A 72,089-nucleotide genomic window follows, 5' to 3' on the forward strand; every position below is an offset into this window, starting at 1 on the left:
CCGTTTCCCCCACTATTTCTAGAAGGTACCCCAATTAGTTTTTAATCGCAAGCTTGAAGGTGATAACATATGCTTGCACTCTAAGTTCATCCTACGGATGAATCTAACCTAGTAAGTTTAATGAGCCCTAGGAAGGAGAAGCTCATGTTCGTCATGGTGATGAATCCAATGTCATTTAATGTTTTAACAAGTCCGACAAAGGTGTAACTCAGTATCTTTTTCATGTTTAGAGAGTTTGAAAAAGACACAGAAAAGAAAACTCCACATGGTTCCTTTTCATATATTTGTGTCTCTTGAGCCTGAAAAGGTAGAAAACAATACTTGAGAGAACCACTTAACCATTTCAGTCAAGGAGTACCTTTTTCGCAAATAGTTTATCCCAACATAAAAAAGGGGTAAACCTCTACTGGGTGAATGATGTTTCGCAACCTTTAACAAGTTCAACATGATAAAAGCTCGGCAATATTTTCATGTTTTAAGAGTTGGAAAAGAGCTAAAAGCAGACCCCCCATTTTTATTCAATTTAACGAGTTAAAAAGGGAAAAATACTCAATGATATTTTCATTTGTTACGAGTCAAAATATAGCTTAAAAGTGACTCATCCTGGAGGAACGAGTGGTATAAAGGGTAGCAACTAGTTCCGACAAAGATGGAACTGCTTAAAACATGTAATGGTCAAGAGGCTGGCTAATAAAACCACTCATTGTTGCGGTCCCTTAGGAAAGGAAAACCAACCAAGTGAAAGCATATAATCAGCCAAATAGATGGTAGTGATGGAATGAAACAACCAAGGCTCATTTAGTAGAAATTAGCTGATAAAGACGGAAATCACGAGATGTAAATTGGGCATGGGTTCATTTTTACACAAGTTTGAACCATGGAGAACTCTGCTTGGATTCGGTTTCATGTTTACACAATCTTGAAATGAAAAACTATGCTTTCTATAAGTTTGCATGCCCCCAGAATAATGATTCAATTGAGGAACATGCCCCCCAAGCTTCATTTCAGTCAACTAGGTGGATGGAATGAAGGTTCACTTTCGAGATCTCAAAAACAATTGACTGAGATTTTATGAGATCTTAATCATGGAAAAGGGAGTTGCTTCATTTTTTAATGAGGTTGACACAATAAAAGAACTATCCTCGAGACTCTTGTTTCATTTTTTAACGAGCTTAACACACTCATGACCCTTGTTTCATTGTTTCATGAGCTTGACACAAGACAAGGAACTATGCTCACAACCCTTGTTTCATTTTTTAACGAGCTTGACACAAGACAAAGAACCATCCTCATGGCTCCTTGTTTCATTTTTAAATGAGGTTGACACAAGACTAGGAACTATCCTCATGACGTCTTTTCATGACCCATAAGAGAACATGGCTCCCAAGAGGTCTTCACTCGATAGAAGAACCGCACTCTGGGAGGAATACATGTCATTTGGTACCAAAGAAATATCGGGTTCCAATGCCCCTAGTACATAATGTACAATACCATCTGCGTGATCATCATTAGATGCAGATATGGAATGGATAGCCACATAATTGACCTGCAATGCGAAAGGTACTGCTTACAAACAAGAGCCGATAGGGGACGATGGTTACAAAGGAGGTGCTTGGTGACCAATGAATGACAGTTGATAAATAGTCACAATTCTCCCTTCATGTGGAAAACAAACCACACAAAATAGTGAAGAAACAAAAGCTCCCATGACATAAACATAGCCGCATCCAAGGAGAAGATTGAAATATAAGGGACCTTGGACCACCATCATGTCTATATAGATGGTCTTTCCTCCCTAAGTAATAGGGAACTTCGGAAGTATCCCTAAGGGTTGAATGGTTCCTCCGTTGAAAGCCAACAGGTTCTGGGTGACAGGTACAAGCTATGGGGAACCCAAAGCTTGCCAAGTAGTAGAAGACACGATGCTAATAGATGCACCTTCATCCAATATAGTGCCATGTACTACCATATTATAGGCTTGTATTGTGATCTGGAAAAGCACATAAGATGGAAGGTAGAAGGCAATCAAGTGACTCTAATCAAAAGAAATGACAAAACTACTTGGTGGGGGTATCGTATGATTTCCCCCATGCTCTACAGGAAAAGGAGAGGGACACTCCTAAACCACTGGGATGGGAGGGTCACTCTTTGATTCATGAGATTCTGAGGAGATGAGAAGAACATGAGAAGTATGATCACCACTACCCTCTTCAGGAATAGAGTGAAAAACTGAAGGCGGAGCCAAGTAAACACTCTTTTTAACCAATGGTTGGTCTGGAACAGACGGAAGAGAGTCATGCTTAGGAAGAGCAGGATGGGCAAGAGATGAATCCAAGTCATTCTATTTACAAACTAGGAGAGGGTTAGACGAAAGCCTCTAATAACCAACAAGAAGTTGGGGTTTAGGAGTTGTAAGGTTTTCCAAAACTTTGGAAGCTTTATCCATAAGAGGACAAAGGTGAAGAAGATGATCTCCTTGACATAAGCTACAAGGGAATCTAATCTTCCCTTTCTTCTTACCATCGCTAACCAAGGGTGAAACATCAACATGATCTCCAGAGGTCGATGTTGATGGTCAATCCATATTTTGAGACCGTACCTCTAAGACTCTATGAATGCCAGGACAGTCTCATAGGAGATGGTCACCCTTACACAACTTGCAAGGGAATCTGACCTTCCATGGAGGATCAGAAGGTTTGTTGACAAGAAGTGAATTTAGAGCAATAGTTGCATGGTTGGCCTCTCACTTATTTGACTTCTTCTTCTTGTTCTTCTTAGCCTCCTGGTTACTAGATTTGAAACTTTCGCCAAGCGAAGTAGAATAAGAGGGTGAAGAAATGGGGGAAGAAGGCAAGGGGTCAACCTTAGAATCATCATGACATGATTCAAATGAAGGAGATGTTTGGATAGGAGTTGCGACACTTGATACCATCGAGGTCAAAAATAATGAGATAGGTAAACCAATGGTTAACCCAGGAAGGGACAATGTTGCCATATAAGGAGCACCAGCATCTGCAAAGGAAGGAAAAGGACTAGGATTCCCTTCTGAGGGGAATCCTTGACTGGTAAATTCCGGAAAATTTTCCATTGGATTCGACCCTAAAGAATTACTAAGGAATATAACTTTAACTAGGAATATTTCATGGGAAGTTAATTTTAGAACACTGAAATAAAACTTTTCCTTTTCATGTTTTAAGAGTCGAGAAAAGGGAAAAAGGTGACTCTAGTCTCTTTCGAAGTTAACGAGCTCAAAAGGAAAAGTGCTTGATGATATTTTAAATTTAAAGAGTCAAAATACCAAAATGATTGCCTGGGATAATCTAGGAAAAAGGACTACCAGGTAATCGTGAACTACAAAATACCTCCCAGTGAATCAATAAGTACAGGCAGGAAATCTCCTCGGCTGCTATGTTCGGTGTATCAAATTTACAAGGTGGTAGACTCGGCTTCCTATGGATAAAGGATTGCAAACCTAGTGGGGTCTCCTTTATGATGATAGAAGGAGCACAAGTCTATACTAGTGTTGTCTAGTGCCGAAGCGAATGATAACTGTTGCGTTTTGAGACACCAGAACACGTCTCTATCCTAGACCTCTAAATGTAAGTATTAAGTATCAATTCTTCCTTTCGTTAATTCAATAAATTTTAACGGTTGATCTTGAATTAGGTTTCAATTAGAAGGCCCTACCTCTGTCATCTAACAAAACTCCTACATGCAGCTATATGAGAAAAGAGATCTTTGTCTTTGATGAAGGTTAACACTAATTGAGAGATAGGGAACACAAAATCAATGCAACAATCAAAGAATGAAATATTTCTCTAACAAATCTCCTAAATGCACTAAATCTTCCTATAATGCAGTAAATCAGGCAGAAAGAGTCGATTGTGTGGACACAACCAACCTCCCTAGGAGCCTAAGACTCTCTAGTGACAAACAAGACAAACAAGAACAATCCTTCTCTAAACATGCATTTAATATACGAGAAATCAAGTGTTTAGATCCTACCTGTAATCCAAAGCTGTTGTAGCAGTCCAGCTCCGCTGATCTGGATGAGCTCCTCCTTCACTTTGAAACCTGCATACACTAACAATCAAACGATTAAATAGCACTTGATAATATCATAGAATAAAACATATTTAACACATAGACCAAGGAGTACATGAAACAACTCATAAATAACAAGTTATTGAGAAGAATGGACTCATTTGCATTAATAGGTAACAAAAGGAACAAATACAACCTGAGCCTTGGTGTTGTGCAAGTCCCTCCCAGGGTCCATCAAGAGTTCTCCTTTACTTTGACAAAGCTCACCCACTTCCAAATAGAACAAGAAAAGATGGCAATCTCTCCTCACAAGCTTCTAAATGGGAGTCCTAATTCCTGCAACATTTACCCTTAGAAATGTATAGCTTTCAACCTCTTCTCCTTCTGGCCCAATGCCTGTATTTATAGTGCTCAAGAGGAACTTAATCAGGTCCACCATCAATGGGATAATCCCCTCTTTGGATGGGATAGCTCCCTTATTGATGGGATAAGTTTCTCTTTGGTAGGAGTGCATGAACCATCTGGAGGTGCTCAATACACGTCGAACAACCTTCTAGAATGCTCTAGAAATGACCACAAGTGACTTTTTAAAGATGAAACTTGCGCATTTTAACCTTTACAGGGGGACGCACCTGCCCCTTTACATACAGAGCGTCCAAAGACGCAGCTTTTGTGAACATTGGGTGCGTCCCCGCAGGTAAGGCTGAGAGAACCTGCGTCCCCATAGATAAATACATTTATAAAGACTTTTCTCTCTTTTTGGAGTTTGACATGGAAAGCAGAGGCATAATACTTGCCTAAGAGGGTAGCATGACTATTGATAGGGCCATACTAACTGTAAATAGTCATGGTGACATTTTTTAGTGTAACATCTCTATCCTAGACCTCTAAATGTAAGTGTTAAGTATCAATTCTTCCTTTCGTTAATTCAATAAATTTTAACGGTTGATCTTGAATTAGGTTTCAATTAGAAGGCCCTACCTCTGTCATCTAACAAAACTCCTACATGCAGCTATATGAGAAAAGAGATCTTTGTCTTTGATGAAGGTTAACACTAATTGAGAGATAGGGAACACAAAATCAATGCAACAATCAAAGAATGAAATATTTCTCTAATAAATCTCCTAAATGCACTAAATCTTCCTATAACAACAAAGAAGTTTCATTTCATTTCCAATGCTTATGATTATGCAATTCTAGCTTCTCAATGACGCTACTAATGCAATATTTTTGCTTAAGTAAACTAGAATGAAGTTCTTCTTTTCATAAAATGCAAAATGAATCTTCCACTTAAATCACCTGAATGAAAGTTTTCACAATTCCGAACAAACAAGCATCAATCAAATCCAAAGCATGATAAATGAAACTAAAAGAGACTTCTTCCCTGAATCAAACAAACCAAACACATAAATGCTTCAATCGACAAACCAAGTAATGTAATCTATGCTTGGAATGAGAAAAGAGACACTCAAAATAAGAGGAAAAACGAGACTCTTTCAATCATTTGATTGAAAATGAAGCAATGAAGATGTTGTGATTGAAAGATGGATTAAATTAAGTAGCAAATAAGAAACTTGACATAATGAGTAAACAAACAAATGAATGGCAATCTACCTAGATTCCCTAGGGTTATAGAAATCATCCAAAAACTCAAAAACATCAAGCAATGAAACTTCAAACCAATCAATCAATCAAAACCAACAAACAAAGCATTCTAGTCACTTCTGGGTGAAATAAGAGAGTCTGAGGGTCAAGAAACACTGGCACTGGAATGGGAGAAATTCTATTTTTTTGTTAACTCAGAGACTGGCATGACTGCCTAACAGACAACTAGCGTCGATTGGCACGACCACACGATTGGCCAGACTACAACTAGTGCTGATGGGCTGATCGACGCAACTGACCAAGTGATAAGAAGCGCTGATTAGGGGATATAAAGAAAAAATAAAAAATAGCTTCACACAGGGCCAGACTTAACACATCAGAGGGTGGGCTAAACTAAACAAGCACACAAACCAAGCTAATGAATCTTTCCAGTTAGGGAGAACACAAGAAAAACGAGCTAGGAGGCAGAAATTAAGAGGGCAAGACACACTGGTTGAGATTTAGGGTAAACCCTAATCTCCACCTACATACATCGGCATGACTGCCTAACTGAAAAAAAATGCTAGAGGTGGGTCGGTGTGACTGTTTTGGTGAAACTTGATCCGATCGGCACGACTATTTTAGAAAAAACCGCGCTGGCCGAGGATTCAAAAGAAAAATGAAAATTTCTTCAGGTGAAAACTAGACTTGCTACTGTAAATTCCAGACTCAAAGCAGTAAACTAGGAAAAGTAGAAAACACTAGAGGGAAATGGTGATACTAGAAAAGTTCACACAAAACCATAAAATGGCAATCAATTAAACATAAGGATTGGCCCCCCAGCGAAGTCACCAATTTGCGGTGTAGGTAAAATTCTAAGTGCAGACACAAACAATTCCTCTAGCCTGAGAGTGGGTCTAGCCACAAACAAGAAATTCTATGGAAGATTTCCTTAGGTTAGAACCAATTAAGAGGGCCTACCTCTTAGTACGCTATCCATTTGACGACGACCTTGCTTCCTTTCTCCAGCTCTCTTTTGTTCCTTCTTGCAAACACTTGAAACAAGTAGACAACAACAGACATCAACCGTGATAATAAACAAATTGTATTCAACCTACTTAACAAGTCAAGAAACATTAAGCCATAAACATGTGAAATGAAATCTTATGTAGGAAATCAATCAATAGTTGCATCTTTATTAAATCAAGAAGAGATTATAACCAACGTCTTGACATTGTTGTTCTCCTCTGACAAATCCAGGTTCCCACACACTTCTGCTAGCATTCCATGGATGGCCCCAACAATGATAGTTTCAAGGCTCTTCCCTTTAGGCTTCACACCAAACCAACTCACAATTCTCCCTTAAACAAAAACTAGAGAGCTACAAAGTATGGATAACTTGTTGATTACTCCAAACAGAACTTAATTAGCACTAGCACACACACACTAGCTTGTGCTTGGGAAAAGTGGAGGTTTATATAGCTTGAATGGATAAGAGATGGTTCCTATTCTCATGGGAGAAGGTCTTGTATCTTGAGGTAGTTCCATCCTAATAGGGGAAAGGAGCCCAATCTGACCTCCTCAGCTCCATTCGGCTTAACCATTCACTAGAATTTCGTTACGAAGCTTCTAGAGCTGGAAGCTTCAGCTCCAAATTTAAAAAAATTTCCAAAAGAGGATCGACATGACTGGAAAAAGGCTTGGTCGCTTCAGTCGATGTGAGGGACAATTGTAATCCCTGCATATCGGTGCGGGGAGGACGCGGCTCATTAGCATCAGTCTTGTAAACTGGAAAAAACAGAATATTTTGAGAAAATGATGCAAAGGGGAGTTGTTCTGCTCATGAAGAAGGACAGAATGGGAATTTCTTCATGATGGGAAAGCATGAAGGATTCCTTGTAGAGGTCCTCCAGGATCAAGGAAGGGGGAGTATAGGGATAGTGGCAAAATATTGTGTAACAATACTTCTATCTAAAGTATATTTTTGTTGCAAGGGCTATGGTTATGATATAGATCATGAGACCTGAAATGACTTATCATTATATGATCTAATAATGGATAGGCTAGATCTGAGTGCTAACACATGTTTTATCTTTTAAATGCTATGATATGGGTATATCTTAAGTCTTGAAAAGCTGCGAAGTTATAAGTCATTATTTGTAGATCTATATGCAGGTTCGCCTCAGTGAAGGCAAGTATACATGCGGATTTGGCACTTCCATGTAGCGTATACAGAGGAAGGGCTTGTTGTTCAGAAATGACTGAGCTATCTTATCAGTGTTGTTGTTTTACTATTGTTTGTCAATGATGTCTTCATTAGATCTGAAGTTAAACTAATCGTATAATGAGATTGAGTCTGGCTAGCTGTTTGATTGAGTAAGAAGGGTTTCTTTCGTAAATGACTGATCAATCTGATCAATGCTGCTACTTCTCTGTTGTTTGTCAATGATGTCCTGATCTTGATTGATCTGGGTTAAATGAGCATGTCTGAAGTAGATTTGATTGAATGATGAAGCTGAATGAGGTTATGAATAGTGTTAATATTACTTCTGATCAGAAATAGTTATGGTTTTGGTTCAAAAGTTGTATGATTCAATATCTTTAGAGGTATACGCAGGTTGAGTTACAGAAAGTAGCATATCCATGTAGGTTGTCCTTATTGAAGTAACGTATACATTCTGACATATGATTTTTGAGGTTGCAGTTGGATTTGGTTGTTTATGCATTGTTCTAGGTTCAATTCTATGTACTGGTTACAGTGATCTGACTATTCCAGTTAATTGGTTGAATTTTGATTAAGTGTTGGTTGATTGGGTTTTCAGTGATTGATTCAGTTGTGTCAGAAGTTTCAGTGATCGATTGATTCAGATATTAATGATTTGGGTTTCAGTTATGTTAGAGATTAATGATTGAGTTTCAGTGATTAATGATTTGGTTTCAGTGATTGATTGATTCAGTTGTGTTAGAGATAAATGACAGTGTTGCAGTGATGAGTTAAAGTTTGATTTTTGATATTGAGTTTAAGTGTTGTTAATGGTTCCAGCATGAAAAATTGATGAAACATGGCCTACACGTTATGATGTGTTGAATCAAGTGGATTCAGTCTGAAAATTTGATGAAACGTGGTCCATGGAAGATGCTGAGGGTTGGATCCTCCAGTGAGAACGTCGAAGCTTCCTACCAGTAATAGTTATTCATTAGATCAAGGGTTTGGAACTCCCTTCCAGTAGGAGCTGGAGAATGAGTGAAGGTTGTAGCCTTCTTTAGGTTGGTGCTTGCATACTGGTACAAGTTTATGCTAGTACAAGAACTAGGGGGTTGTGTTGGGCCTCAATTTTGTCCTATTCTTACTCGGAATATCTCATGCTATTGTTTGACTAAATGATTATTTTCGAGAATATTCGTTACTTCCCTTGTTTTATGAGGATTAAAACATTATTAGTAAAGGTTTGTATGTTGCAGGTTTAAAATTGGTTTGATCATGCCTTTGTACAGGCTTTGGTCCTGCATTTACCTTCTTGGACAGTGTAGCAGATTCCTACACCATGCAACAGATTCTTGTACCATCCAACAGATTCTTGTACCAATTGGGATTCTTACACTAGTTACAGTGGGCTTCCTGCACTCTGAAGAGTTTCTAGACTACATTCATTTTTAGTTCTCATTGGCATCTTATTGGTTTTTGTGTTACATGTGTTACAGGGAAAAGTGTCTATACAGAACTGCTAATCCCAATAAGGTGTGGTAGCTACCTTAGAAACAAACAAAGTAAAGCTACTTTCATTTTCCTTTATGAAATATAGATGAGAGAAGAATAAAGGAGACCAACCTCTGTCTTGCGCTTGGTTCCTAGTTCGATTCCTCTCTCTTCTGATAGTCCTTTGCTACTTGCTTCCTTGTACACCCAGCTTCACAGAGTACCTGTAGAATCAAAGCAGCATAACACTATATAAGAACATGGATCTACTATAATAAACAATCTAGGATCAGATGTAAATTGACCATACAAATGCATAAAACATAAATGACACAAGAGTATGGAGGAAAACTTGAATAGCTTTATTGATAATCAAGAAAGAGGCAAGAGAGTTACAACCAGTTGTTCTGACCCAACATCATCATTTTAGCAAGTGAGCCCTTCTTCACCTCATGAAAAGCTTAGATCACCCAACACTATGATGTTGCCTCAAGAAACCAACAACAATTCCTTACAAGATGCAAAATTCCAGCCTCTAGATCTCTAGGATGAGGGATCCATATATAGATATCTATAAGGGAGATGAGTCAGCTTGTGATTTGATTAGTGTCTTCTGTCTGATAGTTCTTGCTTCCACTTGGAGATTGATGATCTCTTACTCATCCTTGGTCGAATTCAGAGAGGTAAGTGTCACAGGAGAAGTTTCTGGAAGATTCCATGCCTTTCCACCTCGCGGATTGACACTGCCATTTGTCACTTCTCGCCCATCGCTCCCCATAGAAGGGATTTTTGAAATGCAACGCACCCACAAAGTGTACTTAGGTGAGATGCAACGCACTTTTCCTATGGAGCAGGTGAAATGATCCTGTTTTGACCAGTTCTGAGCAGTTTTTCATCGAGAACTTCTGGGAGAAGTTGTAATCAGTTGACCTTGTTCCTTTAGGGGTTAGAAAAACACTTTTAGGGACTTAGGAGCCCTTGGTTTATGGACATTTTATGCTTGGGGTTGTAGTGCCCAAAAATATCTATAATAGTTGCCCCCTAAAGCATGAGGTCGTTAATCTTTTTTGATGTCGGGTGAAATGCTTTATCATGAGGGTTCGAAGTTCTTTCAAGCTGGGAGGAGACCTGTAATAAGATACAATACAATACATTATCTTCATAATATTTTCATGATCTAGCTGAGGCAGGCATTCCCATGCTCAGCTTTATAAATTCATTTTCATGTACATAAGACAGACAATCGTCTGAGTGTAGACTGATGATTCTGGTAGAGCCATCATCCCTTTGATTGGATGATTATCTGTGCAGCCATGATGTACATTTGATGTATTTATTTTCCTGAATATATATCGCAGCCCGGATGGATGAAACTAGATCCGGGGTCTTCAATCTCGTTCGATCTTCACTCAAAGTATAAGTCGATCCATGTGAGAGGTGTTCTGGAGTCGAACATGGAAAGACATCGCCTGATTACCAGCCAATGATGTAAGCTGTTAACAGGCACGAGAGGAATCACCGATAATGATAATGACCCTCAAGGTACTGCAGTACAATTCACGTGGTGTGAATAAAGGACTTGGCATCAAACACCACGCAAAATCTTTTGATCAAAGGCCATTGATGTAAACCTGTCGCTGGAAGTGAGAAACATTCCATTGAGGCATGCAAGCTTCAAAGTACTGAAAGGGGTGTTCCTAGATTGACTTCTTGGATAATGAGCTGATGTTGACAAGAAGTGATCCGTCATAGGAGGGCCTTAATGAATCCCACATCAATGACACGGAATGGAGCAAATGATTTTAATGGAGATGAAAACGATCTGGTGATATAAGGTTCAGGGTGGTGGTCATGAAAGAATGGAGCGTAAATGTATTGCAGTGGGTGAGACATAGGTGAATTCTCTGAGTGACTTCTCTTGAACATATCGGCGACACTGACGTGATGGATTGGTAGCATTAACCCCAAATATGGATGGTGTGATGGGACCATGGTGATGTGACCGGTGAATGAAACAACCCAATCCGACTTGGATGCGGAGTGAAAGTGTCATGTTCAAGAGCGACTTGCTACTAACAAAGTTTCTTCAAGTTTTCTTCCCAATTTTTCCCCAGTCATTGCTGACCAGTACCTCTTTATTTTTGTCAAGCTTGAGGAGGATAACATATGCTTGTTCTATAATTTTCCCTTTGGGCAAACCCATCGCTATGTTTTAACGAGCCTAGCGATAGTGAAACTCGTTCTTGTCTGCTATGGACAAGTTTGTCACTATTAGGTTTTTAACGAGTTTAACGCCAAAGATAACTCGGTCCTTTTCAATTTTAGAGAGTCTGAAAAGAGACGTAAAGGAAACTCCAAAAATTCTTTTTCGTCATCTAATCCCTTAAGTCCGAAAAAGTATAAAACAATGCAGAAGGGATGAATTTTCGATACTTTTAACGAGCCGAACAAAACAAGCGCTTGATATTTTTGTGTAATAATCCCTCAGTTCCAAAAAGATTAAAATCTAAAGGAGGGATAACACTTTCGGTCCTTTTAACGAGCTAGAGAGGCCAATGGCTTGGCAATCTTTTCATATTTTACGAGTCAGTTGAAAAGAGCTTAAAGGAGACTCGTCTTTGAGGAACGAGTGATAAAATTGGGTAGCAGCTGATTCCAGGTAAGGCTTGGAATTTTCCAATCATGGTAGTGTTACAATGATGGCTAGCGGGATCACTCTTCGTAGCTATTCCTCAAAAGGGGTAAACAATCAAATGGAGGTGAATGATTGGCCGATACAGAGTGGAGGTGATGATGGGAACACGACCAAGGCTTTAAAGGCTGAAGTACTACATTCACGATGGTTATTTACTGGGAATTGGTTCATTTTTTATTGAGCTTAAACGCCGGGGGAAACATTTTCTCATTGCTTATGTTTATTTTTTAACGAGCATGAAGTCCACGTTAAAACTGCTCGATACAACAGTCATTTCTTGACTTTACCATAAATAGCTTTGTTCTTTCAAAGATTGTACTGCATGCTCAATTGCTTCATCAAACTAGTTAGAAATGAACAATATATGTTTAAAAAATGAGTTAGAACACTAATTTTTACTCGAATTACATAAAAAGTAATTTAAAAGTTCTTTTACCTCTCATTTTACCATTTCATTTGAACTTTAGCTTGTTGGAGCTTTGGAGGTGTTTTCCCCCCCTTGATTTTCATTAGCTGATTTCGGGAGATTCTGTGGACAATTTTCGGCACCGTCTGGACCAGGTAGGAGCTAAACCTGAGCTCTTTCATTTCATGATTTCCATTTTGCATTCTGAGCCTGATTTCTGGTTTTTTTGAGCCTTTGGGGTTTGAAAAACTTGCCCTAGCTCCATCGCACCCTTTGTGTATTGAAAGGTGCATTGGATGTTAGCCTGTCTATTGGCTAACTGACATGCAACACACCCATAACACTATTGTAGGTGCGATGAGCGCAAGGAAGGAAATTTATGCACAGTTTTTTGATGGAAATTTTGTCTGTTTCTCACCAAATCAAGATCTAACTCTTCTCTTGTTTGTTTTCAGAGATTTTTGGAGCAAGATGACTATTACATAATACATGGCGAGATCGTGAGCATGAAGAAGAGGAAATGCTTGCTTTACATGATCTGGTTACAGTAAATGCATTGCGGAACTATGGCTTGTTGAAGTTTTTCTGCATTTCTAGCATGAGACAACAAATAAACTTGCAGCATTATTTTCTCGATGCTTGGGATCCTACCAGCCAGGTGTTCTAGATTAGGGGCAAATCCATCCACTTGACTGTAGTGGACATCTATTTTTTGACCGGCTTATCAAGGTGGGGTGCCCCCATCTCTTTATCAGGTTCGACCCGAGGAGGTGAATCTGTGAGAGATTATGTTCGCAGGTATTGCAGAGAGGGATCTCATCTGAGTAAATATGGCAAGATCATCATCCGAGATTTCACTGACAGGTCCTTGAGGACTATTCTGTTCACTTTTGGTAGGATGGCTGGTGGTGCGGCTCTTCATGTGGCCAACCGTTCTTATATGCAGTATGCCTTGGAATGTCTCCAACTGAAGGTGTTCAACTGGTGTGACACAATAATCCTTGTGATGAAAGAACAATTGACCAAGGTGAAGAGTGGGAGACTGAAGAACTTTGGATATGGTTCTATCTTGACTGCCTTCGCCTTGGAAATGATACCACTGATGCAGCCACAGTATATTGCACTCAGTTTACCTCCACCGACTAAACCACGTATGCAGAGATGGGTTGAACATATGTCTAGGCATGCTGGTCAGTCTCAGATTTCCTTTTCTGATACCTTCTTTGGGTGGTTTGATCGTTAGGAGATGGTCTATTCCGAGTATCCATATGCTGGTATGGACTTCCGGGGTGACCCAGATTTGGTACTGCCGGCTGACGAACAATGGGGTGCCATTGGTAAATTCTTTGACCATGTTCCTGTTTATCGTTTTTCTTTTATAATGTCCTCATGCTTTATTCTGTCAAGACTAATCAAAACTCATGTGTTCATGCAGATGTCGGTCCTATTCAGCTAGTAGTACGCCTGAGAGTGCTAGCTGCCGCCCCAACAGGAGATACTGTTGGAAGGGCTATCCTTCGCGACCTCGATGTGGACGAGACTCTTTCAGCATTACAGGATAAGGTCGAGGGCCTCACTCTCGGTATTCCAGATGTGAGGACTGACGAGCTGCCTTTGAGGTTGCAGCGACATACTACTGGTGTGTTGATCCAGAAGTCGGTGAAGCAGTACCAGTAGATCCACTTGCACTATGCCATCATTCCTCTCCCGTTGGTCGAGACTAGTGCCTTCCCCGGGGATTGGGGTGGGTGGGTAAATAGTCATTTGGCTGCAGTGGGACATATATAATGGATGATCTCCAGGCTACCCACAACCTATATGGTGGATGGATTTCTGGGGTCTGGGCCAGATAAGATAAATTTGTAATTTTTAATCTATTTAAAGCATATTTGGGTTGAGGAGTTCCGGCCTCAACTGGCATCTCTGGCTATCGCTAAATCATTACCTAACCAACTACGCCAATAAGTCAGTGGCTGCTGGTCATGAATTCTATATGTCATTACGCTTTATTATATACGTAATTACACTTTAGAAGACAATGCATATATTATATATGTAATTACGCTCTCGAATCCAACCATGACTCGATATATGTAATTACGCTATTTTGAGAAAAAGAGATTTCGTGAACTTCTTCCAGGGACTCCTTCCTGGGAACGAATCCAGCGGAGACGGGGCCTGTAGCTCAGAGGATTAGAGGACGTGGCTACGAACCACGGTGTCAGGGGTTCGAATCCCTCCTCGCGCCTAAGCGTGGTCATTTTCGTGCCAATGGAATGCGGTTCTGGCAGTAGAGAATCAGTCAAGAGGCAGGTTCAAATGCCTTCCCAATGATTCAAACTCCGGTTTAGGGACCTTAATAGATGCACTCAATTTTCTGGTGAGCTCAACCTTTCAGATCAGGCAGATAACATTTGATAAAGAGCCTTGATGGTGAAATGGTAGACACGCGAGACTCAAAATCTCGTGCTTAAGAGCGTGGAGGTTCGAGTCCTCTTCAAGGCAGGGCCGCCATCAATAGACCTACCCACCGGAAGACCTAGCACCTATTAGCCCTACCTAGATCACTTACTGAATGAAGCAATTAGGAGGAGAAACAAGGTACAACTATTAACTTATAGGGGCCAGATGGTATGGCATGCATGATACAACCCCTTCCTTTCCCTTTCCTCCTCCCTTACTTCAGTGTTTCCGTTCCGCCTTGCCCACCTATGGACCTATTCCCCTACACCACTTTGATGTTGCAGGGAAGGGCACTACCAAAAGCACGGGCCCAACCATAGCTTGTTTCCCCTATGCCAACTAGCATTTTGTCTCGTATAATAATAGACACTCATTATTTCCAAGGTGCCACATCATATGCCTGTCTGAAGAAGGAATTCAAAGAACACCGTCGAAGAGTGCAGGAACATAACCATATAATGCTTATGCAACAAGGGGTTATGCGAGTGAATTCAAAAGTGCCAAGACGATGGAATAAGCTTTTATGCATGATTGCACAGGCTGTGACTTGTTATCACGAGCATCATTAGACTAGGGTGCCCCCTAGCGTTTTGAGTTTTGGTTCATTTGAACGATTTTGTCTTGGTTACAGAACATTATGTGTAAACCTTAAACAGTTATATATATATTTTTGATTTTTGGAGTTTTATTTTGGTTAACTTACATGATCCAAATGCAAATATTGATGAAATGCTTCTTTTATAAATGTTGCAAATGTCTATCTAACACATAATTTGCCAATGAGTCAGTTAATGTGTTTAAGATTCTGGAAATATGCTGATATTGAATAAAATCAAATTGCCTTTCCAAAATTGTAACCCTTAGGAACATGTGATAAATAGATGGATTTCGGACAGAGTAGATACCAGTGAGTTGTAGTATGACAAGTTGTGAGTCTAGCCTGACAATCAGTTGGCGTATGCCATGTGTGATGGCATCAGAGAGAAGTTCTATCAACGTGCTATACTCAGCGATGTTATTCGTTGATCGACCAATGCATACCCCTCTGAAACTTACCAACTCGCCGCTTGGGTCAAAAATGGCCCAGGCCGCAGAAGATAGGTTTCGCGAACTACGACTTGCTCCGTCGGCATATCCAACAAAAGATTCCAATAGGTTCGACATCTGTGGAAAATGTAAAAAGTGGATTTACTTGACCAAAACAAATACTTTGGTGAAAACAAAAATGTAACAAAAGCATATAGGTTACCACACCAAATCACACATAGTAATGCTTAAGGTACAACCCATTACGAGATTGTGCCAGTGGAATCCCGTCATAATCCATTAACTTGTAGGCTCCTTTTGTTAACACTTGCCTAAAAATATAGGGGCCCATCCATAAAGACTTGAATTTACCTGCCCCCAATTTATCGGATTCTTGGTCATAAAGCAAGACCAAGTCACCTTCTGAGAAGACACAGGGTTTGACATTCTTGTCGAACTCCGCCTTGACTCGTTTCTTATGGGCTTCGTTAGCCAAAGCGGCATCACGACGGGTTTCATCCAATTGGATTAGTTCCAAGAAACGAGCCTCCTCTTCTGAAGTCCCGGGGGGAAGGTCGATTGCGAGTTTGAGGAATGAGATTTCACACTGAACAGGAAAGATTGCTTCTAGGACATACACTGGTTGGAAAGGTGTAAACCCTGTCGCATTCCTTACCGATGTTCGGTAAGCCCACAATGCTGAGTACAGGATCAGATGCCAACTTCTTTTATGAACTCCAATCATCCTTTGCAGCATGCACTTCAAGATCTTGTTGATTGATTCAACTTTTCCGTTGGCTTGCCGGTAATATGGAGTAGAGATGTCGTGAGACAACCCTAATTTGGCAGCTAATTCGACCATCATGTGATTGCGAATATGCAATCCATGATCTGTGACTATAGATTGTGGGACGCCAAATCTGGCGACTACATGATTGAAAAAGAAGAGGGCAGATGTTTCACCAGTGTTATCTAATGTAGGCATCGCCTCGGCCCTTTTGGTAAAATAGTCAACTGCGACTATGATATACCCATGCCCCCCAGTCGAGGTGGGGTTACATGTCATGAAATTGATGCCCCATTTGGCGAATGGCCCAACAACAACTATTGGCTGTAGAGGTGTGGGTGGTATTCTGGTTTTGCTATCGAAAATTTGACAGGCATGGCAACTTCTGACTGCAGTTATGCAATCTTTGAACATTGTTGGCCAGAAGTACCCTGCTCATAAAATTTTTTGCGCCATAGCGTAACCGGATTGATACCCCCCACACGCGCCTGAATGGAAATCATTCAAGACTTTTTCGGCCTCCTCATGGGTGAGGCACCTCCGTAGAACTGTATCGACACCACGACGGTAAAGTGTATCACCGATGATCATGTAGTCTTTTGATTGGTATCGAATACGTTTTTGTTCGGAGCGGGAGGTATTGGGCCTATATTTTTGGGTTTGGAGATAAATGATTATATCCCCATACCACATATTGCTTGAAGATATCAGAAACAAATTTTTGTCCACGATCGTTTCTTCGGATGTTTCATTGTTGGACGACGATGGGAGATTGCATAATAATTCTGCGAAAACCAGGGCTTTCTTTGACTTGGATTTTACAAATTCCAGATCAAACTCTTGTAGAATCACTATCCATTTTGAATATTTTCCCCCCAGCAACTGTCGCGACAATATATGTGTCATGGGGTTGCAATTTGATAGAATGGTAGTTTTCCGAAAGAGGACATAGTGTCGAAATCTCTGTATCGCTTGAACAGTTGCAATCGCTAGCTTTTCAACATAAGAATATTTGCTTTCTGTATCATTTAAGTTCTTACTCAAATAATATATAGGATGTTCAATTCCGTTGTCTTCTTGAACTAAAACCATTGTGATGGTTGTATCCGCTACAACGAGATATAGGTTAAAGTATTTTTGATAATCAGGAGCGTACATTAATGATGCTTTCATTAGGGAGTCTTTCAAAGCATCAAAGGAAGCTTGCTTGACCTGATCCCAAACGAAGGGAACTTCCTTTTTCAATAGACAAGTATAACCTTTAGCAAGTTCAGCGTAATTTAGAATGAACCTCCTTAGAAAGTTTGCTTTCCCTTGGAGTTTCTGAATCTGAAGCAAATTCGAAGGTGGAGGCAAATTTATGATTGCCTGAACCTTACATGGTCGAGATGAATCCCGTCTTTCGAGACTACAAAGCCAAGTAAACGACCAAAACTGACACAGAACACACATTTGTGTGGATTGAGTCGTATCTTGTAGTGTCGGCAACGTAGAAATATCGCTCTTAAATGCTGCGGATGATCAGTCCGCTTTCGCGAATGAGCCGGAAGGTCATCAAGATATGGTTGAACGATGTTTTTGATGTCATGGAAGGCATAATTCATTGCCCTCTGAAATGTTGCCCCTGCATTCTTTAAACCAAAGGGTAATTTTTGATATGCGAATGTGCCCCACGGACAAATAAATGCAGTCTTTGACTGGTCCTATGGGCGGATATTTATTTGATTATACCCAGAGAATCCATCCATAAATGAAAAGATTTCACATTCGGTGCATTCATAAATTATCTGGTCAATGAAGGGTGTAGGGTAGTTGTCTTTTGGACAAGCTTGATTTACATCCCTATAATCGACGCACACTCTAATCATTCCTTGTTTTTTCATAACAGGAACAATATTCGATACCCAATCGGTTAGAGAAACCGGGTAAACGAAACCAGCATGGAGAAGTTTTTCAACTTCTGCCTTGATGGCTGCGGCTTTCTTGGGGTGCACCTGCCGTAGCCGTTGTCATACTAGTTTGACATCTGGATACATCTTGATTTCTTGTTCAACGATACTCGAGTCAATGCCTGGCATTTCATTATATGACCAAGCAAAGACATCTCTGAATTCGCGAAAAAGAGCGTTATATATTTCCAGTTCTGAAGGAGAACAACATTTGCCAACATAAATATTCTCTACAACATCTGTTTTGGTCGAGATATTTATGGCGATAGTCTCTTCAATGTTGGAAAAATTTCGCTCGGAATCCACCGTGTTTACAATATTTGATAGGAAATAAAAAACTGAAGGATGATAAAGGTCATCAGGAGTATCTTCTTCACAATCCGGAGGAAGGGAACGACGGTTGCCCCTTCAATTAGCATTGATTGAACAATTCCTTCGTTGGTGTCATGCACTCGCGACCAAGGATCTGAAGGGGTGCCATATTTCTTAGACCTATATATCCAAACGCTTGATGAGCGTTGATTTGGGTTTGCCTCCCATGCTAGGAACATTGATTGCTACAATATTTCTATTGGGCTTGGAGGCAATACCTGCGCATGATCCATGTTGATATCGTTTTCTGAGATATTTTTAATCGAAGATATCATATTGTAGGTTCCTACCGACACTACTTCCGCCAGATTGGTTGGAGGCGGAAGGGAACAAGTTCCCATTAATATAGGGTCTTTTAGTAGGCCTACTACGATATTTTGAAGCGAATGGGGGCTTCCATGGATCATTGGAATGCTTCCCGTAACTTGAGAACCATTGGGGAGGAAGGTTTGTTGGTCAACGATTGTAATCCCTCCTTGAAAGGGAAATGCAATCTTCCTAAAATAGGTCGACACAACAACAGCCATAGCATATATCCATGGTCTTCCAAGTAGGATGTTGTAATCGAGGTTTCCGTCGATTACTTCGACATCTATTTCTACTGTTTTCCCTCCTAGTTCAACCTTCAAGTTACTTAGAATACCATATGGGGTATATGTTCATCCGTCAAATGCTTTTAATGTTGTCGAAGATCGCGACAAGGTTGGAGATCCTAAAGTTTTCCAGCAACTCATCGACATAATACATGTAGATGCCCCCTCATCAATAATTGCTTGATGAACAACTTTGTTGAGGGCTTTCACTTGAACGAGGAAAGCTAGTTGAGCTGGTAATTGAGGATCGTATCCTTTATGTTTGAAGGACACAAGATTGGAATCCTTTGGGTCTATCCCACTGATGGCTGATAATAAAGCCTGCTTTTGGGATGGGCAATTTTGCAGTACCTCAAGTGTTGACATAGCGGATGGAGATTGTTATGAAACCAACTCAAGAAAAGATAGAAAAGATAGATCAACGCCTTATAATTCAGCCTCTTCGAGGGGGCAACCTCCTTTACATTACATAAATGAACAATTCTTGGATGATTCAAATGACAAAACCTCCTTTCTATATATAGGAGTCTAAGGAGTCACAATATAATCCAGCCGACCTAACAATAATAATATAAAGGCACAATAATAACAATAGTGGGCTTCTATGGGGCACAATAGTAACAATATGGGCACTACATGGGTACATCAATATAATAAGTGGGTTATACTAATAACAATAAGGGGTTACACTAGTAGTATAGGGGCCTAACATGCCCCTCTCCTTCAAAAAGCGTTGTCCTCAACGCCATAGTAGTTCTTGATGCTTCTGTATAAAATTCTTATCCTCGCATGTGGAATCTTCAGCGGGTAAGTTCTTCCACTTGATGAGATACTCTGAAATTGATTGATTTCATAGCTTTTGGGTTCTTGTTTCTGTGACTGCTCTAGGTTCTAATATGGTTTTTCCTTCCTCTTCAATTTCTGGCAATATTGTTTGAATTGGGATCTTTTGCAACTTTTGAATAAGTGGCCATACTTCTTCGCCCTTCTTCCATTCTTCCCTTGCTTCGTTTATCTAATCTGGTTGGATAATATAAATAGCACAAAACAATGATTCCACATCCTCATCCTTGAAGAGTCTTCCCATTCGGTAAGGTTGCCATTTTTTAAGTGCATGTAGTATTGCCAACATTTCCTTCTCATAAATAGCTTGCTTGAGATGTAGCAGTAAAAATACCCAATCACCTACATCAAAACATTTTTCACTACGATGTTGATATACCTGTTTTTTCATTTGATTTTGCACCGAAGTGACATTATCCTTTAAAAGTTGGAGAACTTGTTGTTGATGCTCGATGTGATCTTTCACTGCTTGAATCTTTTTCTTCTTCATATGTCCTTCTATCTCTAGAGTTTGAGGAGTGGTAATTTCTTCCAATCCTTTACAAGATATGGTCGGATTCTTTTCTTGATGCTCGATGTGATCTTTCACTTCTTGAACATTTTTCTTCTTGATATGTCCTTCTATCTTGATAGTTTGAGGAGTGATAATTTCGAACAATGAATTACATGATATGGTTGGATTCATTTCTTCTTTCTTGATGTGATCTTTCAATTCTTGCACCTTTTTCTTCTTGATATGTCCTTCTATCTTGAGAGTTTGAGGAGTGGTAATTCTTGCCAATGCTTTACAAGATATGGTCTGATTCATTTCGTCTTTCTTTGGGGTGGGGTCCTGGCATATATCTTCTTCTTTTCATGTTTCTTGATCCTTTTCTTCCTCCTCTTCATATTCTATGTAAAATAATTTCTTTTCAGCACAATTATGACCTTTAGTGCTTTTGCTATCACAATTGTAATAAAGCCCTTTTTCTCTTTTTTCTTCCAATTGTTGTGGTGTAACCCTTGTAAGCTGTGGAATGCTAGGAGAAACAACACTTCCATATTTATAGTTGTGAGGGGTACGCTTCTTGGTTTCCATGATTTTGCTTTCCAATATGTCACAAAGCCCTTTTACTCTTTCCAATTGTTGTGGTGTTGCTCTAAAGAAGGTGTTGCTCTTTGTATCCTCATAATGTGCTATCATTTCCTCCGTGAAAATTGACCACGTAACAAGTTGTTTACGAGAACAAAGCCCTTCGTACCATAAAAATTGATCTGGTTCAAAATATGAAGATGCAATACATACCTTTTGTAATAGTTGTACACCATGTAGATCAAAATATTGCTCCATCTGAAGTATCCAATTTATCGGATCCTTGCCATCAAACTTCCTCATCTTGCGTTTTCTTGATTTTAGGAGATCGAACTTGAAACGACTGTAATTCTGTACTTTCCAATCATCTAGTTCTAAATTTGTGAGCTATAATAGCCATCTGTGTCCTCTTTCCAATGCCACTAGTCTGATCCAAATTGGATTCTCTAAGAAAAAGTTATGCACAATCTCCCAATATGACCTGATTATAGGCCTTTCCAGAAGAGCGAATTTGTATGAAGTGCCACGTGTCACTATTTCGACTTTTGGATCCAAAAAATATATACAAAAAAACTACATTCTGTCCTCTTTTTGTACCTTCTTACGAAATTTCAATCCGATCCCCAGAGAGAAAGTTATGACGATTTTCCCTAGGTCACCTGTTTTAAATGTAATTCTCCAAAAATATCGTGCGAAAATCTCTGAAATTCAGACCCAAGGTTCAGCGCGATTTCTTCTCAAATGGTTTTTTTTTTGCGACTTTTGAAACATCACAGAAAAAAAGTTATAGCGAAAATGCCACGATGACCTGTTTGGAGTAGCGAAACCCTAGAATCCAAAGCTCTGATACCAAATGTTATGAAACCAGCTCAAGAAAAGATAGAAAAGATAGATCAACGCCTTAGAATTCAGCCTCTTCAAGGGGGCAACCTCCTTTACATTACATAAATGAACAATTCTTGGATGATTCAAATGAAAAAACCTCCTTTCTATATATAGGAGTCTAAGGAGTCACAATATAATCCAGCCGACCTAACAATAATAATATAAAGGCACAATAATAACAATAGTGGGCTTCTATGGGGCACAATAGTAACAATATGGGCACTACATGGGTACATCAATATAATAAGTGGGTTATACTAATAAAAATAAGGGATTACACTAGTAGTATAGGGGCCTAACAGAGATTGGGCCAAATCTTCCACTATATTATAATGCTGTGCTGCTCTAGCACGAGGACTAAATGTCGACTTGTGTACTACTCCCTTTGGCGGTTTTATTGTCAACTCAGGAATGATGGGCGGAGCAACTTCTATCGAAGTTGTTGTCAAACTACTAGGTTGATCTTTATCCTTGTTGTTCGACAGTTGTGGATTCCATAATCTTTGTTCCTTGTCGATATCAAAGCATCATTTTGCTATTTTGGAAACCGACAACATCAACACTTGAGATGGGGAAGCATTTCCACTGTCAACCAGATTTGTTCCTGGATTTGGAAATGGATCAGTTAATACTGCCGAGGTTTTTGAATTATTGAAGAATTTTTTAAGCTCAGCTCTGTGTGGACAATCTGTTGTCCAATGATCCTCATCGCATATAAAGCATGGATGATTTGGTTTCCTATTTCCAGAAGGGTTTGTAGAAGATTTTTCAGGTGATGATTCCTCCTGTTTCTTCTTCTTCCCTTTGCTTTTCTTCTTGCCCCCTGGTTGCTTGGTTTCTTTGCCTTTATCTGTCGAGACGACATTTACTTCCGAGGCAAGAAGTTCCTCTTTTGCATTTTGACTGGAAATCTTACGGGCCTTTTTAGATGTAGCCTTTGTCGATTTCGTGTCTGTTGCACCTATCACGCCATCGCCGGCATGAGAGTCATTGTTTGATTTAGGAGGAGGGGGGACCGAAAATTCCGGTCTGGGAGCGTCAGGTATTTTATCGTAGAGCGTGCCAGACTGAGTATAAATCAAGTCTAAATATTGCGCACGAGCAATGACTTGCTCTTCGGTGACGACTCCCCCTTTTGCCACATCTTCCGTAATAGAAGGAAATAATGGCTTAATAAACCATTCAACGAAAAGCTGATCAAGAACATACATTTTTACCATTCTACGACGACGTTGCCACTCATGTATATGATCAAATATGTGAGTGGCCGTTGTTTCTTTGAAATTGGTAAGAAGTTCCATTCCCGTTTCGTACCTTATCAGTAACTGAAAATGGGTTAGAAAGGTTGTGGCTAGGGTACTGAAGTTGTCAAACGAAGCTTTGGGCAATTCGATATACCATTTTGCTGCCGAACCAGTTAACATCCTTTGAAAAATGTGAAGCCTAATCGAATCATCGTTTAGGGTGTTTGATGAACACCATAGATGAAAGGTCATCACATGATTCGACGGATCTTCACCCGGATTTCCCTTAAATTTAGGAATATCTGATGGAAGTTTATACAGAATCACTGGCCACCAAGGGGCGTAAGCGATTGGATCGTTTGTTAACCGATTTAAATCAGGTAACTCTAAAGTTGCCACGAAGGGTAACTGTTGATTCAGGTTAGGTGAAGCATACCCAGGATAAGATGGAATTGCCTGAGCAGTTGGTCTTTGCATGCCAACATAATGCATTTGATGCTGGTAAATTTGGTAAGGTTGGTGGGCATGACCATTGTAGAATGGTTGATTTTGACCGTTTTGAATATACGGCTGCCCACTATTTACAAATATTTGTTGCTTAGATCCTTGGTATACTGGTTGGAATTGCGGTTGTTGGTATTGCACTAGCCATGGTTGTGAAGCCATGTTCTGTTGTCTGATACTAACCGTTTGACCAAGATGAGGGGTAATTGTACCCGTTTGGACCTGTGTCATTCCACTAGTCGGCGATTGTGGTTGATTTGCAGGGTCAAGAGGCTGTTGCATTACAACCTAAGAAACCTGAGGTTGGCATACAACAGGCAGCGCTTGTACTTGCGACACCGTCACAATAGCTAGCATAGTTGGTATATTTGACATAGGTAAACATTGTTGCATCGAATATACAACTCTTGGTTGTTGAGGTAGTATCAGTACCCAACCACTAGACGTAATTCCAGCATAACCTGAATTTGTTGTGAACTCTCGTATGGCTGTCCTCCTGGAGGGGACAATGAAAGGGTATACTGCTCCCCATACGGCGGTAATCTGGTACTTAAAGGAATGGTTTTTTCTTGAGGAATGGACTTCCCAAATTGACATCCCAAAGGATCAATTTGTTGAGACTCAACATAGGAGTTTCCGGATACTATTCCGGATGAACAAACATGAACTAACCATACTGTCGAAATAGCCCCTGAGTGGGCTCCTTCTAGCGATTGAGAGCTAGTTGGGACAAATGGTATACCGATGAACATTGTTAGAGTGATAGCAAGAAGTTCTGTCGTCGCTGTGCCGGACGACCCAATCCTAGATGTTGACAGTTGTTCAGACATTTCTAGTCTATCCAAAAGATTACATAGCGATTCTACAGGAGCTTCCGCTGGCGGTAGACTAATTTCTGATGAAGAAGGATACAGAGTGATCCCGACTCCAAATTGCGATGGAGTACTAGATGGAGGATCCTCCAGAATCTCTTCTATAGCAATCAGACCAGGTGGAAGAGGTAGACCGTCAAGTTCGTAGAATATTTATGGTGCCGAAGAAAGTATGGAATCTGCAACGACAGATGTTTGGGGAACAACACTCTCCGAACCGGTTGTAGATGGAACTGGTTCACTGATACAAGTGTTTACCCTCAGACTAGGATTAGTACTACTGTCCTTTGGTGGCTGCTGAAATTATTCTGTAAAGGCAGGGATACGAGAAATGTTTGGAGTAAACAGAGTCTCTGATGTTGTTGGAACACTTGTTCTAACTTTACAAGGAGATTTGGAACCAGTTAAACGAGTTCGCTTTGTCCGTAATAGTTTCGATTCCGGAGACAAAGACGGTTGACTCGTAAGCCTCCACGAACAACGGGGTTTCAATTGACTTTCTTCCACGATTTCGGATTACTCGATCTACTAAAAATAAAGGGGAAGTATGTTTCTGAATTAGATGAATTTTAGATGCTTTTGACACAACTTGTTTTATCAATTTTAAAGAGTCGAGAAAAACAAAAGATGACTCTAGTCACCTTCGATTTTTAATGAGCCTGAAGTGACAAGTGCTCAGATGGACCTTTTCTGTTAAGGAGTCTGAAAAGGAACGAAAGGGACTACTCTGGAAATCTAGGTAGAGGAATTACCAAACCAATCGCAAAACTGCAGAATACTTTTTACGGTACCACAGTCAATCTTCCTGAATGCTGTGTTCAGTGCATTGCGATCGATAGGGCGGCAGACACGACTTCCTATGGATAAAGGATTAAGCCTATTGTGGTCTCCCAAAATATACTCGACGGTACGTGGGAGCACAAGTCCATACTAGCACTTATTGTCTCAAAGTGGAGGAATCACCCAACCAATAATGAGAACAACAGTTACCTGGCTTTACGATGTCGGAATATGTCTCTAGCCTAGACTTCTAGATGTTGTGCGTTAGATTCCAAAGCGTTGTTAGATTCATTAAATTTATTTTATAGTTGATCTTGCTTAAGAAATTTTCCTTTTAGGTTCACCGCGTGATGTAGATGTACAATTCCTAAAATGCAAGCTAAGGTGATAAACAATCTTTTATCTTCTTTGTGCAATGAAAATCCTAGCTACTAAGGAAAGAAAGACAAAATTCTTTCAACAAAGAGCAAAGAGCACGCACTATATGCACTGTCCTAAATCAAACCAATCAAACGGTCTAAATGGAAATGCACATGCATGTATTTGTTTTCAGCCTTCTTAATATGTGAATGATAAAAAGAAAGCTAATGCGCAAATCTGAATTATCTTTCAAGCGACAATTACTAACAAGTTTCTTTTCAAAATAAAAAATGAAGACAATGACAACACTTTGCGATTTGGAAATGAAGACTTGCTTTCGACACTAGAAAAACTACAAATTCAGATCAAATACAACAGTAATAGGGTAATCGACTATCAAGAGCAATCAGACTCTCTTCTATGACTGAAAACGACACTTGCGACACTTTCAAATCAAGAAACGACAGTACAATTACGTTACTTTTTTGTAAAGGAGAATTGAAAATGACTCAACAAATACACAAAAACATTTACAGTTCTTTGCACAATGGAGGCGGAATATGAGCAAGGAAAGGGGTTTCAAACAGAGGTGTACTGACTACAGGCAGCAAAATTCTTGAATAGATCTGAAAAGAGTGAACATAAACCAATATTCAGGAACAATGTCTAGTCTGATTAGCACACCTGTAACACAGTGAATTTGAAATGCAGCGCACCTACTACACTTGGGAAGTGCGCTGAATTTCAGATTCACAGAACAAAGAGTGCACTGGGCCAGAGACGAGACTTTGCTTGGGTTCCGGGTCACAGTTTGCAGTTCAGTTAAGGGATTTTGGACGAGCAAGTGGTAATCAGTAAATCAACAACATGGGTAGATCTAAGGAGGTTGCTAGAGCCACCACAAGGGCAATTAGAGAGTTTGTAAATCAGTTGTTTAATTCATAAACAAAACCCGAAGATTGACTGAAGCGGAATTTATCTAATTTGCATTTGCATAGAAAATGTAGTTCGAAAGCTACCTGGCTCGACTTTAGGCTCCATCTGTAAGTTTATAAAGTAAACAAATGTAGATAAACAAACAACCTAGTCGGTCCCCAGTGGAGTCACCATTTTTTTACAGGGAAAAGTGTCTATGCAGAACTACTAATCCCACTAAGGTGTGGTAGCTACCTTAGAAACAAACAAAGTAAAGCTACTTTCGTTTTCCTTTATGAAATATAGATGAGAGAAGAATAAAGGAGACCAACCTCTGTCTTGCGCTTGGTTCCTAGTTCGATTCCTCTCTCTTCTGATAGTCCTTTGCTACTTGCTTCCTTGTACACCCAGATTCACAGACTACCTGTAGAATCAAAGCAGCATAACACTATACAAGAACATGGATCTACTATCATAAACAATCTAGGATCAGATGTAAATTGACCATACAAATGCATAAAACATAAATGACACAAGAGTATGGAGGAAAACTTGAATAGCTTTATTGATAATCAAGAAAGAGGCAAGAGAGTTACAACCAGTTGTTTTGACCCAGCATCATCCTCTCAGTAAGTGAGCCCTTCTTCACCTCATGCAAATCTTAGATCACCCAACACTATGACGTTGCCTCAAGAAACCAACAACAATTCCTTACAAGATGCAAAATTCTAGCCTCTGGATCTCTGGGACGAGGGATCCATATATAGATATCTGTAAGGGAGATGAGTTAGCTTGTGATTTGATTAGTTTCTTCCCTCTGATAGTTCTTGCTTCCACTTGGAGATTGATGATCTCTTATTCATCCTTGGTTGAATTCAGAGAGGCAAGTGTCACAGGAGAAGTTTATGGAAGATTCCATGCCTCTCCACCTCGCGGATTGACACTGTCATTTGTCACTTCTCGCCCATCGCACCCCATAGAAGGGATTTTTGAAATGCAACGCACCCACAGAGTGTACTTAGGTGAGATGCAACGCACTTTTCCTATGGAGCAGGTGAAATGATCTTGTTTTGACTAGTTTGGAGCAATTTTTCATGGAGAACTTTTGGGAGAAGCTGTAATCAGTTGACCTTGTTCCTTTAGGGGTTAGAACAACACTTTTAGGGACTTAAGAGCCCTTGGTTTATGAACATTTTATGCTTGGGGTTGCAGTGCCCAAAAATCTCTATAACAACATGTGGTTAAAGTTTATTGGTGGTATAAAAGAGATGATCTATTGTATCCACTTGTTATGCTTCCTCCAAAAACAATACCACCCTTTTGGCATGCACTGTTCATCATTGTGGTCAATGATACAATGGTGCGGCAAGATGCAATGGTTTTCAAATGTGGTATTTTGATATTTTATAAGAATAGTCAAGGTCGTAACTATTAGAAACAGGGCTAAATGTTGACGTTGATTGAATACATTATGTTACTCTACCGTGTATTGCTTCCTACACCTGTTTGGTATCACTTCTTCTTGAACAAAGAATATGGTAGCCTATTTTTATCTTTCACAATAGGGTTGTACCTTACCTTTAAGCTGACATCAATTATATAGAAGATGCAATCATTATTCACAGCATTGAAGGGATTAACCTGCAAAGAAGTCCAATATGGGTCATATGCTACTATAGAGGATGTTATTGCTCCTAGAGACTTGTGCACAACCTGTGAGGAGAAATGGCACGCTCCCATATTATTACGTTATAAACAAATATTTTGTGAGGAATGTGTCTCGGAATGGTTCAAAAGGGAGAGGACATTTCCACTTTTTCATTATTTGGTAAAGCCAACTGATTTGAAGTGGTCAGAGACTACATCAAATCAGGAAAATGATTTACAACAAAGAAATATTACTTGACTTAAACTCTACACAACATTGGTGGTTTTATTGGATACTGTTGCTCTTTGAAGGACCAAATATTTATTGAGTGTGGGACAATGTTAACATGCTTCACAACTGAAGTACGCTTGGCTCCCAGAAAGTGCAATCACATGATGGATGCCACGATAAGGGGAATAAGCTCTAGGTCAACACAATGCCATGAAAGAGGGAAGGGTCGAATCTGTTATTGGACTCCAGCTTGACCACAACACCAGATTATCTCATATGATGCATTTCCAAGTGAGAAAGAAACATGTGGGAATTTTTACCATCGTCCTCGCTTGCTGTGATGGCATAGGTTTAGAACCAATGTGATGATGCATCGTTGTGCCATCTAATGCAGAGTCATCATTTTTATTTTTAGAATTATAAAATGTTTAGGCGATCCTAGTTTTATGAGGAAATTAATTTCATTTGAACAAGAAATTCGAGGAAGTAGTTGGTCCACCCACAGCATCATTCCAGGAAAAGAGGAACGACATTCCAAAAACAATTCCTATTTCGACATTTAGTTACAAAATCCATTTTATTCTTGGAAAATTGTTAATATTCACAATCTGCCCCTCTTGTATTTTGATTGGCTGTTAAAAGCCTTAATTTGTATTTCGATCCATATATAAGTTGAAGAGACTGCCTGGAGAGGGGGGAGTTAGTCAATTAATAGATCGATCAATAGATACACACGCATAGGCACGCACAAACACAGAACGAATGCATAGAATGGAGGAGAAGTTGGTCTCGATGTAGCATCACACAGTTATAACCAATGGATCACTTCTCCTGGTTACTGGAGTTAAGTGTTTGTCTACATAATGTAAAAGACTGATTTTAAATATTAATTGAAGCATTTATTGTCGTGTTCTATTTATTTGTTTGTTGCATCTAATGATTTTAATTCTTGTGTGAACCAGGTTACTAATAGAGGGTGCGAGCTGGCTGGGTTGGCCGCTAGACGAGCTCGACACCGCTCTGCATCTTTTAGATTAAATTTTATTTAAATAATTATTTGTTGTATGAAATTCTTATCATAGGATTTAATTACTTTCAGACTCTTTCCTCCTTCAAACTGATGTTATTTAATCAGGCAACAATGTTTTCCTTTCGAATGCAATATTGATTTGATTTTCTGCATTAGAAATTGCTCTTGGACTCAAAATATTTCCTTATATCAAATAAGGATTTCATCCCTTCAGAACTTCAAAATTTACAAGATAAGCTTATGCACTGACACTTTGCCTTTATGAGCTGTAATGTGCAACTTGAAACCATTGAATTGATTCAGATCCGTTTAATTTATATTCCAGAACCTGAGATCAACTTGAGTGTTCATGGTTTCAAGGTATTAACGCATTTATTCAATATATTCTTACAAGAAACCATATGTTACTCAGAAGCAGAGATCACTATATATATCTATCATTTAAAATCATGATGCTTGCAGAGCCGACATTTATGAAAAGGAAACTGCATCATGCTTGAAAAACGATAAAGTTTATTTTCCATTGTAGTCATCTTTAAACTTCTGGACAATTTTACAAGATTTATTTCTAGGGACAAGGAAGGCGAGGGAATCTATATTGAATCCATTTATTTCATAAGTTTATTTACACATTAAATATTGCCAATGCTTTCAAGTTAATTTTATAAAGAGGTAGATGCAATTAGAGTTAGTGAAGAATGTTTTTTTATTTGCTCATGAATTTATTCCAACATTTCTAGTCTTTTTGATATTGTGCCAACACTGCTTTGTTTCCAATTCCACTTTGCCTTCTGTTTGCTCGTACTTAGAATTTCCTTTCACATTGTTAAACAATACAAGATTTCCTTTTATTTCCCACATGATTTTAATTGTTTGGATCGGTGTATCTCGAATTCTGTTTTAGTGCATGATTTCATTTATTGTCGAGATTAATGCGCAAGATAGACTAGAATTTGTTTTGCAGGTTACCACGGGCTCTCTCTGGCTTTTACAATGTTGCGTCTCAAAGTTCATGAACTATTCAGACTGACAATTAAATTTTGATACATTTATAGACCCTATACCACACCTAACATTTTGGTTCCATTACTGGGGAGGCGCTTAGGGGATTGACCTTGGTGACTTGCTGCATTTGGTTTTTTTCCGTCACCTAGTTTCTCTTGTAATTTTATGTTCTTTGAATTTATTTCTTTCCTGCATATCTTCGTTGCTTTAAGATTTCTCATTTTCTCTCGTGTTGTAAGAACCCCCTGCATATATATATGTATATATATATATATATATATATATATATATATATATATATATATATATATATATATATATATATATATATATATATATATATATATATATAGATACATATATATACATTATTCATGTGCTAACAAATATACTAGTTGGCTTGTTAAAAACATGAAAATGGTATTTTGAGGAATCATTCAAATGAAGAGTTTTTATGCTGGTACAGAGACATAAAATTCATCCAATAAAGAATTAACAAGTGAAAATTTTAATATTTTTCTTGAACATAAAAATGATATTATTAAATCTTTGATTTCAAAATTGGATGATTTACAGGAAGAGCAGAAGAAGGATGATAAACCATTTCTTATCTTTTGCGCCAACTACAAAAAGAAACACTTTGGAAAGTGTCCACTCAGTAGCCTGAAGGTTTGCAAAATTTGTGAAGAGGATAATCTAACAGAACGTTGCCCAACACTACCAAGATTACTAAGGCACTCAGGAAATCAAGTAAGGAATCAAATTGACTACCAGGTATAACTCAAAACCCATCACCATTTGATACTTGGAATAATGTTTATTATCCTGAGTAGACTCCTTAACATGTTTATAATCCTACAGTTTCATGGCAAAATTTTAATCCTCCTCCAATTGAACGCCCTGCTTCATGGTCGCAGTGGCCCTCTCCTTGGCCCTTATCCTCAAGCTAGATATCTCCATGGCCTCAAGAATTGTTTGGATCCTTCTCTCTAGGGAAATATCACATGCAAATTCAATCATATGAGCACCAACAACAATCATAATTTCTTTCCAATGCACCATCAAGTCATCCTACTGCATGTTCCCAATTGCATGTGCAACCTTATCCTAGCCTTAATCCATATCCTAACCCAAACCCTAGTCCATACCCTTATCCATACCCTAGTCCTAACCCAAACCCTAATCCATACCCTAATCCTAGTCCATACCCTAATCCATACCCTAGACCTAACCCTAGTCTTAATCCAAAACCTAGGTCTAAACCTAGTTCAAAGCCTAACTCCAATCCAAATCTAAAGTTTAGTCCAAGCCTTAATCGAAACCCTAGCCCAAACCATACCTTAAACCCTAATCTAAACCATGAGGTTGCACAACTATTTGAAACACCTATTCTTCCTACTATTGAACAAAATGTCACATCTTCCATGTTGGGAAAGGGAACGAATTTGGAAACTTCCCCCATTACTGCAGAACATTTACCCAAGGAAGATATAGCTCAAATACCACCAGAGGAGCAATCTTTTGTTGGAACTTATTCTCAAAATGTTGTTGAAGCTCAAAACCCTAGAATATATCTCAACCATTCTTGTCAATTTAAAAATCAAATATTTGAGCCTGAACTTGAGGGATTTATCTTTGTCTTTCACCAGATTCTTTGTGCCTCAAGGAGATTGACTATCAATCCGTGGAAGACTTGCATCTGTTGGAGAATTATAAATATGTGGATTCCATTAAATCCTGGTTTCGAGCAGTCATCAACCCACCTTATTTCCTCATCATTCATAAATTCTTGATACCATGCCAATTGAAGCAATTGGTTTCTCACGCTTTGGTATGTCTTGAAGTATATGATTTAAAACTAAGTGTGAGTATAATCAGCATTTTGTTACTCACATGGTTTCATTGGAAGTACGCCTACACTTAAAGGTGATCTTTCTCTTCTTAAACGTAGGGTAAGGTAATATGAGAATAATGAATAAAGATGTATAACAACAATCTTGAACTTGTGATTCCCTAAAAGTGCAACTTTTGAAATTTCTATTACTATGCACTCTCATGGTAAGACTTGTCAGAAGAACTTTACACTTACTGCCTCATATTTTAAAGTGACTTTAATTATGGATTAATATGTCAGTGAAGGGTATTGTTATAAGTTACATGTAATACTTTTTCCTATTCTAACAAACTATCATCCATAAAATATTTTCAAGTTCCTCTTTGAAGGGATTGGTGAAAAACCTCCTACAGTGTACCATGCCTACAAAACTATAATAAGCTTTCATAAAGAACCCTGACTTGACCAAATCAATGAATCTTTTTAATAAGTCTTTAGGGTAGCATCACCAACCAATAAAGAATAGTAATTAAAAACTTTTCATGCCATCTTGTGCTCTTAAGGAGTAGATTTTCTTCCCCACCTATTAATTAACCTATCTGAGGTTAATCATAATCAAAGATTTTGTTTTAAACATAAACGAATTAATTGAGGGATAGGAGGTCTCATTATGAGCCAACCTACTATGATCATGGGTCCTAAGGAGAATGACATTACCACACTGGTCACCAAGCCAGGGTAATGGCTTTCAGTTGAAGAAGCTGGAAGACAAGAAGTCTCATCACGAGTCGGCTTGTTCATTCTTGTTAGTTCTTGTGAATGCATTATCGTTATCTGGTTACCAAGCCAAGAGAGTGGCCTTCAATTAAATTCTAAAAAGAGAAAAAGGTAAATGCTCTTAAATAACTCTGAGTCTATATCTAATAGGTGGGACACAAGAATTTCATGAGGTTAAAAGGTATCCTTGTCGAGGCTATAGACGCTTGCTAGCAGCAGGGCCATGTCTGTGGTATTAAAGTTAATTCTACACTATAATTTACTTGGTTGTTTTTTCTTTCCTTGAACTCATTATCAAACTCTTCGAGAATGGCTTTAAAATCCTTCTGTTGTTATACCTACAAGTTCTATCTTTTTGGAATGATTTTTATGGACGTGGGACCCTTAGTGCAGGTAATTCACTGTTCACAGACAAGAGGAGCTTCAACTATACATGGATAATGATAAAATGGTCACTGTGGGGAGGTATTACTATGTCTACTTTTAACACCATGGCTTTTAAATCATGTCACTCATATTTACAATGAGGATTTTAAAGTGTAGCTTCTGATTAGGGATGCCTCCGAGATATTTCCTTTTTGGAAATTTTAAAAGTTAGCTATTTTATTCAAGTAATAACACCATCCTTGAAATTTAGTTTTTCCATGGAAACTTTTCTTGAAATCAGTATAAACAAATAAGGAGTCCAACAAATACTCTGTTTTCTAGAGAAAGCTTAATCTAGCGCAGGAAATGTGATCACACATAATTGCAAGAACATCTTTACAAATGCCTATAAATGTTTTTATTTTTATTTTTCGCAAGGTAGTGACAATACTATATTTTCTTGCATGAGGACATGAAAGATGGTCAGCAGGGGGATATTTTGGGCCTCTGTTTTGTCCTATTATTACTCGAAATCTCTCATGTTGTTGTTTGGCTAAATGATTATTTTCAAGAATACTCGTTACTTCCCTTATTTTATTAGGATTAAAACATTATTAATAAAGGTTTTTATGTTGAAGGTTTAAAATTGGTTCGATCATGCCTTTATATAGGCTTTGGTCCTACATTTACCTTCTTGGATAGTGTAGCAGATTCCTGCACCACCCAATAGATTCCTGTACCATGCAATAGATTATTGTACCAATTGGGATTCTTGCACCAGTTATAGTTGGCTTCTGAAGAGTTTCTAAACCACTCATTTTCAATTCTCGTTGGCATCATATTGGTATTTTTATTACATGTGGTTGGAGTTTATTGGTGGTATAGAAGAGATGATCTACTCTATCCACTTGTTATGCTTCCTCCAAAAACAATACCACCCTTTTGGCATGCATTGTTCATCATTGTGGTCAATGATACAATGGTGCGACAAGCTGCAATAGTTTTCAAATGTGGTCTTTTGATATATTATAAGAATAGTTGAGGCCGTAACTATTGAAAGCAGGGCCAGATGTTGACTTTGGTTGAATACATTCTATTACTCTATCGTGTATTGCTTCCTACACCTGTTTGGTATCGCTTCTTCTTGAACAAAGAATATGGTAGCATGTTTTCATCTCTCACAACAGGGTTGTACCTTACCTTTAAGCTGACATCAATTGTGGAGAAGGTGCAATCATTCTTTGCAGCATTGAAGGCACTATCCCGCAAAGAAGTCTGGTATGGGTCATATGCTACTATAGAGGAGGTTCTTGCTATTAGAGACTTGTGCACAATCTGCAAGGAGAAAATGCACACTCCCATATTATTATGTTATAAACATATATTTTGTGAGGAATGTGTCTCAGAATGGTTCGAAAGGGAGAGGACATGCCCACTTTGTCGTGCTTTGGTAAAGCCAACTGATTTGAAGTAGCCAGAGACTCCGTCAAATTAGGAAAATGATTTACAACAAAGAAATATAAATCGGCGTAGACACTACACACCATTGGTGGTTTTATTGGAGACCATTGCTCTTTGAAGGACCAAATAATTTTTGAGTGTGGGACAGTGTTAACTTGCTTCACAACTGAAGTACGCGTAGCTCCTGAAAAGCAAAATCACATGATGGATGCCACAACAAGGGGAATAAGCTCCAAGTCAACGCAGTGCCATGAAAGAGGGAAGGGATCGAATTTGTTATTGGAATCCAGCTCGACCACAATGCCAGATTATCTGATATGATGCATTGTCACGTGAGAAAGAAACATGTGAGAATTTTTACCATTGTCCTCGCTTGTTGTGACGGTAGAGGTTTAGAACCAACATAATGATGCATCATTGTGCCATCTGATGCAGAGTTTTTAGAATTATAAAATGTTTCAGGCGATCCCAGTTTTCTGAGGAAATTAATCTTATTTGAACAGGAAATTATAGGAAGTAGTTGGTCCACCCATAACATCATTCCAGGAAAATAGGAATGACTTGCTAGAAACAATTCCTATTTCTACATTTAGTTAAAAACTTTATTTTATTCCTAGAAAGTTGTTAACATTCACAATCTGCCCCTCTTGTATTTCGATTGGCTGTTAAAAGTCTTAATTTGTATTTCGATCCATATATAAGTTGAAGAGACTGCCTGAAGAGGGGGGAGTTAGTCAATTAAAGATCGATCAATAGATACACACACATAGGCACGCATAGACACGGAAGGAATGCATAGAAGGGAGGAGAATTTGGTCCCAAAGTAACATCATGTAGTTATAACCAGTGGATCACTTCTCCTGGTTGCTGGAGTTAAGTGTTTGTCTGCATAATGTAAAAGATTGATTTTAAATATTACTTGAAGCATTTCTTGCCACGTTCTATTTATTTCTTTTTTGCATCTAATGATTTTAATTCCTGTGTGAACTAGGTTACTAATAGAGGGTGAGAGTTGGCTGGGTTGGCCACTAGACCAACTCCACACCATTGTGCATCTTTTATATTAAATTTTATTTAAATAATTATTTGTTGTGTGCAATTCTTATCATAGGATTTAATTACTTTCATACTCTTTCCTCCTTCAAACTGGTGCTATTTAATTAGGCAGCAATGTTTTCCTTTCGACTACAATATTGATTTGATTTTTTGCATTAGAAATTGCTTTTGCACTCGAAATCTTTCCTTATATCAAATAAGGATTGTGTCGCTTCAGAACATCGGAATTTACAAGATCGACTTATGCATTGACACTATGCCTTTATGAGTTGTAATGTGCAACTTGAAACCATTGAATTGGTTCAAATCTGTTTAATTTATATTCCAGAACTTGAGATCAACTTGAGTGTTCATGGTTTCAAAGTATTAACACATTTATTCAATCTATGCTTACAAGAAACCATATGTTACTAAGAAGCAAAGATGGCATATATATTTATGTCATTTTAAATCATGATGCTTGCAGAGCCCATATTTATGAAAAGGAAATTGCCTCATGTTTGAAAAATGATAATGTTTATTTTCCACTGTAGTTGTCTTTAAACCTCTGGACAGTTTTACAAGATTTATTTCTAGGGACAAGGAAGGTGATAGAATCTATATTGAATCCATTTCTTTCATATTTTTATTTACACAGTAAATATTGCCAATTATTTCTGGTTAATTTCACACAGAGGTAGATGTAGTAGAATTAGTGTAGGCATAATGGTTTTTTATTTGCTCATGAATTTATTCCAATATTTACAGTCTTTTTTATATTGTGTTGGCACTGCTTGGTTTCCAGTTTTGATTTCCCTTCTATTTGCTCGTACTTATAATTTCCTTTCGCATTGTTAAATAGTATAAGGTTTCCTTTTATTTCCCGCATTATTTTAATTATTTGGATTGGTGTATCTCAAATTCTGTTTTAGTGCAGGATTTCATTTATTATCGAGATTAATGCACAAGGTAGACTAGAATTTGTTTTTCAAGTTACTGGGGGATCTCTTTGGCATTTCTAGTGCTGCGTCTCAAAGTTCATGAACTATTTGGATTAACAATTAAATGTTGGTACATTTATAGACCCTATATTTCACCCAATAGGTTCTATCTCCCTTCCAGTAGAAGCTAGAGAACGAGTGAAGTTTTTAGCCTTCTGCAGGCGGGTTCCTGCGTACTGGTATGAGTCTGCACTAGTACAAGATTGTAAACAACTTTTTCTTTATCTTAAAAAGAATACAAAGATGACAACAACAGGTGGTTTTCTCCCGCTTTGGGTTTCCACCTTAAATCCTAGTGTTCATGTGTGTTTCTTATGTGTGATGGTTTATTTTGTTATTACAACACATGGTTATTGTTTATCTAATGTTTAATAAAGTTATGATACGCTGGATGAAGACAAACATATGATGAATTAATTGAATCATGATTTCACTAGATATACATTAATTGTCTTCAGAACAGTCGCGTACACACACAGGTTCCTTTCATTAAAGTCGTCTATAGAAATTTGAATATGAAATGTAAAAAGTTTATGATTTGAAAATATTGCTTCACGCCCCCTCTCAGTATTTTTTCCAACAATTGGAACCAGAGTGGGTCCTTTGGTAGAAGCTTGATCGCTTGAAGGAGATATGTTGTAACAATGGGAAAGAAGCAAAAGAAGAAAGCACCTCAAAGGAAGAATACATCTCAAAGGAACAGTGACAGTGGGAGAGACACTTGGCTATTATGTTGAATCAATTATTTAGATTCAAAATCACCTCAGATTGAAGATGAACAAGAAAAAGAATTATCAGGTACTAATTTTTGGTCCTCTGGTGATACATTTCTCTGTTCATGCAATATTGAATATAATGAATGTGAAAATGAAACAACTGAATTCTCTCTTATGGGTGAAAGTGAAAAATAAAGGCAGAAGTTAAAAGGCTCATAGATAAAATTAGAGATCAACAAGATCTATTTGAAAAAAGAGATTGTACCTACAAAGAAGAGGTTGCCAAGTTAAAAACTTAGTTAAAGGAAGGAAACAAAATAAGGAAGAAATATAAAGAAAAGGAAGATCAATGTCAAAGGTTGCATGATGAAGTGACATCATTAAGTAATCAAGTGAATAAAAATGACACAACAACCAAGGAACTTATAGAAAGAACTAGTTACTATGAAGGTATTGAAGCAAAGGTCGTCTCTCTAAAAGAAGATCTTGAAAATTCAAATAAGCATAATGAAGGACTACTTCAAGCATTTGAAACAAGAAAATGAGATTCTCAAATTAAGACAACACGTGGAAGGAGGAAGAAAAGTTGAAGAAATCACGAAGAAGCAATATCTGGAAAAGGAAGAGCAATATGAGGTTGAGGTAAATATAATAAAAGGTAAAATAGAAGAAAAGCATAAAATTTTATGATTTCAAGATAGTACTAAGATTTTGGATAGTATTCTTAGTAGTCAAAGGTCTCCTACCATCAAATATGGTCTTGGTTTTCATGAAATTTTTAAAGTTGAATCTAGCTCACAAGCTGAGGCAAGAAATCCTAATGCAAAATTTGATATGCTCAACAAGGAGATAAGAAGTCAACTCCATCAACAACCAAGGAAAGAAAGTCTTCAAAGAAAATCATTTACTCCTAACTATAGAAGTATTAATCAATTATTTCCTTTGATCAATAATGTTGAATGTTTTATATGTCATAATTTTGGACATGTTTCAGCCAGATGTAGAAGTAGAATGTTTCAAGCTAATAACCATCTCACAGAAATATCATCAACTTACAGGTACTTTAAGGGATATTGTTTTTCTTGCAAGATGTTTGGTCACAAATCCATTGATTGCTATAGAATGAATATGAAATATATAAGATGTTATGATTGTAACAAGTTTGGGCATATCAAAAAACAATGTAGAGAAAAGTCTATGGATCGTGGTAGACAATATGGTAAGCAATCAAATAAGCACATGTATATCAGAAAATTTGAAAAAGATGAATCCACCAAGAATCAAGAAAAGGAAGATCAGATAAGGTGTGATCTTTCTCTCTGATCTTTCGAAGATGAAAATGATAGTGGATGTTCTCATCACATGACTGGAGACAAGAGTAAGATGGAGTCTCTAGTGAAGAACCATCATGGTAATGGTATTCTTTGAATTGATGTTCTAGGATTAGGTACCGTCAGAAAAAACTCAGAGGGAGTTGAATGTGAAATTTTCCATACGTAGAACTTACGAAGTATAGTCGCATATATACGTGAGTTCAAAACTATATAGTCGTGTATATGTTGGTTTGATTAAGAAACAATGGGACAAACTCAGGAAAATGGTATGATATGGTTCAGTCAATGATCAATTGTCTTTTCTATTGATGATTATAGTTTGTTGATGTTATTTAGAAGTGCCTTGTTCATGACTTGATGTATAACTAGTTGATGATGATGCCTTGATGATTCTCACTAATTTATGAAATGATCAGATCTGATAGAGAAAAATTGGCACAAGTTCAAGGGGAACATATGTTATGCTTCTAATAATGCACTGTTGGCATTATGTTTTCTTTAGAAGTCCTTGATGATTCTTTTGATGATGCATATAGTTATGGTGATCTTCATAAGTTCAAGGAGAAGAACAAATCTTGAGTACACAACTTCATTATTTGATGATGATAAGTGTTGCTCATTTCTTTTATGTTTCTATCATCATGTCTTCAAAGATGCATAAATTTCATATGGTGTAGTTATGGATGAGGAGTCTTATAGTTCTTGGCTTTCACATGGTTGAGGATTGCTGCTTTTTATGGTATCAAGAAAGTTTGACAAATGATTGTAAGCTCATGGTTTTCTTTTCACATGATGAGAAGCTAGATACATATCTCTATCTATATGATGGATACATTACAGGTAAAGATCACATGGATGATTACTTAACTTGCACATTGGTAAATGATGTTGGTATAAAAGATCCTCTTGTATCAAGAAAATTGTCTAAGAGAATGGTGCTATTGTAGGTTTCATGAAGACATGGCTATTTAGAGACATGACTTACTTAGTCACATAATGATGATGACATCTTACTAGGCTTGATTCTCACATATGTTGATTATCATGGTTGATGCTTATCAGATTTGGGATGTTAGAAAAATCCCTAGTGATGATACATAGTTGATATATTGAGGGTTGTTGTGAAAAGATCATGCATTTCTTGCTATGATGATGATGTTATGGTCATGAATGATGATTATGGTGTTTTCACATAATTATATGATGTGAATGGTTTTCTATCACTACTTGGAGATATGACATATTCTTAGTTGATTCATGGAAGGCTATGTTATGGCTTTTTCTACTAAGGAAAAATAGCAAGTTGATCTTGATAAGATAAAGAGGATGAATTGATATCTATATGCAGCATACTTAGTCATAGATTGATATTAAAGTTATGTTGACTTATCTTATGAACTGATGATGGACATATATAGGTTATTGTTCTTGATGTTGTTGATAGATGCTTATGGGGCAGATCATATATGATGTATGATAGTTGCTGATAATTATCATGGTCTTGTTTAGGTCTTTGGCCTTTGTTATAAATGTCATGAATATCATTTAATGTAAAGGTCATGTAAAGACCTATGATGTAATAATTGTCATATTCAGTCATGTATGGACTTTTGAGATCATGTCAAATATGTAATCCCACTTGGTTGAGTGGTTGAGTCAAATTTGTATCCCCACTTGGTTGGGAGATTGATGTATTTATGATTCATTGGTGATAGGAAGGTCATACTAACATAGTTGAGTTATAGAGTCATGTTATTCTTTTGAAAAATATTTCTGCAGACTATGCATATGCTTAGGGGGAGCATAAATAGTATAGCTCATCTCAGCATGTACTAATGGGGAGAATATCTTGGTCCGCCCTTTGCCAAAGGGGGAGTGATCTGAAATGATCATATGTTAAACTAAAGCATAATTTATTAATGCAAACAGTGAACTAAATGTCAACTTAAAGTGCTTTAACCGTGAGAAATGTTTGAAACGAAATACTTTACGACAGATGAGAAACATAAAAAATATGTAAATAGAAGTGAAAAGTAGCAAAAACACAATGATACCAGACAACAAGATTGATTATGGAGTTTTTCCCTCATGGACTACGTCTCCAGGTCCGCTTTCAAGATGGGAGACTTCTTTATTAGGATTGAAACTAAGGAGGTCGATTACACAGAAAATTAACCAGACTAATTGTGCATGCAATGATTTGAAATCACCCCTAGGTGACCTCAAGAAATTAATGAAGGTATTACAGACTCATGTGCTAGTGTGTGTGTCTATGCTATCTTAGGCAAAGGCTCAATAAGATTTCCAAATACACAGACACTTGAAACAGTGAGAGATCACAGTAAGCAAAACATAACAGAACAAAATTTAATAAGGAGTTCACCCAATCCTCCTGGGCTACATCTCCTGCTTCAGCCTTCAGTGGTGGCCTTTCTATTATGTCTTTAAAATAGAGTCTTCCAATAAGGAGCTAAATCTGAGTTTTCTCACTTGACAGAGGATGATCAGTAGGATGGCACTTGGAATTCCCAAGTCCTTAGAGTTCACAGACTCTGCTTACCAAATTTCGACCTCAGTTGGTCTCTGTCTGCTCGATGCTGCGCTTACTCCAATTGTCATCTTGGCTTCTCTGTTCTCTACAATTTTTCCTCTCTTTCTATGTCTCTCGACCTTCAGCTTCTTCACTGCTTCACTATCCTCCCTATCTCTGTCAGCTCGTGGCTTTAAAGCCAGTTCGTTCCTCTGACTATTCATTTTTTCTTCCTGGCTCTCTGGATCGCCTGCCTCTGTCTACAAGGACTCCTCTGCCCTACGTCATCATCACTGTGTAATGCTTCGCAAAGAGGTGGCCAGCTGTCTCTTTGCAAACTAAGTGTCAGTTCTTCCTGAACAGTCATTTTTTTCTGTTATTTCCCAGATGCCTGTGAAACGGATCCTTCTATCGACTCATCGGTCAAATCGGACTTCAAATATTATATGCACAGTTTATTTCTCCCTCGATTCCGGTCATCCATCGGGTTGAACCTTCGCCATTGATCTGGAGCCCCCAGATCCTACGGTATTCACTCATATCGCATGGGTGAGTTGCTCGACCATTACCCTGTGATGTAAGTGGTTTTTCTCTCTCATCTACTGGACACGCATCACTCTGTGTATGGAAGCACTTGGTCCTCGGCCAACCTCGCTTACCACTCGAAATGCCTCCAATATTTTGCCGGTTTTGAGCACGGGACCCACCTTGTCGGTTTTAACGCTTTCCCACAGTTTTCCAGTTTCCCTTGTGACTGAGCGCTCGAGGCTTTTCCTGTCTGAGGGGTTTTGCCCAGAGATACGTGATTTTTATAGACATTTTTGTGCCTTACAACATTGAGCATGAAATGTCCATAATTCAAGGGATCCAAAGTCCCTAAACATGTTGTTCCTACCCCTAGAGGAACAAGGCTAACAAACCATAGCAATTCATAGAAGTTCTCCACCAGAAACTGCTCAAAAACAAGTCAATTCAGGATCAATTCAGAGGCTCCACTAGCTGTCTGTGCTGAAATGCAGAGATTACACTGGCTAGGTGCACTGCAACGCAGGTAGAAGCACTACCAGGGTGCGCTGAGCGGGAAGTGACAAATGGCAAGTTCATTCAACGAGGTGGAAAGACCCTGGAAGCTTCCAGAATCTTCTCCAATGACACTTGCCTCAAGGAATTCGACTAGTGATGAGTAAGAGGCTCTTAGTCTCCAAGTGGAAGCAAGAACTGACAGAGGGAGAGGACACTAGTCAGATCTCAAGCTGACTCATCCTCTCTCCAAACATCTATATATGGATCTCTCCTCCATGAGATCTAGGGGCTGGAATTTTGTTATTGCAAAGAATTGCTGTTGGTTTGAGATTGGAATCATTGGGTGCTTAATGCTTTGAAGGGAGGTGAAGATAGGAATTTCATTTGTTGCGAAGGAGATGCTGGATTGGAACTCTTTTGGTTGTATCTCCTCCTGAACCTTGTTATTTATCAATAAAGCTATCTTGGTTTCTCCTATATGCTGATGTGTCTTTGATGTATGATTGCATTAGTGTATTTGGTTTATTTCTAATCCTAAACTAGTTATGAATATGAATCTATGTCTTTGTGTAGTGTTCTCTTCTTGTGATCTTGCAGGGACCTGTTGAAGCTGGGTGAGTGAGAAGGCAAGTAGCTGGGAACACTCAAAGAGAAGAGAAACCGGATCGAGGGACAAACAGAAGACACCGGTTAGTCCATCCATCTCTCTTCGTTCTTAATTCATAAAGGAAGAATACTAGAATAGCTGTGTCTGTTTGTTGCTAAGGCACTGTCACACCTTAGGTGGATAGGATCGTCCTGCATAGGCATTTTTCCCCACAACAGTGATTAGCGCTTTTGTGCTAATCGCATATTAGAAACAACCTCCATTTCTGGATTTGAGCTTACCAATTGCCATTTTTGCACCATGCGTGGTCTCCATGGGCCAACGATCAGCATGCTTTAACTGGAGGTCCTCATTGTTCAGTGTTGGCTACAAATTTCCATTATTCAGAGGTTAGTTATGATAGCTATAAGATTTCTTAAAGTCTGTCATTCATTCTTAACAATCATGGAATTGTTTGAGGATCCAATTCGGATCACGGATTTCCCACTGAAAAAGCTTTTGGACCACCAAAAGTTGGTTTTCAAGCATCGACTAAGTGAGGATACAACTTTCTCACCTGTCCAATCTCTATCCATTTTGCATTGTTTGGCTTTGAACCCCTGAGCCCAATTCTGAGGTACTCAACATCTCCCCTGCACGTCGTTCTCACCTTCCCGTCCAGAACTTCTTGTTCCTACAATTCATTAAGATATTCAGGTAACAGGTCATCAATAGAAGGAAATTGACTCTGCTTTTCAGGATATTCAATTAACGAAGGTTCAAATATTCTCAAGTTGTCTACATTGACAACTGAGTAGATGTGCATATAAGCTGGAAAATCAAGGTGAAAAGCATTCTCACCAATTTTCTCAAGAATCCTGAAAGGTCCATACCTTATTGGTTTTAGCTTTTTACCTTCACCTTGTATCCTATCTTTGTTGATATACAGCCAGACTTGATCACCAACTTGGAAACTATTCTCCATATGATGCTTGTCATGCCTTGCCTTGTATTTGGCCTGGCTCTTTTCCAGCTGTTCCTATATTGCCTGATGGATCTCTTGGATTTGTTCAATGAACCTAATTGCCTTGTCCACATCGTTGTGTCCCTCAACGCTGTGTCCTTACCAAAGGAAAAATCCAAGGGAGACCTTGGTGTGAAACCAAAACAGGTCTCAAGAGGAGATCTCTGTGTGGAATAATGTTTGGCTCGGTTGTAAGCATGTTGCACATAACACAAATGTTCATCTCAAAGCTTGGGATGCTTTCTACAATATCCCCTATGCAACTGGATCACTGTCATGTTGACTACTTCTGTCTGGCCATCAATTTGTGGATGGAAAGTTGTGCTTTTCTTCAGTTTGGTGTCCATCAGTTCCCACAGACCTGACCAAAACTTCCCCACAAATCGCGTGTCTTGATCATATATAATGGAAGTGGGTAATCCAAAATGAACCCATATATGTTGAAAGAATAAGTTTGTAGTTTGTTCAGCTATAATTTGTTTATTACAATGTATCAAAATACACATTTTGTTGAACCTATCCACAACAACATACAGATAATCATGACCTTTCCTAGATTTAGGCAGTCCTCCAACAAAGTCCATGGAAACACTTTCCCAAGGATGAGAAGGAACTGGCAATGGAGTGTACAAGCCTAGTTTCCTATCGATGGGATTTATTTTAGCACACATAGTACACCCTCTTACATATCTAGAAACTATCTCGTTCATTTTTTTCCAATAAGAAAATATTTGCAGCTATGCAACTGTTTTACTTAGCCCAAAGTGACCTGATATTAGAGAAGTGTGTGCCTCTTGTATTATCTTTACTCTTTTAGTTTGTGGAATGCATAGCTTCCCACAATGATACAAGAGTTGGTTCTTAATGTGATAATCTAATTCTTCTACTCATTTGCCTTGACTTAAAGTTGCATATACATCTTTAAAGTCTATATCTTGAGCATATTGTTCAATGTAGCTCTCATGTAATACAGAATTATGCTTAAGTATAGTAGATGCATTTATAATGGGTCTAGAAAACATATCTGCAACTTTATTATGTATGCCCTTTTTATATTTGATGACTAAATGAAATTGCTGTAGGAACCCCATCCAACTGTAGTGTCTTGATTGTTGCAGCTTAGTTTGGGAGTGTAGATATAGAAGTGGTTGATGATCAGTATGTATAACTCTTTCTTTGCCCATTAAGTAATGATTCCACTTTTTCACACTCTGTATTAATGCATACAATTCCTTATCATATGTGGGATAGTTAACTACTGCATAGTTAAATGTCTCAAAATGATAACATATGGGTTTACCACGCTGTATCAACACTGCTCCCATGGCATAGTCATTGGCATCCATTTGGATCTCAAATGGTTTTTCAAGATCGGGTAGTTCTAGTACAGGTGTTGTACTAATCTTTTCTTTCAAGGCGTCGAAGGATTTCTGTTGTTTTTCTCCCCACTGAAACATCTTGTTCAATCCTGTTAAAGCATGTAAGGGAGGTGCAATTAAGGAAAAGTTAGAAATGAACCTTCTCTAGTATTGTGTTGCTCCTAAGAAGCTTCTTAGTTCTGTAGCAAATTTGGGTTTAGGCCAGTTTACAGTGACTGCAACCTTAGAGGGATCTATCTTCAATTCACCATCCCCTACTATATGTCCCAAATAATTTAAAGATGTTTTTCCAAATTCACATTTTGAGAGCTTAACATAAATTTTTTCTCTTTTCAAAACATCTAATGTTTTCTTAACATGATTTAGGTGTCCTTCCCACGTTTTACTAAATATAAGAATGTCATCCAGATACAAAATAACAAAATCACCAATAAAATGTCTGAGTACATCATTCATCATTCTCATGAAAGTAGCAGGAGCATTAGTTAAGCTGAAAGGCATAATTAGCCACTCATACAATCCCTGCTTTGTTTTGAAAGAAGTCTTCCATGCATCTTGTTTTGCAACTTTGAACTGATGATATCCACTATGCAAGTATAGCTTGGAAAAATAAACAACTTCCCTTAACTGATTTAATAGATCATCTATGCGAGGAAGGGGATAATGATTTTTTATTGTTATCTTGTTCAGTGCTCGGTAATCAATGCACATTATCCACAAGCCATCTTTCTTTTTCACCAAAATGATTGGAGATCCACATGGTGATGTGCTAGGTATGATAATCTCTTTCTCGAGCAACTCCTGCACCTGCTTCTTGATTTCTACATTCTCTAAAGCAGACAACCTATACATTCTGATGTTAGGCAATGGAGCATTTTGCTGCAAATTAATATCATGCACTATTTCCTTTTTGGGTGGCAGACCTTTAGGTTCTTGAAACAAGATATCATACTTTGAAACAAATTTTTCTGAATAAACTTGTTGTTTAGCATCACAACCCTCAAATACATTGGTTTTATCAGGTTTCTTTTCCTTTACAACCATCAGTAAAAATTGTTTGCATGAATTTACAATCCGTTTCATCTGCGCTGAGTTTATGAGAGTATAATTATTCTTGAGCTTATGAGCTCTTACAAAATATTCGATTCCATCTTTAACAAGAAGATACTTGTTCTTAGCTCTATAGAAAATAGCTTTTCTATCATACAAGTAAGGACTTCCTAAAAAAATTCCACATATATCCAAAGGAATTATATCTAACTCAACCTCATCTACAAATGCTGACCCAAAAGAAAACTTAAGTTTGCATTGTCTAGTCACTTGTAGTTGTGCTTTATCACTTAAACAACCTAATGGGTATGGTTTACTATGAGGTGTATTCAGTAATCCCAACTTCTTTACAATTGCTTCAGAAATTAAATTTACTTGTGAGCCATTATCAAACAAAGTATCAATATTTTGATGTTTGGAAATAACTCGAATATGGAAAAGCTCATGTCTTTTTCTCTCATTTTCTTCATCAATATTAGATTGTGCAGAATTACTAGTAGATGCTTTAGAATTCTTACCTTTTATACCTGTGGCTACAATGGTTGTTTCATCTCCTTAGTCTGACCCCAAGTCTTGCTGAATAGCTACATCAGTCTTCTTCTTCTTGCCCTCGAACTTCTTAGGTCTCAGCTTCGGATGCAGGATCCAACAATGCTCATCATCATGCCCCTCCTTCTTACAGTGAATACATGAGGACTTGCTCTTCTATTCAGTGTTGGCCTTCCTCGCTTTCCATTTCTATTTTATTTTCTCCTTACTCTTGCTTGCAGTGGGTTGGGATGATCCCCCAACTTCTGGGTTCCCATTCTTTCCTCTAGCTTCTAGATGCGTAGCTTGAATGGATACCTCATCTAGACTAGTAGGATTAAACATGAGGATAGTGTGCTCATGTAGCTGTGAAGACCACCTATGTACTTCAATAGAGTATCAGGTGAGTCTAATGAAATTCCTAGAATAAAAGCTCTCTTCCTAAATTCTTAGGTGTAACTTTGTACACTTTTCCCTTTCAACTGGTGAAGAGTTTGCCAGCTCATCATGGCTTGCTACATGTAAGCCAGTGGATAGAACTGCTTTTTGATTTTAGAAACAAATTCACTCCAAACAGAAAGAATCTTACCATGTTTCTTCACGTCAGCTTGGGTCCTACCTTCCCACCAAACCAAGGCAATGCCCCCAAGGCGTAGGCTGGACAACTGAATCTTGATCTTGTCTAAGTCGATACTCTGCACTCTACAATAAACATCAATTTGTCTGATCCAATTGTCCAGCTTTTCTGCATTCAACTCTCCATCATATATTGGTAAATTAAATTTAACATCTAGTTTAACCAAACATGCTTTATTTTTATGTCTAGGGCTATTAGGAGGTATGAGAAAGCTTTCTTCTTTCCCTTTTCCTTTGGAGTGGTCATGGAGGAGAGATTCTTCTTCCTCCTTATCTTGTTTGGAGCCTAATGATTCTTCATCTTTATGTTTTCTAAATTCCTTATACATTTCCTCTACCATGGACCTCATGGCCAGGAAACTATCTATAAATTGTGGGTCTGGGCCCATGGAACCTTCCTCTGACATTTTCTTCTGAGGATAGACTCTTCCAATTTCAAGATTAGTTTCGACCAACTCTCCTCCTAATTTGAGCTTTGATCTAGTTAACATTCAACAGCTAAATCCAGCACAAGCTTGTCTAACCTTAACAACCTATAGCTCTGATACCACTTGATATGAAATCACCCCTAGGTGACCTCAAGAAATTAATGAACGTATTACAGACTCATGTGTTGGTGTGTATGTCAAAGCTATCTTAGGCAATGGATAGATAAGCTTGTGAAATACACGACACTTGAAACGGTAAGAGATCACAGTAAGAAAAACATAACACAACAAAATTTGTTGAATTGAGGCTTCTGTGATTGATATCAAGTTTACGAGAGATTTTTCGACATAAATCACATGAAATTTCATTTGTCGACGCATTTCGAACCAACCAATGTGGTTTAAAATCTACTTTATTTTAATATATATATATATATATATATATATATATATATATATATATATATAGATATATATATATATATATATATAGATATATATATATATGTATATATATATATATATGTATGTATGTATATATATATGTATATATATATGTATGTATGTATATATATATATGTATGTATATATATGTATATATATATATCTATGTATATATATATATGTATATATATATGTATATGTATATATATATGTATATATATATATATGTATATATATATATATATATATATATATATATATATATATATATATATATATATCTATATATATATATATATATATATATATATATATATATATATATATAAAGGTGAAGTCTTGTGTCCCTCTTCCATTTTAATATATTAAATTATCTTATTTTTCTGCCCCTAGTCTTGCTAATTGATCCCTAGTCAAATTTAACCGTTGGTCAATATAGTTGTTGCCTGGTTAAGAATTATAGTCGTTGGAGGTTCTGCTCTAACTATTTAACATGCAAAGCTTGATCTGATTCTTCAACTTGTCCTGACGATGAACCACACTGGTTGGTTTGAAACGCATTGACAAATGAAATTTCATGTGATTTACGCTAAAAAATCTCTCGTAAACAAAAAAATTTAATAAGGAGTTCACCCAATCCTCCTAGGCTATGTCTCCTGGTCTAACCTTTAGTGGTGGCCTTTTTATTATGTCTTTAAAATAGAGTCTTACAATAAGGAGCTCAATCTGAGTCTCACTTGACAGAGGATGATCAGTAGGATGGCACTTGGAATTCCCAAGTCCTTAGAGTTCACAGACTCCCGGTACTGAATTTTGACCTTAATTGGTCTATGCCTGCTCGATGCTACCCTTACTCTGATGGTTAGCTCGGATTCTATTTTCTCTACAATTTTTCCTCTCTTTTTGTGCCTCTCATCCTTCAGCTTCTTCAATGCTTCACTGTCCTCCCTGTCTCTGTCAGCTCGTGGCCTTAAAGCCAGTTCGTTCCTCTGACTGTTTGTTTCTACTTCCTAGCTCTCTGGATTGCCTGCCTCTGTCCACTGGGACTCCTCTGCCCTGCATCATCATCGTTGTGTAACACTTCGTAGAGAGGTGGCCACCTATCTCTTTGCAAACTGAGTGTCAGTTCTTCCTGAACAATCGTTTTTTTTCGTTATTTCCAAAATGCATGTGAAACAGATCCTTTTGTCGACTCATCGGTCAAATTGGACTTCAAATCTTATGCGCCACAATTTATTTCTCCCTCGACTCTGGTCATCCATTGGGTTGAACCTCCACCGTTGATCTGGAGCCCCTAGATCCTTCGGTCTTCGCTCATATCGTACGGTTGAGTTGCTCAACCGTTACTCCGCGATTCAAGCGGTTTTTCTTTCTCATCCACCAGACATGTATCACTCGGTGTATGGAATTGCTTGGTCCTCAGCCAGACCTACTTACCACTTGAAATTCCTATGATATTCTATTGGTTTTGAGCGCGGGACCCCCCTTGTAGGTTTTAGTGCTTTCCCACGATTTTCGGTTTCCCTTGTGACTGAGCGCTTGGGCTTTTCCTCTTCGAGGGGTTTTGCTCAGCGATACGCGCTTTGCACTAATCGCATATAAGAAAAAGCCTCCATTTCTAGATCTGAGCTTCCCAATTGCCATTTTGCGCCATGCGTAGTGTCCATGGGCCAACAGTCAGTGCGTTTTGACCGAAGGTCCTCGTTGTTCTGTGCTGGCTGCAAATTGCCATTATTCAGAGGTTATTTCTGATAGTTATAAGATTTCTTGAAGTCTGTCATTCATTCTTAACAATCATGGAATTGTTTGAGGATCCAATTCAGATCATGCAGGCACCTCTGGTCACTCTCACAATAAATTTCTTTGAATTAGCTTTCCAACGCCTATCACGGTTCACAATTCTTACTCTGGATTCTCCTGTTACCCTGAAAACAAAACAACCTATATCCTCCAGAATCTTCATACAAAACTCAAAACCAATCCCCTCTCTTCAAAGCACCAATTTAGCTTTATAGCCCTCTAGATACACTCTAACTCCTTCATGTTGAGTTTAGGAGTGAATAGGCTGAATTTAGGGTTCATATCCTTCGGTCTTATCATTAAATGACACCTACGGATAGACTTGCATGGTATTTGAATTAATTTAGTGATTAAACAACCACCAAAACCCAAAAATGACTTTGGATTAGCGCGAACTGCTAGCAGTCAGATTGACTGCATGGAGTTGGTTGATTGTCTGCATGTGAATAGGAAGTTCTGCTGCGATCTTGTCACAAGCCACCGCCTTGCATGTTAAGCCCGAGAGTTGTGTTCAACTAAACTGCATGTGATAACCTTCGCCTGACAGTTTCGTTCCCCCGCGCGGTTAGCTTCTGTAGTTACCAAATTGTGATGACTCACCTACTACTCGTAGTCGCTAGCTAATCACATGTACATAGTTACTTCTCCACAGTTCCGATACGGTTAGCGCTACGGTTAACTGCAAACTACCCTGGTTAACTGCAACACATACTCTCTCACATGTGCCAACTGTAGTCTTCTACCTGTGCGGTTAGGCCAGCGGTTAAGGATTGTGGGTGTTTTTGTGTTGTTTTTATAATGTTTTACAATGTATTGTCATGGCCCGAGAGGGTTTTGTATTAGGTTAATGCATTTGATTTTTAATGCATAAAATTAGGTTCTATGTTTAATGTGTTAGGGTTTTACATTAGGTTTTGTAGCATAGGTTTTAGTAATGATTTAGAGTTAATCTCACATCACTTTGATTTTAATTCTAAAACCCATGTACAACAGAACGTCACAATGTGACATAACCCCACATGACGATACCTATTCCTTTTTCGACAACCAAAACCTTGGGGAACTGAGGACAACCACATGTCGACAACCAGGTACCAAACCATATTCTTTGAACACCATGAAAACCATCAACATTACCTGACAATCCTAAACCATATACATCACTATCGAAGCTGAAGACATTGGACACTAAATACTGACAACGTATATAGGGGAAGTTGATAAAGTTCAAGACCTCATCGAACAATGATCATTTGACAATCACTTCGATGTTGAACCACTGAAGACTCCACTCATGCTAGACTGACAATATCCTCCTAGATCAAGGAGAGTATCTTGGTTTTGTTTGATATATCTAACAGATTCTATAGCTTGAAGTGATCAATACCAATATGGTTGCCATTGAGTCCAAAAGGGGAGATTTTTAGTATTATGATTCATGTGTTGTCCTTGAAGGAAACCCACATATATGATAACCAGATGTATCTTTAGGTCAGTTCATAAATGATAAAATGATATATGATGGAAACTCACATTGTAATAGGTCAATTGAGAGGTAACAGAGTAATGGCACAAAAGAACAGAATGATGGGGCAGAATGATGGTCAAAGGTTTACAACTCAGAATCAAAAGTTTTATATAGGGAAATTGTTAGTGTTGTCCTTGATAACAACCTACCTGATGAGGTTTCCTTGATGAAAACCTATTTGATGAAATGGAATCAGTTCAAAAGAATGATAAGGTTGAAAGTTAACAAGATGTGTTTACAAATATGGGAGAATGCATGACAGTTCAGAGGAATCAGATCAGAATCAAGAAATTGAGGAAAAACAATGTTTTAACTTGTGTACACTGTTTAGCCTATTCCAAGTCACGTATACACTCGGGTACACAGAATAAAAGGTGCGTATATGTATGTAAGTAGTTTCACAAAAGGAAAAGCGCGTATGGGATGGAAAATTAAGGTTAAAGAATACCAAGGGTCCATACCATGGTATTAGCCCACAATATTGAGCGGAATATGTTAGGCCCCTATACTACTAGTGTAACCCCTTATTGTTATTAGTATAACCCACTTATTATATTGATGTACCCATGTAGTTCCCATATTGTTACTATTGTGCCCCATAGAAGCCCACTATTGTTATTATTGTGCCCTTACATTATTATTGTTATGTCGACTCTGATTATGTTATGACCCCTTAGACTCCTATATATAGAAAGGAGGTATTTTCATTTGTATCATCGAAGAATTGTTCATTTATGTAATTTAAAGGAGGTTTCCCCCTTGAAGAGGCTGAATTATAAGGCGTTGATCTATCTTTTCTATCTTTTCTTGAGCTGGTTTCATAACATTTGGTATCAGAGCTTTGGATTCTAGGGTTTCGTTGCTCCAAACAGGTCATCGTGGCATTTTCGCTATAACGTTTTTTATGTGACATTTCAGAAGCCGCAAAAAAAACCCATTTGAGAAGAAATCGCACTGAAACTTGGGGGCGAATTTCAGATCGTTTCGCGTGATATTTGTGGAGATATGATCTAAGGAAGTTGGTATTTTTGCAGACTCCTGAATTACATTCAAAACATGTGACCTGGGGAAAATCATCATAACTTTCTCTCTGGGGATCAGATTGAAATTTCGTAAAATGGTACAGAAAGAAGACGAACTATAGTTTCTTGTATGCATGTTTTAGATCCAAAGGTCGAAACAGTGACTCGTGGCACATTGTAAAATTTCGCTCTACTGAACTAGTCTATAATCAGATCATCTTAGGAGATTGTGCATAACGCTTTCTTGGAGAATCCAATTTGGATCAGACTGGCGGGATTGGAAAGAGGACATAGAGGGCTACTACAAGTCACATTTTCAGAACTTAAAGATCCAAAAGTACAGAGTTATAGTTGTTTCAAGGTAGAGCTCCTAAAATCAAGAAAAAGCAAGATGAGGAAGTTTGATGGCAAGGATCCAGTAAATTGGATACTTTAGATGGAGCAATATTTTGATATACATGGTGTACAACTGTTACAAAAGGTATGTATTGCATCTTCATATTTAGAACCGGATCAATTTTTATGGTACAAAGGGTTTTGTTCTCGTAAACAACTTGTTACGTGGTCAATTTTCACGGAGGAAATGATAGCACATTATGAGGATACAAAGAGAAACACCTTCTTTAGAGCAACACCACAACAATTGGAAAGAGTAAAAGGGCTTTGTGACATAGTGGAAAGAAAAATTATGGAAACTAGGAAGTGTACCCCTCACAACTATAAAGATGGAAATGTTGTTTCTCCTAGCCTTCCACAACCTACAAGGGTTACACCACAACAATTGGAAGAAAAAAGAGAAAAAGGGCTTTGTTACAATTGTGATAGAAAATGCACTAAAGGTCATAAGTGTGCTGAGAAGAAATTATTTTACATAGAATATGAAGAGGAGGAAGAAAATGATCAAGAAACAACAAAAGAAGAAGATATACGCCAGGACCCCACCCCAGAGAAAGAAGAAATGAATCATACCATACTTTGTAAAGCATTAGCAAGAATTACCACTCCTCAAACTCTTAAGATAGAAGGACATACCAAGAAGAAAAAGGTGCAAGAAGTGAAAGATCACATCGAGAAAGAAGAAATGAATCCAACCATATCTTGTAATTCATTGTTCGAAATTACCACTCCTCAAACTATCAAGATAGAAGGACATATAAAGAAGAAAAATTTTCAAGAAGTGAAAGATCACATCGAGCATCAAGAAATAAATCCGACCATATCTTGTAAAGGATTGGAAGAAATTACCACTCCTCAAACTCTAGAGAAAGAAGGACATATCAAGAAGAAAAAGGTTCAAGCAGTGAAAGATCACATCGAGCATCAACAACAAGTTCTCCAACTTTTAAAGGATAACGCCACTTCGGTGCAAAATCAAATGAAACAACATGCACTTAAAAAATGGCGACCTTACCGAATGGGAAGACTCTTCAAGGATGAGGGTGTGGAAGCATTGTTTTGTGCTATTTATATTATCCAACCAGATTGGATAAACGAAGCAAGGAATGAATGGAAGAAGGACAAAGAAGTATGTCCACTTATTCAAAAGTTGCAAAAGATCCCAATTCAAACAATATTGCCAGAAATTAAAGAGGAAGGAAAAATCATATTGGAATCTAGAGCAGTCATAGAAACAAGAACCCGACAGCTACAAAATCGATCAATTTTAGAGTATCTCATCAAGTGGAAGAACTTACCCGCTGAATATTCCACATGGGAGGACAAGTATTTTATACAGAAGCATCAAGAACTACTCAAGCGTTGAGGACAACGCTTTTTGAAGGAGAGGGGCTTGTTAGGCCCCTATACTACTAGTGTAACCCCTTATTGTTATTAGTATAACCCACTTATTATATTGATGTACCCATGTAGTTCCCATATTGTTACTACTGTGCCCCATAGAAGCCCACTATTGTTATTATTGTGCCCTTACATTATTATTGTTATGTCGACTCTGATTATGTTATAACCCCTTAGACTCCTATATATAGAAAGGAGGTCTTTTCATTTGTATCATCAAAGAATTGTTCATTTATGTAATTTAAAGGAGGTTTCCCCCTCGAAGAGGCTGAATTCTAAGGTGTTGATCTATCTTTTCTATCTTTTCTTGAGCTGGTTTCATAACAGAATAATGGTTACTTGATCTCGTCTAAGAATACCATAGGTTCTAAGTGTTGTTTTGGTGCATGGTATTGATAAATGTTCTAACTATATAAGGAGGAGAAGATCAAAGGGATAAATTTGCAAGTGAAAGGGTTTTTTCGTGAATACTTATATTTGAATTATATTTTGTGTTGTAATGGCTATGGATATGATATAGATCTGAAACATCTTTTGCACCCTTGGATACAATGTTGGATCGGGATCATGAGACCTGAAATGACTTATCATTGTATGATCTGATAATGTATAGGCTAGATCTGAGTGCTAATGCATGTTTTATCTTTTAAATGCTATTATATGGGTATATCTGAAGTCCTGAAAATCTGAGAAGTTATAAGTCATCATTTGCATATCTATATGCATGTTCTCCTTCGTGAAGGTGCGTATACACGCAGATTCAATACTTCCAAGTAGCATTGCAAAGGAAGGGTTTTTTTTTTTCAAAAATGACTGATCTATATGATCAGTGTTGATGTTTTACTTATGTTTGTCAATGATGTCTTCATTAGATCTGAAGTTAAACTAATCATATAAGGAGATTGAGTCTGGATGACTATTTGATTGAGTAAGAATGGTTTACATTCATAAATGAATGATCAATCTGATCAGTGCTGCTACTTCTCTGTTGTCTGTCAATGATGTCCTCTTGATTGATCTGGGTTAAATGATCATGTCTGAAGTAGATCTGATTGAATGATGAAGTTGAATGAGGTTATGAATAGTGTTAATATTACTAGCTGATCATAAACAATTATGGTTTTGGTTCAAAAGTTGAATGATTCAATATCTTTAAAGGTATATGCAGGTTGAGTTACAGAAAGTAGAGTATCCATGTAGTTCGTCCTCATTGAAGTAGCGTATACATTCTGACATGTGATTTTTGAGGTTGCAGTTGGATCTAGTTGTTTATGCAGTGTTCTAGGTTCAGTTCTATGTACTGGTTACAGTGATATGACTCTTCCAGTTAATTGGTTGAATTTTGATTAATTGTTGGTTGATTGGGTTTTCAGTGATTGATTCAGTTATGTCAGAATTTTCATTGATCGGTTGATTCAGAGATTAATCATTTGGGTTTCAGTTATGTCAGAGATTAATGATTCAGTTTTAGTGATTGAGATTGGGTTTCAATGATTGATTAATTCAATTGTGTCAGAGATAAATGACATTGTTGAAGTGGTGAGTCACAGTTTTATTTTTGATATTGAGCTTAAGTGTTGTTAATGGGTCCAGTAAGAAAATTTGATGAAATGTGGCCAACAAGTTATGATGTGTTGAAGCAGGTGGATCTAGTTTGAAAATTTGATGAAACGTGGTCCATGGAGGATGCTGAGGGTTGGAGCCTTCAGTGTGGAAGCTGAAGCTTCCTACCAGTAGTAGTTGGTGATTAGATGAAGGGGTTGGAACTCCCTTCCAGTAGGAGCTATGTTGTTGGGAAAAGTATCCAATACAAAATGGCCCTATCCCACTCTAAGGGTGATAGTTCCTTAGCAACAATGAAAGCAAAGCTATCTGAGATTACTTCTTTATGAGATGTAAAAGAGGGGAGAAAGAGATCCACTAACCGATGTCTTTCGCTAATGATTGATCCAATCTTCTCTCCTTGCTGCTTGCCCCTAGCTCCTTGCTCTTTCACTGGCCCAACTACACCAAGATCCTTCAAAATGCCAAGAGAGGGAAACTACAAGAAGCATACATTCATAATTGATTCAAGGATTAGAATAAATCAAATACACAAGTATAACAATACATCATTGAGACACATGCATATAGAAAAAGCTCAAATGCTTTATTAATGGAAGAAGTAAGATTCAGGAAGTGATACAACCATAAGAGGCCCAATCCAGCATCACCTTCCCAGCAGAAAGAAATCTCCTCTTCACCTCCTTTAAAGCAAATCACCCAATAGTTCTAAAGTCAAACCAACAGCAATTCTTTACATTCACAAGATTCCAGCCTCCCTAGACCTCATGAGAGAGATCTATATATAGGAGTTTTGGAGAAAGGATGAGTCAACTTGAGGCTGGCATGAAGCTGACTAGTGTCCTCTCCCAATTCAGTTCTTCTTCAGTTCTTGAGTCCACTTGGAGGTTCTTGCTTCCACTTGGAGATCTAGAACCTCTTACTCGTCACCAGTCGAATTCCCTGATCCAAGTGTCATTTTGGAAGCTTCCTGGGCATTGACACCTTGAGGAATGACTGTGCCACATGTCCAAACTCGCCTAGCGCAGGTAGCCTTCTTTACAGTTGACATTCAACACAGGTAGACAGTGGAGCAGTTGACATTCAGCACAGATGCTCAGTGGAGCAATTGACATGATCCAGAATTGCCTTGTTTTTGAGTGTTTTCAGGTGGAGAACTTTTATTCAGTGCTGTGGTTTGCTGACCTTGTTCCTCTAAGGGTAGGAACAACATGTTTAGGGACTTTGGATCCCTTAGATTATGGACATTTCATGCTTCATGCTGTAAGGCACAAAAATGTCTATAACAGTTGCCCCCTAAAGTATGAGGTCGTTTATCGGGTGAAATGCTTTATCAGGAAGATCCGAAGTTCATTCAATCGTTGAGAGGTGACCTGTAATAAGATACAATACAATACATTATTTTTCATACTGCTTTCATGATCTAGCTGAGGCGGGCATTCCCATGCTCAGCTTTATAAATACATTTTCTGTACATAGAACAGACAATCGTCTGATGGTAGACTGATAATTCTCTGCTGAAATTATCATCCTTTGAGTAGGATGATCATCTGCTGCACAAGTCAATGTTTTCATTTCCTGAATATATATCGCAGCCCGGATGGATGAAACTAGATCCAGGGTCTTCAAACTCGTCCGATCTTCACTCTAAGTACAAGTCGATCCATGTGAGAATTTCTTGGAGTCGAACACGGAAAGACATCGCTTGATTACCAGTCAATGATGTAAACTGTTAACAAGCGCGAGAGGAATCACCGATAATGATGATGACCCTCAAGGTACGACAGTACAATCCACGTGGTGTGAATAAAGGACTTGGCATCGAACACCACACAAAATCTTTCGGTCGAAGGTCATTGATGTATACCTGTCGCCGGAAGTGAGAAACTTGCCATTAAGGCATGCAAGCTTCAAAGTACTGAGGGGGTTGTTCCTAGATCAACTTCTTGGATAATGAGCTGAAGTCGACAAGAAGCGATCCGTCAAAGGAGGGCCTTGATGAATCCCACATCAGTGACATGGAACGGAGCTAATGATTGTGATGAAGGTGAAAACGATCTGTGAAATATGATTCAGGGTGGCGGTCATGAAAGGATGAAAGATGATGTATGGTAGTGGATGGGACACGGTTGACTCTTTCTGAGCAACATCTCTTGAACATATAACGACACTGATGCGATGGATCGGTAGCATTACCCCAAATGTGGATGGTTTGGCGAGACCATGGTGATGAGACCGGTGAATGAAACAACCCAACCCGATGTGGTACAGAGGAAAAGTGTCATGTTCAAGAGCGACTTGCTACCATTAAAGCTTTGAGGTTCTCCCAATTTTTCCCCAGTCATTTCTGACCAGTACCTCTTTATTTTTGTCAAGCTCGAGGAGGATAACATATGCTTGTTCTATAACCTGCCCTTCGGGCAAGCCCATCGCTATGTTTTAACAAGCCTAGCGATAGGGAAACTCGTTCTCGTCTAAAGACAAGTTTTTCGCTATTTAATGCATTTTAACGAGTCTAGTGACAAAGACAACTCGATCCTTTTCATTTTTAGAGAGTCTAAAAAGGTACATAAAGTTAACTCCAAAATTCCTTTTTCGTCATCTAATCCCTTAAGTCCGAAAAAGTATAAAACAATACGGAAGGGATGAGTTTTCGATAACTTTAACGAGCCGAATAAAACAAGCGCTCGACCTTTTTGTGCAATAATCCCTCAGGTCCAAAAAGATTAAAATCTAGAGGAGGGATAGCTCTTCCGGTCCTTTAACGAGCTGGAAGGCCAAAACTCGGCAATATTTTCATATTTTACGAGTCAGTTGAAAAGAGCTTAAAGAAGACTCGTCTTTTGAGGAACGAGTGATAAACAGGGATAGCAGCAGATTCCAGGTACAGGTTGGAATTTTCCAATCATGGCAGTGTCACAAGGATGGCTAGGTGAAATCACTCTTCGCAGCTATTCCTCAAAATGGGTAAACAATCATATGGAGGTGAACGATCGGCCAAATGAAAATGGAGGTGGCAGGTGCAAACACGACCAAGGCTTTTATGGCTAATAAATTTACGATCACAGTGGTTATTTACCGGGATAGGTTCATTTTTTAGTTAAAAATGAGCTTAAACTCTGGAGGAAACATTGCTCACTGCTTATATTTATTTTTTAACGAGCATGAAGACCGCGTTAAAACTGCTCGGATCTTGCGTTTATTTTTTAACGAGCATGAACTTTATGCTAAAACTGCTCGTTTTACCAGTCATAAGATAAGAAATGTCCCCTCCAGATTCTATTTTTTATGGAGCTTCATCTCACTAAGCTTTGCTCCGCTCCTTTCTTTATGCAAGTTCGGAAACGGCTAATCCAAAAAATAGATAAATAACCGCTCTTTGCTTGCACTCCAAAAGGGTTCCATGCCCCCAGGTATAAAATACAATTTCAAGGTTTCCCCTCCTCCTTCTCGCCACTGCTTTTCTTTGGGTGTTCACAGCTACTTGTCGTCTTGCTAGTCCAAATTTAACGATACTTGTCTTCTCGTTAATTTTAACGGGTCTATACGATACTTGTCTTCTTGTCAGCCCAACTTTTAACAGATTTTTCGCAAGATCGCAAGAGAACAACTACTTGCGACAAGAGAAGAACACTACTCAAAGACAAAACATTTGTGTTATTGAGGGAGGCTTACCTCTTTCTGGTTACCCAAAGATTGTCTTGTTATTTTTTCAACAAAACACTTCCTCGGCAATGTCTACCGAAATAGACAAGGGTGAATGACCTTTGTCAAACATGTAACTTTGACAAAAGAATCTTATTCTAGAACAAACCCTCTTCCATCCACGGACGGGGGTACGAACTAGTCATATTCTCTCGCGGAAATTCTACCTTGTACCCAAGGTTTTCTCTGCCTAAAGCAGACCAGGATGCATGCCCCCTGGATTCCAGTCCTATCTTCTGAATCACTCGCACTCATCGGGAAGAAGGATCGGGGGTGGAGACATTTCTTGATTGAATAGACCTTTCAGGGTTGGTATGTGACTATTTGCGATGCGTGATCCGGGAAATGAAAGTTGGTCTACGAGCTTGACCATTCTTCCTTCGTGTGGAAAACACATTACTCTAAAGAGTGAGGAGACTATTGCTCCCATGCAATATATATAGTCTCGTCCAAGGAGTAGGTTATAATCCAAGGGTCCTTGAACGACCATCACGTTCATTTGAACGGTCTTCCCTTTCAATGTTATAGGCACATTGGGGAGGATCCCTAAAGGTCGACTGGTTCCTTTATCGAAACCCGAGAGATTTCTTATCTCAGGCAAAAGCGCCGGGGAACCCAGTGCTTTCCAAGCAACAGAGGAAAGGACACTCACAGATGCCCCTTCATCAATGATAGTGCCAGCCATTACCATTCTGTATATTTGGACTATGATTCTGAATGGTATACTGGCGGGCAACCGGGGTCTACCTAGTTGGTTCCAATCAAAGGACACAACCAGGTTGCTTGGTGGTGGGACCGAATACATGGTCGGATATGACCCTGACGATGTTCCTTCCTACGATAAAGGAATGGGCGCATTGCCCAGACGCTCGTCAGAGTCTGTGTTGATGAAATGAATCTGGATGGTGTCATCCTTATTCTCTTCAGTGAGGGTGTCATTTGAAGATGAATCTTTAGTGACGGTGTCATTCGAAGATGAAACTTCTGAAGGGAGAACCGGGTCAACTGCCGTTTTGACCTTTGGACTTTCGTCTAGTCTGGATTCAGTAGGTTCATTTTCAATGACTGACACTTCAGCTGACCACTTGAGCGGACCAGCTGTATTCTCAACCAACGAAGGACTTGGCACGAGTTTTTTATATCCAGGAGGAAGTCTCAACAGTGAAACCGGACGATCTTCCAAAACTCTCTTCGCTTCGTCTAAGAAGGGACAACGATGGATGGCGTGATCGCCTTCACACAGTCTGCAGGGGGATCTTGCTCCCCCTCTTTGTCTTGAACCTTCACTTTCGTTGGTTGACGGTAAGCATTCAACATGGCTATCAGAGGTTGATGCTCCCGAACTGTGCAAACGAGGGGACCAGTCCCTTATTATCCGGGGAATACAGGGACAATCTCTATGGAAGTGGTCTCCTCTACATATGACACATGGCGATTTAGGCCCGGTCTGTGCTGTGTGTGGATTTTTGTCAGATGTCTTTTGCTTGCCCCCAGTCGCCTTAGGCTCCTTCTTCTTCTTCTCTCTCTTCTTCTTCTCTTTCTTCTCCATGGGAGCTTGGCTTTTGCCGGCTCTACCTTGCGAAGATGAAGGATTGGAGGAAGAGTTATAGGAAGTAGAAGGTTGGTGGGCAGCTCTAGACTGATCTAGCTGTTGACTCGACTGTTCAGGAACCCTGGTGTTTTGAACTACATTGGTTGAGAATAGCCAGATTGGCAGGCCAATTGTCAGTCCTGGAAGCGACAATGTGGCCATGTGGGGCACACCAACTTCTCCCCAAGAGGAGAAAGGACTAGGATTTCCATCATGGGGAATTCCTTGGTTGGTGCATTCCATGTTCTCAACCTACAGATCAACGCAGGAATAGGAGGTGATTATGTTCCATTTTAAAATAAATTTTATAACGACGCTTTAGACACAACTTGCTTTTTCACTTTTTAAGAGTCGAGAAAAAGCTAAAGATGACTCTAGTCTCCTTCGATGTTTTAAGGAGCCCGAAGTGACAAATGCTCGGATGGACTTTTTCAGTTATAGAGTTTGAAAAAAGCCAAAAGAAACTACTCTGGAGTTCTAGGCAGAGGGTGTGCCAAACTTTTCGCAAAACCACAGAATACGTTTTACGGTACGGGTGGTCGATCTTCGTGAATGCTGTGTTCACTGCATTGCGATCAGTAGGGTGGCCGACACAACTTCCTATGGATAAAGGATTTGTTCCTATAGGGGTCTCCCAATATATACGCGACGGTACATGGGAGCACAAGTCCGTATTAGTGCCACCGACTCTCAGGAGGAATCACCCACCTTCTTCAAGATCGACAGTCACTATGTTTAACGACGCCGGAACACGTCTCTACCTAGACCTCTATGTGTTTGCGTTATGTTTCAAAGCGTTGTTATGTAAATTCAATTTATTTTAGGTTGATCTTGTTTAGCAGTTTGCCTTTATGGATCACCACGAGATGTATGGTACAACTCCTAAATGCAGTCTAAAGATGAGAAGTAAGCTTTTTCAATCTTTTCAACTTATGAAAATCTTAACTACTGAGGGAAAAGAAAGACATCATCTTTTCACACAGATCATAGAGCACACACTAATGCACTTTTTCCTAAATCAACATGCAAGCTGTCAAAATGCACATGCACAATGCAGGTATTTCTTTTCTCTTTCTTAATGTTGATGTACTACAAAAAGAAAGCTGTTGTATAACTTTGAATTCAATTTCAAGTGAAAGCAAACAAGATTTTGTCCAAAATCAAAAGACACCTTAAGATTTACTTGTTTCAACACTAGAAATACATAAATTCAAACCATATGACGAAAGCAAAAGCTCAATCAGCTATGAAAAGCAAACAAACTAACTCTTAAGATCAGAACGACACTTATCACAGGTCTAGATCTAAGAGGCCACAGCAAGACTAGTTCACTTTCGTTATGGGAAACTGCAAATGATGTAAGAAATACACAAAGAACAAATACAGTTTCTTTATACAACCGAGGCGGAATACTGGCAAAGAAAGGTGGTTTCAGATAGGTACATTGACTGATAACAGGCTGCAAAAACAGGGATGAAAACAGGGCAACAGAAAGCAGAGAACCCCAGTTGCACAAGGCCACACTGGTTCAGCGCAGGTGGAACACTGTCAGTTTGAAATTCAGCGCAGGTAGCCCCTTCGGGACCTGCGATGAAATGCAGACTGCCTTCACAGTGCTTGCAATGAACAGAGAAACTCTCGTTTCTCTTGGGTTCTGGGTCACAGATTGCTCAAAAATCAACAGTGTTTGGCCAAATCAAAGCTACCAATCAAGTACACACTAAAGGATGATTCAAAGGAGGATGAAAATCTATCACTAAGAGCTGTTCAGAGTCCTTGTGGATTAGCTCTTTAAATCATAAACATGCCCAGAAACTGAGCTAGATTAGCTGCCCTCTACTTTGCATTTGAAAGATCCAAATGCAGTTCGATTCGGTACTCCCTGTGTTTAGGAAATGAATAGAAAAAACACAAACAACCAACAAGATACGATCCCCAGCGGAGTCGCCAATTTGTTGTTGGGAAAAGTATCCAATACGGAATGACCCTATCCCACTCTAAGGGTGATAGTTCCTTAGCAACAATCAAAGCAAAGCTATCTGAGATTACTTCTTTATGAGATGTAAAAGAGGGGAGAAAGAGATCCACTAACCGATGTCTTTCGCTAATGATTGATCCAATCTTCTCTCCTTGCTGCTTGCCCCCAGCTCCTTGCTCTTTCACTGGCCCAACTACACCAAGATCCTGCAAAATGGCAAGAGAGGGAAACTACAAGAAGCATACATTCATAATTGATTCAAGGATTAGAATAAATCAAATACACAAGTATAACAATACATCATTGAGACACATGCATATAGAAAAACCTCAAATGCTTTATTAATGGAAGAAGTAAGATTCAGGAAGCAATACAACCATAAGAGGCCCAATCCAGCATCACCTTCCCAGTAGAAAGAAATCTCCTCTTCACCTCCTTCAAAGCAAATCACCCAATAGTTCTAAACTCAAACCAACAACAATTCTTTACATTCACAAGATTCCAGCCTCCCTAGACCTCATGAGAGAGATCTATATATAGGAGTTTTGGAGAAAGGATGAGTCAGCTTGAGGCTGGCATGAAGCTGACTAGTGTCCTCTCCCACTTCAGTTCTTCTTCAGTTCTTGAGTCCACTTGGAGGTTCTTGCTTCCACTTGGAGATCTAGAACCTCTTACTCATCACCAGTCGAATTCCCTGATCCAAGTGTCATTTTGGAAGCTTCCTGGGCATTGACACCTTGAGGAATGATTGTGCCACATGTCCAAACTCGCCCAGCGTAGGTAGCCTTCTTTGCAATTGACATTCAACGCAGGTAGACAGTGGAGCAGTTGACATTCAGCACAGATGCTCAGTGGAGCAGTTGACATGATCCAGAATTGCCTTGTTTTTGAGTGTTTTCAGGTGGAGAACTTTTATTCAGTGCTGTGGTTTGCTGACCTTGTTCCTCTAGGGGTAGGAACAACATGTTTAGGGACTTTGGATCCCTTAGATTATGGACATTTCATGCTTCATGCTGTAAGGCACAAAAATGTCTATAACAAGCTAGAGAACGAGTGAAGATTTTAGCCTTCTGCAAGTTGGTGCCTATGTACTGGTACAAGTTTACACTAGTACAAGAACCAAAGGGTTGTATCTCCCTTCTAGTAGAAGCTGGAGAACAAGTGAAGGTTGTAGCCATTTGTAGGTGAGTGCCTACGTACTGGTATGATTCTGCACCTATACAAGATTGTAAAAAACTTTTTTTATATTAAAAAGAAGACAAAGACGAAAACAACAGGTTGTTTTCTCTCGCATTGGGTTTCCACCTTAAATCTTGATGTTTATGTGTGTTGCTTATGTGTGATGGTTTATTTTGTTATTACAGCACATGGTTACTATTTATCTAATGTTTAATAAAGTTCTGATGCACTGTCTGAAGACCAACATATGATGAATTAACTGAATCATAAGTTCATTGGATATATGCTAATTGTATTAAGAACTGTCGTGTACACTGTTAGCCCCCTAATTTTCTCCCTTTTAACAATCTTTCCCTCCATAAATCATGACCATTTACCATTGTTTTACCTCTCTTGTACACCCTAATCTTGCACTAGTCCAAGAACGATGACATATTTCGCATGAAATTTATATTTCATATTTTTAACTTAACTTAGCATTAATTAATTATTTATTACGTGATTTCTTGCTTATAATCACTCTTTTAACTTATCAATATCTCCAATGTTGTTTGATAGTCAAAGTGCTTACCGTGACTGTTGATCCTAGTGCAGGATCGGATCTCGCACCGATGCCAGCACAACGAATTTTGCAGTAGATCAAGACCTCCTTGACCACAACCTTGTTTTGCACCACTTCAGCCATGACAGCAGTTTAGATCTGAAGGCATCTGAGCTCTAGCTACGATAGCAAGGCAATCCAAAGGTAGATGAGATCGGATTTATGAACAGCTGGAGATTGGCTATGGCCAATTTTGTTAAACTACCTAAGTTTGAAGGCCGAAAGCTAAATTCTGCATATTAGTTATGTAATTGGTTAAACGTTCCTTTTGGCCTTCGGCCAAGGATCTATATAACGAGGAATGTAAATAGGATGAGATATTTTTTGATGACTTTGTATAGAACAAAGATATAACTAGGAAGGCGGTCACAGGCTTGTATTTCTTTTATCATCCAAATCTGGGTTGGACTGTATAATCATGCATGTATTTTCCTCTATGAATTAATAAGAAAGGGAGCTCCGCATTTTATTTCATGAATCTATTTTTGTTTGAAAGTTGATGAATTGATAAAGTGTTGAGCAACATTTCTATTTGAAAGGGAAATGTGCTGGTTGGCTAGGGCCCAACCAACCCAGCATGTTCACCCTATTTTCTGTTCTTGTAATTTATGTTTATACTGCCAAGTGTGATTTACTGTATAGCACATGAATTCCTGTTTGAGTGAAAGCAGATCTGCAGTGTGCAGTAGTTAGAATTCATTTTCCTGCATTTGATTTTGGATTGGTTTCCCCACCTGGTCCAAGCAGGAGAAATAACCCTGCACCAATGCACGTTAGTGTGCTATTCATTTCCCGCAGTTTTGTTTGATTTGGTTTTCCCCGCCTGGTCCAAGTAGGAGAAATAACCCTGCACTAGTGCACGTTGGTGTGTTATTCCTTTCCTGTAGTTTTGTTTGATTTGGTTTTCTTCGCCTGGTCCAAGCAATAGAAATAACCTTGCACCAATGCACGTTGGTGTGCTATTCATTTCTGCAATTTTGTTTGATTTGGTTTTCCCCGCCTGGTCCAAGCAGGAGAAATGAACTTGCACCAGTGCATGTTGGTGTGATGCAGCAAGCCTTTTTAGTTTACTTCCAGTAGTTTTCTTGCTTTCATTAATGCTTCATGACAGGATAAATTATAAGGATTGTTTCTTTATTTCTGCACTCTGTTAAAATCAGAAACATTCATTTTTATTTCACAACACTTGTAGTAGTTAAGCTCGTATTTCAAGAATTAAATACTGTGTAAGAAGCTTTGATCTAGTGCAAGAACTAGTTTCTTGCCACGGGATCTGAGTGCTCTGAACTTGAGAGAGTTCAAGCCCTTGCATGAAGGAAAAATCTTTTAGTACAGACACCATTTATACCCTCTGCATAAATTTCTATTCATGCACTAGTGCAAGCAGACTGCACTAGTGCAAGATAGATTAATGCAAGAAGGAAATCTCTACATAAGTAGGTTTGAAGGGCCCATCTATTGAGACTGCTAAACGTGTCTATGCCAAAGAAAACACACACTCAGTAGTTAATCAATAGTCAGCTAGAGTGATTGTTTGATGATTCAAGTTGTCTTTTTCTATTTAGTTTGATTCTACAGTCTTTCCTTTAAATAGGGATTGACATTAGAAATATTCATACCATCTTTGGCATTGGCTGTTCTTTGTCTCTAAGTTTACAAATCCCTCTGGTTGACAATTAAGTGTTGAGGAGTTTGCTTAAGTGAAATTCCTACACCCAACATTTTGGCGTTGTTGCCGGGAGGCAATTTTATTTGGTAAGAATTTTCTGATATAAAATAGAAGTAAATTTTCCTTCATTTTTTGCAGTATTTTTTTGAAAATCTTCTTTGAAGGAATTTTACTGGTGTTGATTGATTTCTAACAACATTTTTATTTCTTTTTTGAAATGAATGCCTAGAAAAGGTAGGGGTTCAAAGCCCACTAAGGGCCGAAATAATTCTGAAAGTAATTCTCATATTGGGTCTTATTCTATGAGTAGGAAGCCCAAACCAATTCAAACCCATCACGCAGGAACAGTCCACCTGGGTTCTGGTGACAACAGCTTAGGTGTGGTTCAGTCTATTGGGAGCAAAAGGGAAACAATGGTAGACCCATAAGATCATGGGGAAGGACTGATGAAACGCAGGTAAGTGGGGAACAATCCACTTTTGTGTTTCCAATTGTGGACCGTGATATTGTGGCACAAATGAAGAACATTCCACCATCAGCTCTCCCTCATTTCCATGGTAAAGTTCATGAAGATCTTGACTCTTTTCTATTCGAGTTTGATATTTTGTGTAGAAGTTATGATTATTCAACTGATGCTCAAAAGCGAAGATTATTTCTTGTTACTCTTAAGGACTCGGCTTTATGTTGGTTTATGGGGTTAGGAGGAAACACTATAACCTCTTGGGATAAGATGAAGAGTGTTTTCATCTAAATATCAAGAATATTACAAAACTTGGGACATGGAGGATGAGATTTTTACAATCATACAGGATGATGATGAAAATATTGAAGACTATCTAGAAATATTTTTGTATATTTTACAAAGATCGAAACTTAAGCTTGACTCCAGTACTATTAGAACCTTGTTCTTAAGAGGACTTAATGATAATACTAGAAATAATTTAAATCTGTTAGGACAAGGTGATATTTCTCAGCAAACTTTCAAACAAATTTGTGAATTATGTAGGAAATTTTCAAGAAATCAGTATAGATATACTAGAGGAACTCGAAATAGAAATAGAAAAACCGAATCTACTGATGCGATGATTATTGGATTAGAAAATAAAATGGAAAATATGAAAATTGATATAATGAATACTGTTACCAAACAATTGGAATCTTTAAAATTTCAACAAAAAATCATAAAGGAACAAGAGTCATTAAGTATTTTCTGTCCTAAATGTACAGACAAGCATCCTCCTAAAGAATGTCCTCTTAATTTGAAAGAAACTAATAAGTGTGCTATTTGTGTAGAAGATCATATCACAGAAAAATGTCCCTCTATACCAGGACTTAAAGATGTGTTTACAGGGGGACAGCCTGAAGCTGAATACTCGTATGCTATGGGAGCAAAAAGAAATTGGCCTCAAGTAGGTGTACGTATGGCTCCTGAATTTTCTCCACACTATTTTTGTTATAATTCACATGCATATTCTTATCCTAACACTAATTAGCAGTGGCAGTATGGAAATAAATATCAGCATGGACAACCTTCTCAACCATGACAACAAGTTTGGAGAGGGCCAATTCATTCTCCATATTCCTACCAGCCACCCATGCAGTCATATTCATCTACACATGCACCTTACCCAATGCCTCAACCTTCGAGTCAGTCTACCCCAACATTACCTTTACCTCCACCTTTTCGACCTCCTCAGTTTCCTGCTCAGCCTATTCCCAATCCTAACAATAATAAAGTAGTGAAAATGATCTATGTAACAAACCCACCTTTATTCAAGTACCAATCCATTCCAGTTGGGGTTCATGATATTCAATTAAGATCAGGAAGGACTGTAACATCAAAAAATCAAAAGAAACTTAGAGTGATTGTTGAAGAGAAAGAAGAAGAGGAAACTCTTAATCATTCTCTGAAAGTCATCACTAAGAAGCCCTTACCCTCTGAATCCTTGCCACCTTCTTCCAACCAACCTCCCTTCCCAAAAAAACTATTAATGGAAAGAAGTGAGCCTATTTATGAGACTAGTTTGGCATCAGAGCTTCGTAATATTTTCATTAAGATACCTTTGCTCCAAGCCATCAAATAGATCCCTATTTGTACTAATATTATTAAGGAACTCTATCTCAATAAACTCGGGGGGAGGAGATTGGAACCTCAAACCATTCAATTTGTTGGTAGGGCAGCAAAGTTGATGACAAGATGTGTGTCTATGGAAAAATATACTGATCACGGAAACCCTGCTGTCTTAGTTTAGATTGGTAATGTCCTTGTCCCTAATGTTATTATAGACCTGGGGGCAGCCATTAATGTCATGATTAAGCAAACCATGGATCAACTTTGGTTATCTCATCTTTGCCCTACTCCCACTGTGCTTGAATTAGCCAATAGATCTAAAATTAAGCCAGAAGGAGTATTGGACGATGTGATCATCTCATTAGATTCTTGGGAATATCCTGCTAATTTCATTGTGCTTCAGCCAAAGAACCCAGTAGGAGGACATCCCTTGATCTTGGGTCGACCATGGCTTGCTACAGTCGATGCATATATTGGATGTCGCTCCAGTGATATGTATATTTCACATGGGGAAGCTAGGAAGAAAGTTACCTTATACCCCCCTGCCAGATCCATTCAGGACCTTCGAGATACTTTATGGTTGGATCAGAGAAGTGATGAGGGGACTCAACCGATTTCTTTTATCCATCAGCATACTGGGCCTTCACAAGAAGATGAGATTCAATATTTCTTGAATAATCTAGACACTATGCCTAATTTTGAGCTACTGAGCCAGATCTTCAGACTAGATTTTCAAGATAACCATGATTTTCATTATTCTGTACCGCTGCATTTAGCCACCCCCTTGAGTACTCCTGAGCCTATACTACTCTTGTTGAGGTTAACCCTAGTAAATCCTTGTATATTAGTTCAGATTTGGACTCATCTCAGCGAGAGCAACTTGTGAATTTGTTGCAAAACCATCTTAGTGCCTTTGCATGGGGCTATGAATATATGAAGGGAATCCCTCCTAAAACTTGTACACATCACATCTATATTTAGGAAGGAGCCCGACCTGTCCGAAAACCCCAAAGGCGAATGAATCCAACTCTAAGAGATATTGTGAAGGAAGAGGTATAGAAACTCTTGGATGCTAGTTTTATCTATCCTATTTCCGACAGTTAGTGGGTCTCTCCATTAGTGTTAGTACCTAAGTAAGATGGAATATGGCATATTTGTATTGATTATCGAGAATTAAACAAAGCCACTCTCAAAGATTACTTCCCTCTCGCCTTCATTAACCAGGTTCGTGATACCCTTGCAGGAAAGAGATACTTTTCCTTTTTGGATCGCTTCAATGGTTATAAGTAGATACAGATTGCACCCGAAGATTAGGATAAGACTACTTTTACATGTCCATGGGGTACATTTGCTTATAAAGTGCTTCCATTTGGTTTATGTAATGCCCCGACTAACTTTCAAAGGGCAGTCCTGGCCATTTTTACCGATCTAGAATTTGTAGAAATTTATATGGATGACTTTTCTGTGTTTGGTGATTCTTTTCAGGAAGCTCTCGAAAATTTGGAAAAAGTACTTCTTCATTGTTAGGAATCTAGTCTCGCCTTGAGTGACAAGAAATGTAGATTAATGTGCAAAGCGAGAATAGTACTTGGCCATTTGATTTCTAGTAAAGGTATCCAGGTTGATCCAGCAAAGATCGAGATCATTTTGCATCTTCCTACACCCAAAACTCATAGGGAAGTAAGAGGTTTTTTAGGACATGCTAATTATTATAGGAGATTCATTGAAAATTTTTCTAAGATAGTTGCTCCTATTTTCCGACTTCTAGCTAAGGATAGTGAATTTTCTTGGACCACAACTTGCCAACAATCTTTTGAACATTGAAGGAAAAGTTAGTGCATGCACCAGTTTTAAGAGGTCCTAAATGGTCTCTGCATTTTCATATTTCCTCTAATGCTTTAGATTTGGCTATTGGCACAACTTTAGGACAAGAGGAAAATAAACAATCCTATGTTATTTATTATATTAGTAAGAATTTGTCTTCTGCTGAATTAAATTATATAGTTACAGAGAAAGAGTTTTTAGCTATAATTTTTGCAATCAATAAGTTCAGGCACTATATTACAAGATATGAAGTATTTGTACATACTGATCAGTTCGTGATTAAATATATGATGAATAAACCATTGGCTAGTGGTAGAGTGACTAGGTGGTTAGTATTGTTACAGGAATTTAACATTACTATTGTTGATAGACCGGGAAAATCTAATGTTGTAGCAGATTTTATTTCTAGATTAGATAATCCTGGTGAAGCAACTCCTGTTAATGATGATTTTCCAGATGGACACCTTTTTGCTATGTCAACAGATTCTCCATGGTTTGCTGACATTGCTAATTACTTGGTTACTCGGGAAACACCAACCCACTTGTCCACTCATGAAAAGTGGAGTATTGTTCAAAAACGTGCTACATATTCCTAGATTCAAGG

General features: G+C 38.4%; 1 protein-coding gene, 1 non-coding gene and 1 pseudogene across 2 annotated transcripts; all 3 read left to right on the plus strand.

Annotated features, from left to right (window-relative positions):
* Positions 1–14,850: 14,850 nt before the first annotated feature.
* TRNAL-CAA (transfer RNA leucine (anticodon CAA)) lies at positions 14,851–14,931 on the plus strand. Its single transcript has one exon. It is a non-coding gene; the product is annotated as a tRNA-Leu (tRNA).
* A 13,394-nt stretch (positions 14,932–28,325) lies between these two features.
* Positions 28,326–28,997, plus strand: LOC149148029 (uncharacterized; annotated as a pseudogene).
* A 4,928-nt stretch (positions 28,998–33,925) lies between these two features.
* LOC149148030 (uncharacterized) lies at positions 33,926–35,456 on the plus strand. The gene is given in 2 exon segments (XM_089442049.1): positions 33,926–34,009; positions 34,770–35,456. Coding segments are annotated over 2 exon segments (771 nt in total).
* Positions 35,457–72,089: the final 36,633 nt, after the last annotated feature.

The sequence above is a fragment of the Pinus tabuliformis genome, chromosome 9, assembly GCF_031772625.1.
Source record: "Pinus tabuliformis cultivar Carrire ecotype Pingquan chromosome 9, CPIR1, whole genome shotgun sequence".
Taxonomy (NCBI): Eukaryota; Viridiplantae; Streptophyta; class Pinopsida; order Pinales; family Pinaceae; genus Pinus; species Pinus tabuliformis.